The sequence below is a fragment of the Gopherus flavomarginatus genome, chromosome 3 (genome assembly GCF_025201925.1).
Source record: "Gopherus flavomarginatus isolate rGopFla2 chromosome 3, rGopFla2.mat.asm, whole genome shotgun sequence".
NCBI lineage: Eukaryota > Metazoa > Chordata > Testudines > Testudinidae > Gopherus > Gopherus flavomarginatus.
In genome coordinates this window covers 225910808-225982896 of record NC_066619.1, presented here as the reverse complement: position 1 = coordinate 225982896, position 72089 = coordinate 225910808, and positions in this window count along the sequence as shown.

Genomic DNA, 72089 nt, shown 5'->3' with positions numbered 1-72089 from the left:
ATACATATCACTAAACCCAGGTCTGTTCAAGTGAAGTTGTTTTGTTAACTTTTAATTTCAATTACTTGTAATTTTGTAAAGTTCTTTTGCTTCATGTCAATCAAACAATTGTTTAAATTGAGAGGAAAACAATATTTGAAATTCATAGTTTTAAAAAATAGATTGCTCATCCAATGGTAATAAATTAACTCTAGATCATTTCATTGCAATGGAGAAGGTACTTAAATTATATTTTTTTATTTAGGATTTTTAAAAATATGACAGGGTTTTTAACAATATGTTAATGTATGCAAGTGACAACTCATTCTTTCATCTGAGTGTCAATACATTCCAATTCAGATAAGATAGGCTCTTGTCATGTTTGCTTTGCAGCCATTTGGCATCACCTAAGCTTCTCTCATGGTGATGACATCCTAATATGAAAAGAGGCACCATGGTTGCATGAAAGCAGGACTGCCACAATACATTTATTCAGCTCTTTTTTTCCTGCAGTCTCAAGGCCTCCTTCACAAATTTGATACTATATGCAAATTGAACCATCACAACATTGAGTGGAAGCAAATTGCACCCTAAATGTAAATGTAGAGAATACGAGTGTACTTTTGACTATGCGCTCAGAATACCAAATCATCACTGGTGGGAATTACAGGGCAACAATCTGAAGGGATTCTCTTTCAGTCCTGCATCTCTGCTTCAGCTGTATTCATCACAGATGCCTGCCTCTGGAAGTGGGAGTTTATATCTGAGAACCTAGAGTTTAGCAGCAAAAATCCAAGTAAATGGGCTAGAGCTGTCAGCCCTCCTATGGGCTCTAATGGATTTTTCTCCTTTACTCAAAGGCCTCATTGTACAAGAGCTCAGACACAATAATACAATGTTGCACCTCAAGCTGGACACAGCAAAAGATCTGCCCTGTTATCCTACAGCTTTGATGTCAGTTCCTGAAGGCATTATTTCAACAGGGATATAATGATATCCATGGCCTTTCTCCATAATCTTTCCATCTGAGAAGTCTGCAGGGCTGCTACTGGGAAATGTATTCACATTTTAACACAGCACTTCTCTCTTGCCTGGGCATCTCTATCTTATGCTTTCTGTTACAAAACAATTCTGCAAGCCTTGTTTCATTAGAATTCTTCAGCTCATCTACCTGCAGGCTGTACTGCTCACAAGACTCCCACAAATAAGAATGTGCAGAGGCCACCTTAAAGTAGAAAGAAAGGTTATTTATCTGTAAGTGTAATTCTTTGGGTGTTGCCTCATCATATTCATACTACCCACCTCCTTGCTTTGAATTCTAATCTCTTAAGGAGTCTGGGCTTCAGCACTAGGGACTAAGGCAGAGGGGAAGGCATGGATGATTTTGTTAACCTTGCCTCCAACCATTCAGCACTCTGAGGGGTGACTTTTCATCTTGACCCACACTGTTGCTCTAGACAGTTCCCAAAAGCTCAACTGCATAGTCTACAAACATCAAATCAAAGCAAAATCACGAACTTCATAAAGACACTGGATTTATGGCTCATTACAACTACCTGTAACCCACTAACCATCCTTTGTCCTACAGCTGCACAGGGTGTTAACTGTCCCTTCATCTTGAATGGTTTCTTGCAACACATGATAACTCCTTATCTGCTCCATCTTATATTTAACTGTGACACTGACTTGAAGAACAGCTCTAAGCCTGTCTCTCTCACCAGCAGAGTTGGTCCAATAAAATATATTACTTCACTCACCTTGTTGCTCTACCATAATACATAGAGGCAATGATCTCAACTAACTAACCATAGTTACTGTAAAGAAACTTTTTCTTTTTGTTTGAAATTTCTTGGAAAAGTTGAGCAGAAAGTCCCACTCGTCCTGCCAACCTTTGTGTTTTTATTGTGGTGCACTGCTAGCAATGCAAGAATAAATTTTGTTTAAAATTCAATATTTTCTTGGAACATTAGATACTTAGTGGGTTATGTCAGAGCTCACAATTTGACTCAGTCTTGTACCATTTGTGGAAATATTAGACACTGTGATTACACAAGCCTGGATGTGCTCAAAGACAATCCATGGTACTATATTCCCTGCCAGGAAAAGGTATTTGAAATTTTGTTGAATGGCTTACACAAAGAGACATCAAGACCCCAATGTTGGTCCCTGGGGGTGGACCAAAGTCAATGGATTTTCTGCTTAGGAGCCAATGTGGGGATGGTACAAATACGATTAGTGGTGCTAGAGCTTCTTAGTCTGAGAACATAGCTGGCACTATTTAAAAGGGCTCTGTGCTTGGAGAGGGAGGGGGGAAGCTGACAATAATACCAGGAAAAAAGAACTTGCAAGAAGAGATAGCAGCATTGACTCTGCCCAGTCTGAAACACTGCCAAGCCTTGAACTCACAGTAGCTTCCTCTCAAAATGACTTGGACTAAATGCTCCCTAATCCTTGCAGGGAAACGGGATGGAGAGAGGCTCGGCGCTAAGATTTCAGACACTCTAGCCAGATGTGAAGAGCTGGGGAATGTTCCCACTGGCAATCAAGGGAAGGTGTGGTTAACTGAGACACCCCTGTGATGGGTTGGATCACAGAAACCCCCTTGGTAACTGCCACCTGATGTGAAAAGACTACCTCTAAGCCCATTTTCCCTGGCAGCTTGGGACTCCAGTGCCTTGCCTGGTTTGAGCCAGACACGCTTACCAGCTACAATCGCAAAGCCTAGTCTGAACCACTTCCCCAAAAAGCTGAAAGTTTAACTGAAAACAGCTTAAGAAATGTTCCTGTCTCCAACACTCAGGAACTCAACTCCCAATGGGGTCTACACCCAAATAAATCCGTTTTACCCTGTATAAAGCTTATACAGGGTAAACTCATAAATTGTTCACCCTCTATAATACTGATAGAGAGATATGCACAGCTGTTTACTTCCCCCCCTCCCCGGGTATTAATACATACTCTGGGTTAATTAATAAGTAAAAAATGATTTTATTAAATACAAAAAGTAGGATTTAAGTTGTTCTAAGTAATAACAGACAGAACAAAGTGAATTACCAAGCAAAATAACATAAAACATGCAAGTCTAAGCCTAATCCAGTAAGAAAGTGGTTACAGTTGAAATCTCACCCCGAGAGATGTTCCAGTAAGTGTCTTTTACAGACTAGTCTCTTTCTAGTCCGGGTCCAGCAATCACTCACACCCCTGTGGTTACTGTCCTTTGTTCCAGTTTCTTTCAGGTATCCTTTGGGGGTGGAGAGGCTATAACCTTTGCAAATATATGTTACATGGTATATCTAGCATAAAACATGTTCCAGTTATGTCATATTTACACTCATATGCATATTTCTATAAAGCATTATGCTGTACAATGTCACACACCCTAAAAACACACAGGCCCCCACATGACCCATGGAGGGAAGAAGGTAAGGGGAGGGATTTAGAAGACTGGAGTTGAAGTGGGAAGATAAGGGGATCTGCAGATGTAATGGGGACTCTGGGTGGGCTAGAGGAGAAATGTAGGGGTGCAGAAGGGCTGCAGGGCAAGGATATGGGGCTGAGGAGTCTGGGGGAGGAACAACCCCCACACATGACCTATAGTGGGGAGAGGGTAAAGGAGTGGAGGGATTTGGTGTCCTGGGAATAAATGTGGGGGATAGGGGAAAGTGTTCGGGGGGGTACAGAAGCGGGTGGGAATGCAGTGGGGGAAGAGATGAGAGGCTGTAGGGCCAATATGGGTGGCATGACAGAAGGGAGTCACCCAGCTCTGTGAGAGGGGTACATCAGGGTGCCTGTACTAGGAAGCTGGATGGGGGGTATAGAAGATGGGGTGTCACCCAGCTGCAAGATGAGGAATGGTTCATCAGGGATCAGAACTTACCTTGACACCAACCACTCTCTCCTGGCTCCTGTCCCATGGGGCTGGCTCAGCTCCCTGCTCCAGACATTGAGGTCACAATGCTGTTCAGGTTTAGCCCAACCCCAATTTGGGGTATCAATCCATGGATTGGGAAACTCTGGTCTAGGGCAGTGGCACCCCAAGTCCCACAAAAGGGTGTCAGATAAAAGGTCTCAGCCTGGGAGTATACCCTCAAGTCCCAGAGCTAGAAACAGTGACTAAACTCTAGCTAAACCTGGATGACTTGGAAGAACGTGGAACCTAGTGAATGGGTCCTCTCACAACAGACTATGTCTATCCAGTTGTAACACTTGGTCAAATTGATTCAGACTGATTTTCTTTGCTGTGCCTTCTGCAATCAATTAAGTCAAATATGGCTTTCTAATTAGTGGAATGTCTTTAATCAAGCTGAACAATAGTAATAATCAAGTTAACATTGTGAAAAGATCTGTGTTTCAAGCTGTGTCCAGCCCCAACTCATATCTGGGTTCAGTCTCCAACTCCAACCAAGGACAATTGCTGCAATCTGACAAGTCTTGTGCACTCTGCTGCTGAGAATGGGCCAAACCAGTGCAGAAACAACTCACAAGCATCACAGTTCTCGAAACTCCATGCAGTGCAATTTAATCTTATAAATTACCATAGCAAGTGAAATCATTGCATTTGTATTGTCCCTGATATTTCTTTAGTGTTTCAGCATTTGGGCACTGATTTAATTTTTGTTTCACTTGGCGGACAGGAACGCCACATAGATTTAACTTAGAAAACAAAAGGAAAAGGACGAAAATTATTATATTCTTGATCTGAAGGTTCTGCAGTGGCCAGGCACTTTTCATATTGCCATTTTCAATAAATTGCTCTGACAGAAAAGGTCACATAGCTTTATGTTGGAAAATAAAGGATAAAATAGGAAAGAAAAAAGTATAATTGTTTTGGTTGAAAAGTTCAGCAGGCTTTAGACATATTGGGCAGTTGGACACCATCATAAGCTTCAATGATAGCAAAGTTAACTGGACACTGCAACTGATTTAATTTCCTTTGCACTGGACTGACAGCAAAGTCACCTCATTTTAAAAGGACATTGTCAGTGTATTTTCAATAATCTTTAAAATCATTTGTTTATCAAACCACATGGAAGGTTCACATTAGAGCACCATTGGCTTATCCAAATATGTTCTCCTCCATAGCATGCATACTCACAGTGATTATTGTAGGCTTGCTATTGATTTTGCAAACAGTTACAATACAGGGCATTGTGAAAAAAAAGTTTAAGTTTTGAAGCAGAATGGATGGATGGTTTAATAAATAAAATAGGTGACAGATTTTTGTAGAGTTTGAAAGTTTTCTAGTGTCCAGCTATGACCCCTTGATGTAACTGACTGAGGGCACAGAAAGTGTATAGAGTTTTACAGGGATCCTCTGGGTTGGATATACGCATAATAGTTCACTCTAGGTTGGCACATGAGGTCTCTACTGAAAGCCAGGAGCACACTGATGGTCATGATCATTGCAAAAAGTATGTAGAGATAATGTTTAAGGAGTTATGTATCTATATAAAAATATATTCTTAAGGTATTGGAGATAAGACAGGTCACCAGGAGGTGACATACCACAGAAATGTTCCTTTCAGGCAGGAGGTAGAAAATACCAGTCTCTCTGACTGGCCATTTGCATAGAATGCCTCATAATACATGCCTATTTGCATACAGAGCAGGGGCAGAATGAAAGATTGCAAAATCTACCAGACATGAAATTTACAGGATGAAATAAACAGGTGTTCTGTTTATGAATAAAAAACAAAGACTGTTCTGGTCTATCTTGGGTTGCAAAGAAACACATAGAATCCTTTACCTAGCAGGCAAACTGAAAGTGTGCTTATCTTATAAAAGGAGGGTCACAGCCAAGCTTGGCTGTAAAATGGAGCAAACATTTTGGGTAAGCAATACTCTACAAGACATGAGAGTATCTTGGTTATTAAGTCTAGGCTCTAGAATGTGTGTTATGACTTTATGTGTAAACATTTGTTTCCAATACTTTTACTTGCTACTACTGTACTTGAATTTTTGTGCTTTGTTAAATAAATTTACATTTGATTTCACAATAATCATATATAAGTTCTGGGTGTAAAGCACAGCAATGATCTGAGGTAGAACTGGTAAGCTGTGGGGTACTGTTTCTTTGGAAGCAATGAATCTCTAAATACTGCAGACGTCCAGTGAATCAGAGGCTGGTCTGATGGCTCAAAGGTTAGAGTGTGTCAACCACTAACATGTAAAGTAATAGCAGGGCTTTAAAGATCTAGAGGGGAGTGCTTGTGTTGCCCATAGTTGGTAGAGTTGGGGCACTCACCGTGGCAGGCACAGAAATGGTTTCCTCATATAAGGAAAGGTGGTAATGAGGTGCCTCACAACCTGGTGTACCCCTTGGATGCATCACACCAGGCACATTCGAAGCTTTGTCAGATATGTTCATTTCACTTCATTGTCACAATCTTCTATGATACCAAAGAAATCACATGTTTTTAATACATAATAAAGAGGAAATATCACTGTCAGAAAGTTGCATATTAATTTCCACAACTATAGCACAAGGAGCTAAAACTTTAGTTCATCTCAATCTAACATTATAACCCCTTTTATTTTCTTTAAACTTTCCTTTTATTGCATTTTTCCCAACAGGCATTCCTATTACATAAACAAAAAAGTTAAATTAACATAAAATCAGTTACAAATTTTCTTAAGCAACCCCAGAACCAAATGCTCAAGATAGATTCTTTTCCCTCAGTGTACTTGTATTTTAAGTGCAAAATAGATAAAATTAGCGAAATGGTAATGGCTTCCAGTAGAGCATTAAACACACACAGCTAGATTCAGTCATCAGTTCTTTTCCGTCAGCTCCCATGGAAGTCAATGAGAGATGAAGGAACTAATTGGTGATGAAGAACAGGAAAAGATGAGGGAGTGGGAAGAGTGTTTGAAGCTTGTTGAAAATAACTCCTGGTTTGATCATGAAACAAAGTACCATGTAAGCTGAAGCTTCAATTATACTGAGTATATCTCCTTCTCCAGAAGCAACAACAGGTCTGCTGTCTCTAAGTAGGTTGCGTAAGTCATAAATTGGACCCTACAGCAATATACTTATTCACAACCCTAAAACCAACATTCTTTTATTATGAAATGACAGCCATCATCATATGAAAGAATTGAAACCTATTAAAAAGATGTTCCCCCTTCCTTTAATTGTATTTTGTTAGTGATGTTGCCAGTTTAATTATTCTAGGAAACGGGAAGAATTTTTTACTTCAAAAGAAAACTAAATACTAAACCTATGAATTAAAGTAAATGTTCATGGGCTGATTGAAATGCAGAAAAAAAATTAGGAAATTCAGAGTCAAACTTCCATAAATGATTCTATATCACTTTGATCTGTTTAGATACTACAACTGCCGAGGTTTCGTTGCTCTCTGTGATGTGATAGATTCTATATATTGCCATACTTTTAAAAGCCAAACTGTTTCACTGCTACTTCTGTGCTGCAAGTCATGCCCAGAAAAATATAAATTTTCCTTGCCATAGTTGGTTTATATTAAATCTTTAATGTTGATTTATGGGAGTTATCCCTATCTTTCCATTTGATCTTTCTATTTCAAGATAAGAATACTCTATGTGGAAATAGAAAGGTAAAATAGATAAAAATAACTCTGATAAATCACATTAAGGGACAGACTTACGTTGACAACAGCAAGGAAATTACATCCTTTTCCTATTTCTCTATATATTAATCTTGAGAACTAAGTATGTTACTGGATTAATGCACTACTTTTATTTTTATTTTGGCACCTCTGGAGACTAAGTTCTTGCTTAGGTTTATAATTAAAATGAGTTTGGTGCTTCATCTAAGTTCCTGATGAGCATTTGACTGTGTCTCAAAACCTCTATTCAGATTACAGAGACACTCAGACACTCCAGTGATGGAGGCCATATACATATCTAGCATGTATAGATGGATAATTGAACTGAAATTGCCAGTATCTACTCAAATTTCCAAGTCTGTAACACCAGTGGAGAGTTGCTGGGATTCAGACTTATTTTACAATAGCAAATCTACTTGACAGAAACCTGGATTGCATGTGTCCATACCACATATGAATCTAGCCTGTGCTATGTCTGTCTTTATTGCTACCAAGTCTCTTACTCTCATGACCTGAATGGCCTGAATTGTGCAGTGCTTATGAAAGCATTTTGCTGCAGTGGGATTTCTGCTTCCATGAGATCCCCTAGATGAGGATAATTTTATTTTTATATAACTTACTCATCTTAATCAACAAACTTTAAAAAAAAATTACTTGATCACAAAATAAACCATGTATAAGGGACATGAGAAGCAGGTGTATTAATCTTTTAACATAAATTAACGGGGGAAATATCATTTACCATCGCACTGCTTTGGTCTTCAAACTAGTGCACCTAGAGTGAAGGTGGTCCATTGACCCTACTCCTCAAAGCCCATTGGACCAATGGTAGACTTTATAATGACTTAATGGACATTGGCTCATACACAGCGTGTTTGATTCTATTTCTTTTTTCCAGTGCTAAACTGCAGTGGCAAAAATCTAAAAATACTTTACTTTTCCATGTAAACAATTATAGCTGCTATTACAAGAATGCTATGCAATCCCAAACAGAAGGGCAGATGATCTATGCAATCAGGAATGGGAGAGGTAGTGGCATGTGCAAACTGCACAGAGAGGTTTATAAAGCAATGTCTCTTAAAATGTGGTCCATATTATGAAAATGTTTGAGAACCCCTCAGTATAATGAAAGGTCATATTATAAGTGATATGGATGAGTAGGTTACAGTTAGAGCTGCAAAGAGCCATTTCTTGGCTCTTGTGCCAATTGTTATGAAGTGGGGTTGAATTCTAAGGGCTGTTAATTTTAGCAGGTTTCACTGTTCTTTTTATTTTATATATAATCTCTCAAATTATCTTATCTACACAAGGAAGTTATTGTGAAATAAGTGAATTCAAAGCACCATAGCTATTCCATACTATGTCCTCATGTGCACACTCATTTCATGCTGAGTGCCTTTGTGTGTTTTAGCTTAATGGATTAAATTAAGAACATAAATAATTATTTGAGGGGCTTGTCTCAGACTTTTTACAACATGGAGTTGGCAATAATGCACACTAAAACATTAAGGATAAACTTAATTGTATTGGTAACATTAGTCTAATGTGTTTTTCAATCTGTTGTAAGACCTTGATCTTTGTGACCATGTATGAGGAAAGGAGAATAGGGGGTCCACACAACTTTTCCATTCCCACCTGTCCTAGCAGGATCTTTGAAATTCTTTGTATGCAGCAGTGTGGGGCACCAGGTGGTCAGGAGCATGTTATGCAGCTGGCCACAAAATTCAGTGTGAATTACAGTGGAGGGGATAGGAACTGAGAATGTTAATATGTAAGCAGAAACTGCAGTGAGCAGATGGTCATAAGTACAGGTTTTACCCTATATGATATAGTAATTGTCATGTAATAAAGGTATAGCATCAGGATTGTGTTCGTCCAACACTGAGCAAGGATAACAGTTTTATCCCTAAAGCTGCAGGACTCTGTCACTCTGCTTCCGTTTGGAGCTTCTCTCAAAGCCTTTTCACCTGACTAGTTTCCTGTTACAGATTTAAAGAAAATCTGCACACATCCTCTCAGTAAGGAAGAGTTATTGTGCCAAATTCTGCTGCTCTGCTGACATCAATGGAGATGCAAAGTTGTGATTAAGAATAATTTGGCTCAAAATGATATTGTGAAAAACAATTCCATATGTATTCTAAATTAGAGAGCAACTGAAATAAAGGAGTTTGAGAAATAAATGGCTTCTATATTATATGTATTTTTATAAGTGTTTGGATGCTTTTAAGTCAAAAGCATCATTTAATTTGAGAAGATACTAATTTAGCTATTTGTGTCGCAGACCTTTAACTTCGTCTCAGAATGATGCAACCTCTGTGTAAGTTTGTCTTTTGGACAAACTAATTTAGCTGTCCAGGCTCTATTCCTTTTGGAGAACACACCCTTAAAAATATGAAAAAATCAAATGTGTTATTAAAATCAATTTAATCTAATCTGGGATCACAAACACTAATATGCAGTAAGCATAACCATGTGCCTGTTACTGCATGCCATCACTCCAAGGCAGAGTCAAGGTTGCCTTGGTGCCCTAACTGTGAATTTCCACACCTTAAAACATCTTTGGATTTCTTTAAAGTTTAACACCAGTTATGAGTTTCCTGGTTTATAATGCTGCTTTTTTGGGATAGTAGCTAAGTCCCGTTAATATATATATTTTACCCTAAATTATAAATGTATATACTCACCCCTAATGCAGTTTTATTATTTTTGTTTGGGGAAACATAGATGAGCTATAAATAGGCACATTCCTATGCTTCAGTAGCTTTTTGAAGCTGAAGAGTTCATTTTGCTACCCAGGAGCACATAGGACCTGATCTTGAGCCTAGTGAAGTCAGTAGAACTCTTGTCTCCAACTTCAATAGATGAAAGATCAAGCACATGGGCTATAACCTTTACTTAATGCATTTTCATGCATATTAATTCTCTCGCACTTACTCCATTACTTGATTCAAGTAAGCCCAGAAAATCTTTCCCCTCCACCATCACCCTGTTTCAAAGAATCTGGTGAGTTCAATAGAAAGCCTATTAATCTTATTCAGTAAAGAATTTCTATTAAAAGAAAATATCTATTACTCCAAAGGATAACTCATGAATATATGGTAATTGTTCATCCTTACTGAGCTGAATTTTATGACTTGGCAGGTGCCTGCATGGAATTCCTGCTGATATTCTGCTCTTGGAAGGATTCCCTTTTCTTTCTTCTTAAATTTATTTTATTTCTTTTGGAAAGAATGTAGATGTTAAAAAGATTCCTTGCTTCCAAAGAAGGTAAAGAGAGAAGAGAAGACTGAAAACGAGAGGCTAAGAGCAAACTATGGGGAAATAAATTAACTTTGAAAAAACTCCTTTAGTGATTGACTAGACAGCAAGGAATGAGAGAAATCCAAATTCATACAAGGCAGAGAAGGGGGTTTGATTCTCTGCTTAGCTATTGGCTACATAAATGGGGCTGTGGCCAGCTGATTGCCTGCTAAGTGCTCCACCTTGCTTATATGAGCTTAGCCCAGGCTTGTCAAAAGCCTTTGCCTGGTTAGCTGCCCTGCCCTGTCTTTCCTTAGCTGTAGATTAAGAACTGTGCCACTTGTGATTCTGTAGATATGACTGTTTTCCTATTTTAGGGGTCAGGAAGTAATTTTTTCCATTGGGCTAAATTGGCATGTACTGTGGTAGATTTTTACTTTCCTTGCAGCCTCCTGGTGGCGCAGCTGGGTTAGATCTTATAATAGGAAGAGGGCCTGAAATGTAAGCCCTTGTGTCAGAGCCTGTTATGAGGCCTGATGCCTGGGCTAAAGTAGTGGTCAAACCTTTGTTGATATAAAGCAAAGTTAGGCTGTGAGCTGGGCAGGACCTGCTCACAAAACAGAGCAAGAATAGGGCTGATATTGCAGAAACACACATTCCTAAGAGGTACTAGGCACAGAGCACTCACGCAAACATATTCTAGAAGGGTAGTACCAGAACACCCAGATACCAGCACATTCCCCAAAAATAACAGGAACACACTGACTCATCCCAAAGATAAGGCCAGGATAACAGAATGATGGACTGAGATGTTTTGATTGACCCAACAGATACAAGGTAATGGGGGGGCACCCAAATACGTCAGAGGGGCAATACAGAACTTGTTTATCAGTGTATAAAGATGTATCTCACAGGGAATGGAAAGTCCTGCCATTCACTGAGCTGGTCCATTGTGACGGGCATACATGTGTTAGTGGACCTATAGAGTGTGCCTCATTGACAATAAACCTGGCTGGGTCCCTTCGCTAAAAACCGAGTCAGTGGATTTATTGGGCAGTTTAATTGAGGTCTGTTATCTGCACAAAGCTGGGACGGCACACTGCGTTAACACACACACAGAGCCAATATCTGACCACAGATTTAATAGAATTCAAAGTTCATATAATGCTTTTATGATTATTGATTGGCTGCAATTTATGGCTAGCAACTAGTGCTGGTAAAGACTAAATAGAGTGGCTCCCAGAGGTAAATAAGACTTGAGATTGTGCAGTTGACCTTGTGCTTCCAGAAGGGGGAGGAACTTGAAGTCTTTGAGGAGAAAGGTTCTCTCAATCTAGACTTGTAGCCTCTGTCAATCCACTTCTCTTCTACTGGGAGGCGGGGGAAGGTTTCACAACTGAACTTAGTTTGTGGAGTAGAAAGGAGAGGGTCTACTCTGAGGAGTTGTTTGATTTGTGGTAAAAGCCCTGTAACCATGCTGGAACCAATTAAATGCCTGGTACGTGAGAGCTGGGCCAGGCAATATACTGCCCCTCCCAAGGGCATAATTAATAAAGATTGGGGCCTCCTGTTTAAACCTATCCCACCTGTCTGTCTATCATTCACCTTCTTGTCTTGGTCAACCTATAAAGGATTTTATTACCAGGAATGTACCTAAATTCCATCTTGTTAAAGCAAATAGACCAGATTTCCTTAATTTTATTGAACTGAAATAGGAGTAACTGGGGATTTTGGGAGAGAAAGAATGACCTTGTGGCTAAAGCACTGGTGGCTTAGTCTTGCAAGAGACTTAACAAAGTACTTATTTTAGCACTAAGTAATCCCATTCCATACTTATTGCAAAAAATACTTGGGTTTACTGAAGTAAAACTATAGTTAATTCATATCAGCTATAATGTCCCCATATTCTTATTCCCATTTAATGGGCCTATTTACAGTACAGTAGAATCATAATGCATAGCACTTTGTAGACTTGAACTCTTGATGGGGACTCATATGATCGGGGTTCAATTCTTGTCTATGCTATACACTTCCTATGTTACCTTGAGTGAGTCATTTAATCTCTGTGCCTCACTTCCCCATCTGCAAAATGGGAATACAAGTAATACCTTTCTCCCACCTTAGTGTGTTGTGTCTTTAGAATCATGAGCTCTTCAAGGCATGGATTCTCCTTTATTATATTTATTTATAGTGCTCAGCACCATGCAGCCCTGACCTTGGTTAGTGTCTCTGGGTGCTACTGTAACACAAATAAGTCACATTTAAACAGAAAAGTTTTTTTAAAATGTAAATTAGTAAATTCGATTTGCAATGAATTCAAATACTGTGATTTTGGGTAAATCTTAAATGTACTTACTGTACAATATGAAACTCATTTGATTCTTGGTTTTATTGATTCAAATGTAGCTTTATAGATATTAAGATGTACATGTGTGCGCGTTCTTCCCCATTTTACAGACTAAAATTAATTTTGTTTACACAGCACAGCACCCATCACCATCTGCTTTGGTGCTGTACAAAAGTTATCAAAAGTAATTGAAGTTGGGCATTAAATCCTGCAGGAAACACTCAGCCAAAAGAGGTCAAAGGAAAAAATAAAATATCCAACCAGAAAGAGGTGGTAAAAAAAATAGTTATCTATGGTCAATTTGTGCGACTGAAGCAAAAGGCTTTAAATCTAGGGCTGAACACTATGCTGCTTTCCAGGGACCAGTCCAAGAAAGCACTCAAGCATGAATAGTCCCATTTAACACAATACTGTTGATGATTTCACTGTGGAACTGTTTAAATGTGAGAACATCCTTACAGGCTTTGCTGCATCAAGGCCTTGATGCATTAGTAGTAAGAAGTGAAGCTGGGGTTAATGTCTGGCTGAAGCCAGGCTACAATATACTTGTCAAATATCAGGGGGTAGCCGTGTTAGTCTGTATCCACAAAAATAACAAGGAGTCTGGTGGCACTTTAAAGACTAACAGATTTATTTGGGCATAAGCTTTCGTGGGTAAAAAACAACTTCTTCAGATGCATGGAATGAAAATTACAGATGCAGACATTATGCAATGACACATGAAGAGAAGGGAGTTACCTCACAAGTGGAGAACCAGTGTTGACAGGCCAATTCGATCAGGGTGGATGTTGTCCACTCCCAAAAATAGATGAGGAGGTGTCAATTCCAGGAGAAGCAAAGCTGCTTTTGTAATGAGCCAGCCACTCCCAGTGCCTATTCAAGCCCAGATTAACGGTGTTAAATTTGCAAATGAATTTTAGTTCTGCTGTTTCTCTTTGAAGCATGTTTCTGAAGTGTTTTTGTTCAAGAATAGTTACTTTTAAATCTGTTATAGAATGTCCAGGGAGATTGAAGTGTTCACCTACTGGCTTTTGTACGTTACCATTCCTGATATCCAATTTGTGTCCATTTATTTTTTTACACGGGGACTGTCCAGTTTGGTCAATGTACATGGCAGAGGGACATTGCTGGCACATGATGGCATATATAACATTAATAGACATGCAAGTGAATGAGCCCTTGATGGTGTGACTAATGTGGTTGGGTCCTATGATGGTGTTCCTAGAGTAGATATGGGAACAGAGTAGGCAACGAGGTTTGCTATAGGGATTGGTTCCTGGGTTGGTATTTCTGTGGTGTGGTGTGTAGTTGCTAGTGAGTATTTGCTTCAGATTGGGGATTGTCTGTAAATGAGGACTGGCCTGCCTCCCAAGGTCTGTGAGAGTGAGGGATCATTTTCCAGGATAGGTTGTAGATAGCTGATAATAAGCTGGAGAGGTTTTAGCTGGGGGCCAGTGGTGTTCTGTTATTTTCCTTGTTGGGCCTGTCCTGTAGAGGTAATTTCTGGGTACCTGTCTTGCTCTGTCAATCTGTTTGCTTACTTCCCCAGGTGGGTATTTTAGTTTTAAGGATGCTTGATGAAGATCTTGTAGGTGTTTGTATCTGTCTCAGGAATTGGAGCAAATTTGGTTGTCTCTTCGGGCTTGGCAGTAGACAATGGATCATATGATGTTCCTGGATGGAAGCTGGAGTCATATAGGTAAGTATAGCAGTCAGTAGGTTTCTGGCATAGGGTGGTATTTATGTGACCATCACTTATTTGCACTGTAGTGTCCAGGAAGTGGATCTCTTGTGTGGACTGGTCCAGGCTGAGGTTGATGGTGGGGTGGAAATTGTTAAAATCCAGGTGGAATTCTTCAAGGGCCTCCTTTCCAGAGGTCTGTATAATGATGATGTCATCAATATAGCCCAAATAGAGGAGGGGCGCTAGGGAACAAGAGCTGAGGAAGTGTTGTTCTAAGTCAGCCATAAAAATGTTGGTGTACTGTGGGGCCATGCGGGTACCCATAGCAGTGACTTGAAGGTATAAGTTGTCCCCAAATCTGAAATGGTTATGGAGGAGGACAAAGTCACAAAGCTCAGCCACCAGGCGTGCTATGGCCTCATCAGGGATACTGTTCCTGACAGCTTGTAGTCCATCCTGATGTGGAATATTGGTGTAAAGCGCTTCTACATCCATGGTGGCCAGGATGGTATTTTCAGGAAGATCACTGATGCATTGTAGTTTCCTCAGGAAGTCAGTGGTGTCTCGAAGATAGTTGGGAGTACTGGTGGCATAGGGTCTGAGGAAAGAGTCCAAATAGCCAGATAATCCTGCTGTAAGAGTGCCAATGCCTGAGATGATGGGGCATCCAGGGTTTCCAGGTTTATGGATCTTGGGTAGCAGATAGAATACCCCTGGTCGGGGCTTCATGGGTGTGTCTGTGTAGATTTGTTCCCATGTTGTAGCAGGGAGTTTCTTGAGCAGGTAGTGTCATTTATTTTGATACTCCTCAGTGGGATCAGAGGATAGTGGCCTGTAGAATGTGGTGTTGGAGAGTTGCCTGGAAGCCTCCTGTTCATAATCCAATCTGTTCATTAAGACTACAGCACCTCCTTTGTCAGCCCCTTTGATTATAATGTCAGAGTTGTTTCTGAGGCTGTGGATGGTGTTGCATTCTGTATGGCTGAATTTATGGGGCATGTGATGCTGTTTGTTCACAATTTCAGCCTGTCACATCTGCGGAAGCACTCTATGTAGAGGTCCAGTCTGTAATTTCAACCGTCAGGAGGAGTCCACGCAGTCAGTGATGAATGAGTGTCCATATGTGGTCAAAAAGATACAGAACACTGGAGAGCCTCAGAGCAGGTTTGAGAGAGCTTGAAAAACTTCAAATGGTAAAATGAGGAGAAATGCTTCCCTGTTTACAATAAAACCTCAACCACGAAAGAACGTGATTTGTATATAGTTACACTGTCAAGAGAGTGGTAGTTTTAACAGCAGCAAAGAATCCTGTGGCACCTTATAGACTAACAGACGTTTTGGAGCATGAGCTTTCGTGGGTGAATACCCACTTCATCAGATGCATATATTCACCCATGAAAGCTCATGCTCCAAAATGTCTGTTAGTCTATAAGATGCCACAGGATTCTTTGCTGCTTTTACAGATCCAGACTAACACGGCTACCCCTCTGGTAGTTTTAACAGGCCTTTATACAAGCATAACACTATTGAAACAGAAGGGTTAGGTTTATTCCACCTATATGGTGCCCAGTACACTCTAATCAATATTAGCATGTCTAGTGAACTAAAGATAACTTTCTGATAGTGAGATATATTACACTGTTACTCTCATGAGGAAAGTAGTGAAACCCTCCTCACTTGAGACTTTAAAAATCCAGACAAATCACAAGTGTGTGCCATAAAGTAATATTCAGGAAATAGTGATGCCAGACCAATTACTGGGTGATGGGTCATCACATCCAGAGACCAATTAATCCATCACTGGTCCTTGGCCTAGGCAAACACACTTCTCCTGGCTCAGTGCAGAGGGAAGGCATGGGGGAAGGGAGAAGAGGAGTGTAGAGAGCAGACTCACCCCATAGCACTGGTTCTCTTCCATGAGGCTGGACCTAGCTCCCCACTCTGGATATTTCAAGGTGAGGAGGGGCAGAAAATGTAGTGCCACTTGCCTTAAGGTGGAAGACTGTCCAGGTTAAACCTGTAGGGTGCTACAATCCTTTGCTCCAGGTTGCAATGACTAGAGCAAGGAGCTAAGCCCAGCTCCAAGGGATGGAAGCATCTGATGTGAGTGTGGGAAGGCTCACTCTCCAACTCCACCCCACACCACCACCTTTCAGCCCCTCTCCACACAAGGCTGGGATTAGGGTTTCAATGCCAGAGCAGAGAGTGTGTATATATAATGGTGGGTCACATAAAAAAACACACATACAGTTAGAAAAAAGCTTGGGAACAACTATTATAAAGAAAAATCTGCACTGGAAGTAAAATGAATTGAGGGAATAGAATTTTTTCATTCTCTTACTGTAGTTCTATGCTTGTGTAAACTTGGATTTGTGGAATATGTTGGAAATTCTAATTGAATGGTCTAGTTAATGAGTAGAGCTGGGAAAAAAATGTCAGACACATGCAGTTGTGGTTGGCCAAAAATATTTGAGTTGACAAATTTGCTGAAGTCATAAGTGGACTTTGGTGCTGATCACAAAATAGCTGGAAGAGGTGGTGACCCCTTTGTGGTTAAAGCACTCACTCAAGATTTGGGAGACCCAGCGTCAAGTTTACCCTTTGCCTGATATGGAACAGGTATTTAATTTGAATCTCACCTCCAGGAGTGCCCTAGCCACTGTGCTATGGGGTATTCTAGAGCATGTCTCTCTCAAGGTCTCCTGTTGTTCCACTAAGTAAAAAACAGTCAAATGAAAAAAGTCTCATTCAATTACATCATGTAGTGGGAGACAGCTAAAAAGTGTCAAGTTTTTCAAGTGCTTATATACCAATGCTAGAAGTCTAAATAATCAGATGGATGAACTAGAGTGCCTCATATTAAATGAGGATATTGATATAATAGGCATCGCAGAAACTTGATGGAATGAGAATAACCAATAGGACACATGTAATACCAAGGTACAAAATATATCAGGAGGACAGAACAGGTCATGCTGGTGGGGGAGTGGCACTATATGTGAAAAGAAAGCATAGAATCAAATGAAGTAAAAATCTTAAATGAACCAAATCGTACCACAGAATCTCTATGATAGTAATTCCATGTTTGAATAACAAGAATATAGCAGTAGGACATATTACTGACCTCCTGACCAGGATGATGATAGTCACTATGAAACTCTCAGAGAGATTAGAGAGGCTATTAAAATAAAAAACTCAATAATAATGGGGGATTTCAACTATCACCATATTGACTGGGTACATATCACCTCAGGATGGGATACAGAGATAAAATTTCTTGATACCTTAAATGACTGCTTCTTGGAGCAGCTAGTCCTGGAACCCACAAGAGGGGAGGCAATTCTTGATTTAGTCCTAAGTGGAGCACAGGGTCAGGTCCAAGTGGTGAATATAGCTGGACTGCTTGGTAATAATGACCATAATTTAACATCCCAGTGGCAGGGAAAACACCACAGTGGCCCACCCCATAGCATTTAATTTCAGAAAGGGGAACTACATAAAAATGAGGAAGCTAGTTAAACACAAATTAAAAAGTACAGCACCAAAAGTGAAATCCCTGCAAGCTGCATGGAAACTTTTTAAAGATGCCATAATAGAGGCTCAACTTAAATGTAACCCCAAATTAAAAAACACAGTAAGAGAACCAAAAAAGGGTCACATTGGCTAAACCACAAAGTAAGAGAAGCAGTAAGAGGCAAAAAGGCATCCTTTTAAAAGTGGAAGTTAAATCCTAGTGAGGAAAATAGAAAGGAGAATAAACTCTAGCAAATGAAGTGTAAAGATGTAATTAGAAAAGACAAAAAAGAATTTGAAGAACAACTAGCCAAAGACACAAAAAGCAATAGCAAGAATTTTTTGAAGAACATCAGAAGCAGGAAGCCTGCTAAACAACCAGTGGGGCCACTGAACGATCGAGATGCTAAAGCAGCAAAGAATCCTGTGGCACCTTATAGACTAGCAGACGTTTTGGAGCATGAGCTTTCATGAGTGAATGCCCACTTCGTCAGATGCATGGAGCTCATGCTCCAAAACGTCTGTTAGTCTATAAGATGCCACAGGACTCTTTGCTGCTTTTACAGATCCAGACTAACATGGCTACCCCTCTAATACGAGATGCTAAAGGAGCACTCAAGGATGATAAGACTATTGCAGAGAAACTAAATGATTTCTTTGCATTGGTCTTCACAGCTAAGGATGTGAGGGAGCTTCCCAAACCTGAGCCATTCTTTGTAGGTGACAAATCTGAGGAACTGTCCCAGACAGAGGTGTCACTGTAGGAGGTTTTGGAACAAATTGATAAACTAAACAGTAATCCATCACCAGGACCAGATTGTATTCACCCAAGAGTTCTGAAGGAACTCAAATGTGAAATTACAGGACTACTAACTGTAGTCTGTAACCTATCATTTAAACCAGCTTCTGTACCAAATGACTGGAGGACAGCTAATGTGACACCAATTTTTAAAAAGGGCTCCAGAGATGATCCTGACAATTATAGGCTGGTAGGCTTGACTTCAGTACAGGGCAAACTCTCTCACTCACTCAAAGCAAACAGTAAATGTTTGCTTTTTCTCTGAACTGATTAGCATCCAGCTTCTCCAAAATGGAGCTTTGAAAAGGCATTTTCACATTCCTGCAGCAGAATTCACAACGACAAGAGTGGCCACTGGCTTAAGGGGATTATGGGACATTTCCGGAGGCTGATCACAGCGCAGTAACGCAACACCTTGTTCACACTTGTGCCGCGGCACTCCAGCGGAGGCTCAGCAAACATTATTCCACTCACCAAGGTGGAGTATCAGCAGCGCTGCAGCTGCAGAGTCAGAGCGCTCTATGTGCCTTGCTAGTGTGGACGGGAAGTGAGCTGGGTACCCGGGGCTGCGCTGTAACTCGCAAGTGTAGCCAAGGCCATAGATAAGCATATTTTGTTGGAAAAGAGTCAACATTTTTTTTGTAAAGGGAAATCATGACTCACCAATCTACTAGAATTCTTTGAGGGGTCAACAAGCATGTGGACAAGGAGGATCTAATGGATATAGTGTACTTAGATTTTCAGAAGTCTTTGACAAGATCCCTCACCAAAGGCTATTAAGCAAAGTAAGCAGTCATGGGATAAGAGGGAAGGTTCTCTCATGGATTGGTAATTGGTTAAAAGATGGGAAACAATGGGTAGAAATAAATAGTCATCTTTCAGAATGGAGAGAGGTAAATAGTGGTGTTCTCCAGGAGTCTGAACTGGATCCAGTCGTATTCAACATATTCATAAATGATCTGAAAAAAGGGGTAAACCGTGATGTGGCAAAATTTGCAGATGATGCAAAACTACTCAAGATAGTTATGTCCCAGGAAGACTGTAAAGAGCTGCAAAAGAGCTACAAATGATCTTTCAAAACTGGGTGACTGGGCAACAAAATGGGAAATGAAATTCAATGTTGATAAATGCAAAGTAATGTACATTATGTTTTCCAATCCCAATGATACATATAAAATGATGAGGTCTAAATTAGCTGTTACCACTCAAGAAAGAGATCTTGGAGTGATTGTGGATAATTCTCTGAAAACATCCAGTCAATGTGCAGCAGCTGTCAAAAAAAAAAAGAAGTGAACAGAATGTTGGGAATCATTAAGAAAGGGATAGATAATAAGATAGAAAATATCATATTGCCTCTGTATAAATGAATGGTATGCCCACTGAATGCAGATGTGATCATCCCATCTCAAAAAAAGATATATTGGAATTGAAAAAGATTCAGAAAAGGTCAACAATAATTATTAGGAGTGCTCTCCCACCAACATAGCATTGTGTAGATACCATTTCAGGTCGATGTAAGCTATGTCACTCAGGGGGGTGATTTTTTTCACATCCTTGAGCGATATAACTTACATCGACATAAGTAAGTGTAAGGTAAGTGTGTATAATTTAACAGTATGATGTGATGTGATTATAGGCTATCATAATGCATACCCAAAAGAGGATAGATATTCCAGACTTGAGTTATTAACCATGCAAAAGTATTGTAATTGTAGTTCTGTATGGGTTCTGTATCCATCTCTTGGACCAGCTTCAGGATCTTTCTGGAAGCTAGTTGGTTAAAAACAATTTCCCTCAATACCATTTGATTCAACTTATATCATAGATGGATTTTCATTCTGAAATTCTAAACTTTACAACTGATTTTACAGACAGATGGAGATGAATTTTAGAGATAATTTTGTGCATAAATATTTAAGTTTCAAAAAACCTAAAATAGATTTTTTTTAAAATACAGTTGCAGGGTCAAACATTCTGCTGCAGCATTGGAAATCCATAAACAATAATATTATACTACTGGTCTGAGAAACAGTGAAATGGACAAATCTGATGTCATTTACTAAAAACTGAATTAAATGCAAAAAGTATATATACCCAAAACAAATTGTGAACAGTAAATTATATCTAAATTCCTTTTCTTTTCTTTTTTTTTTCTTTTTTTTTTTTTGTGAGTGTTCTTTCTGCCCCAAAGACTAGTATACACAAACATATAGTAGTTCTTGTTAGGCACATGTTTTGACACTTTATTTCTGCTTTTCATAGAGTCTGGGCAAAGGACTAGAAATAGAGTCTGACCTTTAATATGTGCATGTGTTAGTTTATAACAGTGGTTCTCAACCTTTCCAGACTACTGTACCCTTTGCAAGAATCTGATCTGTCTTGTGTACCCCTAAGTTTCACCTCACTTAAAAGCTACTTGCTTACAAAATCAGACATAAAAATACAAAAGTGTCACAGCACACTCTTACTGAAAAACTGCAGACTGTCTCATTTTTACCATACAATTATAAAAAGAATCAACTGGAATATACATATTGTACTTAGATTTTAGTGTGTGGTATATAAAACACTAAAAACAAATCATTGTATGAAATTTTAATTTGTACTGACTTTGCTAGTGCTTTTTATGTAGCCTCTTGTAAAACTAGGCAAATATCTAGAGGAGTTGATGTACCCCCTGGAAGACCTCTAAGTACCCCCAGGGACACACATACCCCTGGTTGAGAGCAACTGGTTTATAGCATCTCAGCCAGTTAACCCAGTAACGTGATATGGAGGGAAAATGAGATGCTTTTATATATTTTGTAAGAAAGATACATCAACCACTATCTATAGTGGGGCAAAAATTGGCATGTTTGTTAAAATTCGCAAAGTAGTTACAATTCACAAAATATTTTAATATGTACTTCTTTAAAGGACATAGGCACTAGTATGTCTAGCCATAGACACCTAAATGCTTTTATTTATGATTTGTGACAGCTGTGCCAGCTAGATAAGAAAAGCATTGTGAAACAGGAGAAGTAATTTTCCTGCCACTTATTTATAGACACCACTGCTATTAAAAAAAACAACAACAACAACAGAGGAAACAAAACCAATCCCAGCATTTGGGAGAAAAACTCAGTACTTATTTTGTAAACATTATGAATTGGTACAGGGATAGTTATTCTACTTCATTTCCCACACTTGTTAGATATTAATCAGCATGGTGAAGAATTCTCAGTGGTTCCGAGATGCATTTCTTTGCTAGATGTCAAATATTGTAGGACTGCTGATAATAGCTATTCAACTTTAGCAGTTTCTTATGATGTATATAGACCAAACAGTATTCATGGCACATAACTTGAGTGTACCTTGGAGAGAGCTAATAGCTCCCTGCTCTGGCAAGGAGGGACCATCAGATCTCTCTAAAGAAGTGAAATAGACTTATTTGAAGGAATGCATTGAGATGCACAATCCCCCCATTTCTGAAGCTTCCCCTGGGCTCCATGCCATAAGATAAGTTCTGTTAAAGTACTACCACACTTCAGATAATAAAATATCAAACTATTGATCTGCTGACTGTTAGTTTCTCAAAATCCTTTCCATTCCTCAAGACCGTTAGAGTATAATTAGAAAAGAAGGATAAAAGGCACATTGGTGTCTTTTCTATGGTAGTGCAGCTCTGAAATCAGGAAGAAATAGTTCTCCTCTGACAGGATAATGGGCATATGCTCTTAGAAATGTCTTGTAAACCTATGTACGAGTGCCTCAGCTGTGAGCATAATATGTCTTAAAAAGGAATTCTGTAGGAATTATAATTTTTGTAAGTAAATTAGCTTTAATTCCAAAGTGTTATCCACAACATTTCATACAGTGATGTTTTGTATTAAACGTATACAAACACTGGTTCTGGGTTAAAAAGGAAGAAATAGACTAAAATAGACTGTTAAAAAGAGATTGTACTAGGACAAATTCATTGCTGAAGTAAGAGGATGCAACTCCAGTGAAGCTGAGCCTTTTTTATTTTACCCACTGCTAATATGGCCCTAAGTCCTCTTGTTGCCAGCTGTGAAACTAAAATTAAAGAAAAAGTTGGAGAGCTCCAGGCCTGGTTCAGAGAAGATTCTAAGCATGTGGCAAACTGCACTGTGCTCTCCTGAAGGAAGGCCTCCTTTTGCTCAGTCAGAGGCACTCTAAAAACCTATGGCACTATTACAGATCGTACTAACAGATGGAATGGGGAAAGGTATGGTGGCAGGGTGAGTTAGGGACTTCTGAAATGAAAGACATGAGTGTAAGGGGGAGAGGAGAGACATAGAAAAAAGTCACTGCTAGGGAGAGACCTCAATAAATAATAATTTATTACAGCTTCATATTTAACACATTTTAGGTTGTTTGCACTTTTACTGAATACTAAGATATAGCAACAAGAATGTTATAGTTGGGATGCTTGGAAATATAATGCATATGTTTAGCTAGTTATATTACAGAAGGATAAAGCTATGCAAAGAAGCTCCAGAAGGTGTCTGCTTCTATAGCCCAAGTAGAAGCAAACGTCAAGAAGATAGACCATGTGCAACATTCATGTTTTAAGTAGAGATGTAATTGTAAAAAGAATGCAGTGTGATATCAGAGTGATAAATCTAGCTAAAGTGGGCTATTCCAATGTCTACTATCTTGCAAGAAAACTTGTGCATTCTTAACTTGAGGGAAAACATATGTAACTGAATATGAAGCAGTTATGAAATAAGTTTAAAACAAACACCTTTGAAATGAGTACTTGCAAATGTTTGCTAAATGCAGAGTTCCTAATGTCACTTCTATGTGAATAGTAAAATGCTTTATGTACCAACATGAATTCTAATAACCTGCCTAAACTAATAAATTAATAAGAGGCCATTTAAGTATAGAATACCTATATTAATGGGGAATCGATTATGGCAGTGCACAAGCAAAGCCTCAACCAACTCTGGAGATAGAATTCTTGTCTTCTCAAGTGAACAGTTTTTAACTATTTAAAAATGAAAAATGTGTAAGTGTCTTCTTAAATTTAAAAAAAATGACATTTTGAGAGCTAAACTTTCTGTATAAAAAACAGGAGCATTGGAACTTTTTTGAAAGCAGAATTTCACTTCCCAACAAACTAATACAGCTGAAAAAAATCTCAAACTGGATTGTATTAAAGGCTGGATCTTTCCTACCGCAAGGACAAAGGCAATTAAAGAAGTGTTGCACAGTCATTCAATAGTCTGCCTATTCAGGAGATGAGCATCATCTAAGCCAACCGGCCAATGAAAGGGTGAAAGAAATCAACTTTGAATCTAACAAGCCTGAAAGAGATGTGTGCTCCTACAATTCCATGTATATAGTAAGGAGAAGGGTTTAAACTCTGACATGGGAACCCCCATGCACATTTAGCTATCCTGCTGAAACACAGTACTCTATAAGCACCTTGCCATAGACAGATAAGAAAAGCAGAAAAGACTCAAGAAGAATGTACCCAGGAAAAAATCTTCCCATGGGTTGTTGAAAGGAAGTTAACTTAAGATACTTCCAAATGATTAGATTTAAAACTCTTGTCATGATTTTCTTGGGATATTGAAATATAACTGGAAACACCAATAGTTTCTGCTGTTAGTCACCAGGAGGTTAGACCATGTTTTCCTTGGGAAGAGACCGGGCCTAAAGTTTAAACACTGGTAAACAGAATGTCATGGGAACTGGTTTTAAGATTCATAATTGGTCTGTCCTTAAACAGCTCCTTTGATTTCATAAGATTTGGTTTAAATTGCTTACTTTATAGTAAGTAACCTGCTTAGGTTATTAATAACTAGGCAGGCTTCAATTGCCCTTAAAGACATTTTGCCCATACATAAACAGTTAGTGTCTAATAAGATTCTAAAACTGAATTCACAGTTTTGGAAAATATACTTTGGGCTTGGCCTACCAGGGGAAGCACCCCTAGTGGTGATTCACTATCAAAGGTATAATCTCTGTTAAAAGCTCCCCATGGAGATACATACAAGGGATTGTTACAGAAGTAACCGGTTTGTTTTCTATTCGGTAATTTGTTTCTTTTAATATAGCCAGGATTAACTTCCTTGGTCTCAGTCAGTGTCTAACCTTAACCTTAAGTCCTGTACCTAAAGAATGGGAACACCTAAGTTGGCAGAAAGAGAAACAATTAGAAAGAGCTTGCCTACAACTTCTTGTTACTTTAAACACTCAAGTATCAGAGGGGTAGCCATGTTAGTCTGGATCTGTAAAAGCAGCAGAGAGTCCTGTGGCACCTTATAGACTAACAGACTTTTTGGAGCATGAGCTTTCGTGGGTGAATACCCACTTCGTCAGATGCATGTAGTGGAAATTTCCAGGGGCAGGTATATATATGCAGGCAAGCTAGAGATAATGAGGTAGTTCAATCAGGGAGGATGAGGCTCTGTTCTAGCAGTTGAGGTGTGAAAACCAAGGGAGGAGAAACTGGTTCTGTAATTGGCAAGCCATTCACAGAACCAGTTTCTCCTCCCTTGGTTTTCACACCTCAACTGCTAGAACAGGGCCTCATCCTCCCTGATTGAACTACCTCATTATCTCTAGCTTGCCTGCATATATATACCTGCCCCTGGAAATTTCCACTACATGCATCTGATGAAGTGGGTATTCACCCACGAAAGCTCATGCTCCAAAAAGTCTGTTAGTCTATAAGGTGCCACAGGACTCTCTGCTGTTTAAACACTCAGTAATTTTTAAGATAAAATTACCCGGCATCCAACAATTTAAGACTACTTCATTCTATCTCACATCCCTCTAATGCAAAGCCTGCAGGCAAGAGCATTCATATGGATTCCTCCAAATTTTTCTAATGGAATAATCAGAAGGTTTAGCCCCCAGCATGTGTACAAGGGACACAGGCACTTAAGTAAAGAGACCATGTGCTGCAAAGGATTCTGCTATTGGAAGTTGCCCCTGCAAATCTCTGGGAGTGTTTGCTTTATGTTAGAGTCAGTGCAGTCTCAGATTGTATTAACTTTGGGGTATATTGATCACTGGCATCAAAGGGGAGAATGAACATGACAGAGTGCACCTGGTCTTTGTGATTCCCTACAGGAGGCCCTTTGGACCTACTACATCCTGCCCCAGAAAGGAAGCAAGATGGGAGAAAGGGTGCAGTGAAGGTAAATCCTCCAGGCCTGCCTAGAGAAGTCTCTTTGGAGCAGCCATCTTGGAATATACAGAGACCTCATCCTCAAAGGGCTAGGGACACCCAATAAGAGCCCAGCAGGCTCAGATAAAAGGCTGCAAGGCCTAGGAGCTCTGGGAGTGCAAACAGGACTACAGCATGGTATGCAGCTGCAAGGACACAGTCCAGGTGAGTGGTCCCCTCTCCTATGGGATACATTACTCCCAACCTGACTTTGCCCTCTCTCACCTCTTTCCCATGCACCAGCCCCCTGAAGGGGATTCGGGACAATGGGAAGTATAGTGCTGCAGTCCTCTTCCTGCTCCTAGAGCTCCCTGTGCCAGAAGATCCACATAGAGGGTTTCATCTGGGGGAGATGAAACCACCCATCCACCCAGATACCAAAGTATCTCTATGTAAAGGTTTTGGAAAAGGAACAAGGCTTGCGTGTATAAGTTGCATTTAATGGCAATCATTGAAGGGTGGCACCAATCAACATGTGCATAAAGAACAAAACAAGATGTATCCAATTTTCAGTCTACCAAAGATCACAAGGCTTTTTTCAATGCACATGAGAAATACTATTGAGACCAGTGCCAGAAAGCGTATGTTTAAGGGTGTTTTTACTTAGAAAGTCTGACATGCCATAGAAATCTGTTTCAGTTCTATCATGCATGGTTTTCTGCCTCTAGCAAAATTGCTGTCCCAATATATCCCCATCTAGGCTCGATGGGGCACTGTCTTCATGGAGACAAACCCTGCTCACCTAGCTGGGCTTTATTTCTAATTAGTCCTGGCCTACCTGCTAGGGGGACCCGGGCTGGGCAATGGGCCTCATGCCCATATTACCCTTTTGCAGCCTGAGTGAGATATGCATCTCATCATGCTGCCATATAGTGGTGGTGGATAGCTACAGCCTCAGTAAATTACCAATTGTTGCCAAAATTTGGCACCTGAAAAAAGTTAATGAAAAGAGTTAAGATTCCTGTAATTATCCAGATTTTAGGAAGCATTTTTTCAATAACTTTATTAACCTTTTAAAATGTTTTTTCCTTACTCTGAAACTACACTTTACTCTGAAAATAAAGTATAAATCCATCCTTTGAAAAACACATCTGCAAGCAAGCAGCCTGCAGCAAGAGAATCAAATGAATAAATATAGTCTCAGATGTCTTCAATCTATAGAGCTCCAAGTAAAATAATCTTCAAGGGCATTGTTTAGATGAGTTTTAAAGTTCCACATTTCCAAGAACCTGAAGCTGTCTTGTAGGACAGTCCTGCATGGTGTGTATGATAAGCATAATAAAAATAGGCAGCAAATTGATAAGCCAATAGATTGATCCTGAAACTGCTTTATTGCTAAATCTGGTTGCTGTTAGTCAATTTCTCCAGAAGGCGATGTTTTTAGACATGAGATATGAGCCCCAACATATTAATGTTTCCATATGCTGCAGCATAATTTTAAGGGAGAAACTATACAGGACCGGAAAATAACTTGAAATGTATATATGCAATGGGAGGAAGAAATCTGGGAACTGGTAATAATGGAGATCTAGTGATGTTAATAGGTATCTCATCAGATATGAGCTTGTCAGGTAATACAGCAACAAAAATGAGTGACCCATGATGATATAGAATAGGGAGGTGGTAGTTATTTGGACCTCTTTAGGAGGCACCTGGAATGTTGTGTTCATTTCTGTGCACTTCAGTAGCAGAGATAATTTTTGAAGGGATTTCAAAAAAGAACTAAAATGAAATAAAAGAAGTTAAGTATTCTAGAGGCAATTGTGATTCTTTCCAGGGATGTGAGGCACCCCACTATCACCTGACATTGGTCTAAAGAAGCCTTATCTGTACCTACTAGGGATCAGATCTCTGGCCCTCCCAGTCACAGGCAACACAAGTGCTCCCTTCTCATCTCATGCAGGTTTTGCTGTCCCTCATGCAGGTTAGTGAGAGGCATGCTCCAACCCCCATGTCCTCTGAGCTTTTCCCTGTGGTGTGAAGACGACTAACCACTAGATACTCACAGAATTACCAGGTCTGCTGTTACCAAAGAAACTGTACACCACAGCTTACTAGTCACACCTTCAGAACCCAGCTCTGCTTAACACATAGATTTCTTTATAGAGAAAGCCAGTGTAAGTTTATTTAACAAAGAACAGATTCAGTGCTAGTGAACATAAATATTGGAAACAAAGGGTTTTGTATAAAATGATAACAAACATTCTGAAGACTAAATTTATCTAACAAGATGCCCTGATCTCTAATAAGGAACTACATACTTAAAGTCCTTCTCACAGCATTTCTCCACCAGGCTGAGTGAGACCCTCCTTTGATGAGAACAAGACTGCTGGCAGCTGTATCCTCAGATCAAGGATGCCAGGGTATCTTTCTGTACCCCTAGATATACTAACCAGTCTTTTGTTCTTAACCTATAAACAGGGTTCCTTCCGCAGCTATTCACCTCTTCCTGTTAATTTCTTCTCTCCAGGGCCCCACAATCTCTTCATTACCATTTGACTCCGTATGCAAATCGACTTCCACTAAACTCCACAATACCCAAGTCATTTAGGGAGATAAGTGTCTCACACCACCTGTGCGGTGGAACCTACCTTAAGGCAAGCTACCCCGGGAGACCTAGGAACATAACTTGCAATATATATACATATCTCTTGGCAAAATATGTGTGCAGATAATGCACAAAGTAATTATGACCAGTGTGACACAGGCTTTCAGTAGAAACCTTACATGATACTCTTTAGTGAACTAGAATGCAAATATCAGATCCTGGCAATCCCTGTAACTTTATGCACCCCTTCACCAGTTGGTATCAAGAGTCACAGCACTGGGGATGGGGAGAACACATCTACTAATATGCCATAAGCTCTGACACTTTCACTACATGTGGCTATTAAAAAGTTTCACAGTACTTGTCACAAGAATATGGATATTAACATATAAGATGTACAAATTCCTAATTCTATCTTCCTACCCCTCTCCTTGTTAGATCCGATATGAACTTGTTATTCTAAATTGTTATGTAATACTGCTTATCAGGGTAATGCTACATTTCAAGTCAGATGTGGCTTCATTTCAGTGGAGGACAAAGTAATTCCTGCATAAATCTTTTAGAGTAGTTTGAGATATTTCACAATGAAAGGTATGCTAATTATAATAGTATAATTGCACTTTTCCTAGAGGTCATTCTTTCAGGAAGTACATCTGGAAACACCTCATCAGCCCTATGGAAGAGTAAAGGCATGGATGAATCCTCCACTCTCTTAATTTAGTGATGTCAGAGTTTGAGACAACTGCACTTGTATTTCCCCCATCAGTGGTCCCTCAGAGAAAACACTCTAGGCTCTGAGCTCCTCAGCCATCAGCTCCCTTGGGCCTGTCATCACCTATGTCACACTCCCTCCTGACCAGGGTTTTTCCCAGGCTGTGCAGTTCCCTGCTAACCTCCCCAGCAAGCCAGAATTCCTAAACAGGCTAGTGTCTTGCATTTTTCTTTCTCCCTGAAGGCTCTAAATAGTGTAGTTGCCAACAGTCAATAGTTATCACACAACTCTTTCTAAGCAAGCGAACTTATTCTTAAGGTGAAAGCATTACAGATAAAACATATTAAAAATGACAGAACCTACACACATGCTAAAAAGCTTATCAGAAGTCACCCCAACTCCACCTGTGGGCTATGGTAGGTGTCAGTCATTCAAAACCCACAACTGAGTATTCCAAATTCACATCAGTCTCAGATTCATAACAAGAGCAACCAGTGGGGCAGTTCATCTGTTTCTTTATAAGGCTCTGGCCTTTGATGTCAAATGCCGGAGATCAGGCATCAGCAAATAAAGACCCTCACCTCAGGGCATAGCTTCACAAGGCAGGATTTTTGGATAACCGGAGATGGGGAATTTGCATAACCTCCCTCAGGATTTCCCACAAAATCCACTTCACACATACTGTCTCTAACACAGGCTGTGACTTATATTTTTCCCACTGATTGGCAGGCAGCCCTGGGGCCAAAACCAGTGTGACTGATGGGTGATGAGCACCTCCTAGGTTTTTTTCCATGAGTGCTTAAGGCTTGGAGCACAGGGTATGTGTCTATGGTCTCTAAAGTCTATTCTTGTCTGGCACATTGTTCAGTATAGTCCTTTGATCATCTAAGCTGTCCTGAGAGGTTGTATCCAATCCCAGACCATAATACTATATAAATTTTTATATTTAGTACAATGGACCCAAAAGATACTTAAACTTAATTCGATAAGGTTTAACGATATTGTGGGAAATTACTATCTGTCTCAACAAAAATCGAGGTATGTTAAATACATCTGATCGCCACAATCTGTTCAGAGCAACACTCTTTATATTGCATGTTTAACGATAGTGTGCCTAGTCCTAAGGCAATCCATAGAGTTTAGGGCATCAGTTCAGTATAAATGTTTCCTTTATGCTTTTTAAAATATCACAAATCTTGAACTGCTGTCAGGTACTTATCTGGCTCTTTATTCTAGCTTTTTCTATGGATTAAAAGGATTACACAAAAGACTTCAAGTAAGAGTTGGACAGTTGCAAATACCAAGTAACAATTATCTTGTTTGAGCATCAATCAAGAAGGTATTAAGCAATCAGATAATGTCCCCAAGCTCTTCATAAATTAAATCCCTTTATGCTAGTGCACTCTTGCTACTAACAAAATGCCAGCCACGGAAAACTGCATGAGATTGTAGCAGGATGTTTAAATATTATGAACCAGGATTTTTAGTCTGACCCCTTGAATGAGCACTATATTTTCCAAATAGTTTTAATGATATTATGATTTTTAGATTACTGTAATTTTGGATATTATGATTACCTTGTTAATTCTGTCGATTTGAATCAACTCACCAGAAATTATAAGATTTATCCTATGAAGCATAGAAGTTGCTGTCAGAACTGATTGACTGGTAGGCATTTAACTACTTGCTAGATGACTACTAACTCTATTATATGTGGCTATAGTTTACTGAACACATTGTGATGTAAATCCCAGAAGTTCTAGCTGTAGGATGATGCCACAGTGGAGGCTAATTGCCATTTACAACACACTGCTGTCATATTGGAAGGCCATTTTTTTTCCTAGCAGGGCAGTGATAGGTCCCGAAATAACATGAAAAACAAGACATTGTCCCTGTCTGCTAGGGCCATAGGTAAGCTGTTGTTGTTGTTACTATAATTTATACTATGGTAACATTTAGGGATACCAGGCACTGATCAGGATCCCATTGTGCCATGGCTGTCTAAACACATGGAGAAAATAGTCACTGTCCCAAATAGTTTACAATCTAGATATATGACGGGACAGAAGACAGATGAAATAGACATGCATGGGAAGGGGAGATTGGTAAAAGGAGAGAACAATAAAATCCACAAAGCTGAATATAATCAACTCATGTTTTTGCTATAGCAAGTTTATATCTCAGTTCAGTTCCGCTTGCTTAGCCGTTGTCAGATGGTAGCGGTTTTATTCGCCAGTTATTATTTGAGTTAAGGTATTACTTAGAGACTAACTAAGATCATGACCCTATTGTGCTACTCACTGTATAGTGAGAGACAGTCCTTACCCTGAAAAGCTTACCGTTTAAATAGACAAGGGGTGAGGGAAAACAAAAGCATTGTGAACAATGTGACGATCAACAAATGATGTGTTAGTTCCATTATTTTTTTTTCCTTTGGGTGAGGCTTTTTCTTTTTATTTATGGGGAATTTGTTAAAGTGTGATTAGATAATGAGAAAAGAAGAAAGGAGATGCTGAGGGTGAGTGGGAGGTGAGAAAGGAGAGATCAGGCATGAAGGGTGTGTGAAATGAGGCTGAAATGAGGTGACTGTGCAGGAGTAAACAGCCAATCAGCACAGAGGAAAAAATGTCCAGAGTGAAAACTGCAAAAAAGATCTGATGATATCATCAGTCACTGAAGATCCATACTGTAGCTGCTTCTGGGTTTGCTGCCTGTTGAGTCCCTGTCTCGTTCCTTTAAGGGCTTTCTATCTCTCCCAAGTCCACATGACTGGTAAGACACATCCATCCTGGTGTCCTGCTCCAGGAGGTCTTCCATGGAAATAGTGGCTGGAGGTAAAACAAAATTGTACTTGATCACAGTATAGGCACATCTTAAGGGATTTGAAGGGGGATAAGGTAGCAAAATACTCTGCTTTCCTCTAGCCTGTTTCCAGTTTTGCTGTTGAAATTCCAAAATCAAAATTAAATTAGTGATTTCACACACAAATCAGTCCCATGTGCAAATGTCTCAATCTCAGGAATGTTTACAGATCAAAGCTGTGGTTGCACCCAGACATTTTTCCAGAACATTTAGAGTTGTTTTTTATTTCTCATTGACATTTTAAAATAGAGCCTTCTCATAAAGGGAATAGGTGAATTGCTTGGGGGATTGGCACTTAAAGCTTTTCAGCTCTAGTTCACCAGTTCAAAATTTGCCACAGATTGTTAATCAAAGTTTACTGAGGCAGACCATTGATCAGACATCGTTAATGCCAGATATTGCATCTTTTAGGCCCCAAAGTAGCCCCATTTTAAGTCAAAGAAGCTACCTGAATGAGTGACAGCTGTAAGATCAGGTCCTTATTCTATAGGCAAAATTAAGCTTTCTTTTAGGAAAAGAAAATCACAGGGCAACAAAACTCTTTCTGAAACACAAATATTCACTGTCAAATTTTAGCCAGTTTCATTGCACTTTGGCAAATTTGTTCTCATTTCATAAAATGTTGCTTTCCTTTGGTGTTTATGTATGTTTGAGGGGTTTTGCACTGAAATTTCACTTAATTTTGTAAAAATGAAATTAAAAAAACTCAACTTTGATACATTGACAGCTGATGAAAATATAACTGTATTTGGGAAGCAACGATATAGGACACCCAACAACTCCCACCCCTCCAACCTCATAAATAAGTGATAAGTTAATTTTGATTCATAGTCATATTTAATGCTTCAAGTTTTTATTAAACTCTCAATCAGGTAGAGCAGGGACTTGAAACTGGGTCTCCCACTTGACTGCCTTAACCACTCAACTGTATTGGCTGGTCTCTTGTGGGTGCACACACTGTTCTTTTTTCTATGCAAAAAAATTTCAAAAGAACTTGATTTCTTTATATATCCAATTGGAAACAAATGTTGAAACCTCAGCATTTGTCATGAAATTGAGTTCTTGTTTCCTGGCCAGCCCTAATTAGAACCAATGTAAGCTGTGTTGTTTAGTTGTGATTGGTCAGATAAGTCTTATGATGCTCTTGGCATTTATTCTTAAATACGCCTAGTATATTTTTTCCTTAATTGAGGAAACTATATTTTGCTTTGAATTTAACAATCATTGTAATCTTCCCTCATGCTTCTAATTCAAATGGTGCAGGAGCTATTTATAGGTAAGCATGGATGTGAGCTTTTTGGCCATTAGACTCCAAACTACATAAAATTATGTTTTAATGCTTATAGGTTGATAATGGGTCAAATTCTGCCCTCAGTTACATTCGTGCAATTTCTTATAGTTAATGCATTTTTTAATCTGTATATCTGAAGGCAAAAAGAATGCAGCCCAATATGTCTTTATTCCTCACAGATAAAAAGAATTGCAGGCTCTTAAAGATAATCTATTATTATTTTCCTTCCACGCCTGCAGAAGAAACAACTGAAATACAGTAGTGGATTTTCTCCTAGGTTTTTTATCCGTCCCTGCACAACACAGAAATCTTTCCATGTGGCAAATCTAAAAGCTGCTGGCCACCTTTGTAAAATTAAGTCATGGTAAGTAAATATAGTATTTGACCTTGAGCTCACACCTTTCACTGTGTTGTATAAGTTTAATTTTTATTAGGAGGGAAAAATAGCTTTGCTGCAAAAATTACTCTTAGTTTCTTACTGGCAAAAACTTGCAAAGCTCTAGTGTCAATGCATGAACTTGGAGAAAATCTTTTCAAATCTACAAGTTTTGCTTTATATTCAAAGCTATTTCTTTGCAGTTGCATTGTTTCATATTGTTGTATTGGTTTTATGTTGCTCATTATCACACCACATTAAAAACCTGTCCAACAGTGAACTTTCTGATGAGTTTACTTTTGATGACGCTTTACTGGATAACCCAACACAGTATCCCTGCAAAAATAAGAAAATAAAATGTAAGGAAGTTATTATTATAAATGGATTATACATCCCAACCTCTACCACTATGAACTGGGTAGGATCCAAAAGTCTTCCCATTGACTTCTATGGGCCTCATCCAGCTCCCATTGTACCTTTGGCCTGAATCTTAATTGTCTATCAAATTTTGTCTTGATTTTTCATTTGTATTCTTAATCACAGTTTCCTGTCTTAGCCAAGATTCTTCCATCTCCCTGTCTACCACCCAAGGTAGTTTTTTGTTCTGTTTTGAATCACATTAAAAACTAGATCATTTGAAAACAGATTGAGATTAGCTAGTGCTGTAGGTATTGAACAAATGCTTGTTCAATGCCATCAAGTACAGTTTGTTTCAAGCTGTCAGCTAAGGAAATAGTAATTACCATGACTGCTAGAAGTAGTTTTGAGGAGATTAATGTTTTTTTTTAAGTATACACAAGACACTGCTTTTGGGTAAGAGAAAGTGAGGAGGCAAAGTCAAATTAACTTAGTGGCACTTAGGCACTAACAATTAGAGTCGGTTTGAAAAATATTCATTGATTTACGTAACATAGTTTGTGATATTTTTCTAGTAAATTTTTGACAAATATTCCTTGTGTATGATGTGCTGAGCTCTCCTAGTATTCAAGGTTCCTCAAAGTTAAAAAGATCCCTTGGTGAATATAAATATTTGATGCTATTGACACATATACATAAAGTTGTGCTATAGGGTAACACTGAGGCTGATTTCAGGAACCTGAAAAGCAACATAAGAGATTAAAGTCTAGGGCCTGGTCTACACTACTCATTTAAACCGATTTTAGCAGCATTAAACCGATTTAACGCTGTACCCGTCCACACAATGAGGCCCTTTATATCAATATAAAGGGCTCTTTAAACCGATTTCTGTACTCCTCCCCAACGAGAGGAGTCGCTCTAAAATTGGTATTACCATATCGGATTAGGATTAGTTTGGCCGCAAATCAATGGTATGGGCCTCCGGGCGGTATCCCACAGTGCACCTTTGTGACCACTCTGGACAGCAATCCAAACTCAGGTGCACTGGCCAGGTAAACAGGAAAAGCTCTGCGAACTTTTGAATTGCATTTCCTGTTTGCCCAGCGTGGAGCTCTGATCAGCACGGGTGGCGATGCAGTCCCAAATCCAAAGAGAGCTCCAGCATGGACCGTACTGGAGATACTGGATCTGATCGCTGTATGGGGAGACAAATCTGTTCTATCAGAGCTCTGTTACAGAAGACGAAATGACAAAGCATTTGAAAAAAATCTCCAGGCCATGATACAGAGTCCACAGCACAGTGCTCTGTGACAAGCATAACAGAAAGCCAAAGAATCAAATGGACGCTCATGGAGGGAGGGAGGGGGTACTGAGGACTCCAGCTATCCCACAGTCCCCAGCAGTATCCGAAAAATATTTGCATTCTTGGCTGAGCTCCCAATGCCTGTACGGTCAAACACATTGTCCGGGGTGGTTCAGGGTATAGCTTGTCAATGTACTCCCTCCCCCACCCATGAAAGAAAAGGAAAAAAAATTGTTTCTTGACTTTTTTCAATGTCACCCTATGTCTACTGCATGCTGCTGGCAGACGCGATGCTGCAGCAGTGAAAAGCGGTATCCGCTCCCCTCCCTTCCCCGGTGGCAGACAGTACAATATGACTGCTATCCGTCGTCATCATCAGCCCGTGAGTGCTCCTGGTTGGCCTCAAGTGAGGTCGGCCGGGGACGCCTGGGTAAAAATAGGAATGATTCTCGGTCATTCCCAGTAGATGGTACAGAATGGCTGGCAACCGTCCTCATCATAGCAACTGGGGGCTGAGCTCCATCAGCCCCCTCCCTTTCATGTGTAAAGAAAAGATTCTGTACTGCCTGGACTATCATAGCAGTGGGATACTGGGCTCCTCTCCCCCACACCACTTAATGTCCTTCCTGGACTATCATAGCAGCTGGAGGCTGCCTCCCTCTCATTTTATCTCACTAACACATCAGTTTCTTATTCCTGCATTCTTTATTACTTCATCACACAAATGGGGGAGACACTGCCAGTAGCCCAGGAAGGTTTGGGGAGGAGGGAAGCAATGGGTGGGGTTGTTGCAGGGACACCCGCTAAAATGGCATGCAGCTCATCATTTCTGCAGGATCTGACATGGACCGGCTGTGCTTTCTGGTTCTCTGATACACTGGTTCTCTAGTACACTTGCCCCATATTCTAGGCAGAACTGACTCTATTTTTAGATACCATAAAGGAGGGATTGACTCGGGGAGTCATTCCCATTTTTGTCTTTGCGCCCCTGGCCGGCCTCAGCCAGGGGCGCCCATGAGGGCAGCAGACAGCCCAGAACGACAGGTAACAGTCATCTCAAATGGCACAACAGACGGTACCAAATGACTGATAACCATCTCTGCTGTCATGCAAAGGCAAATTAATGCTGCTGTGTAGCGCTGCAGTATCGCCTCTGTCAGCAGCATCCAGTACACATACGGTGACAGTAAAAAACAAAACAAAACGCTGAACGGGCTCCATGGTTGCCATGCTATGGCGTCTGCCAGGGCAATCCAAGGAAAAAGGGCGCGAAATGATTGTCTGCCACTCCTTTCCCGGAGGAAGGAATGACTGATGACATTTACCCAGAACAACCCGCGACAATGATTTTTGCCCCATCAGCCACTGGGATCTCAACCCAGAATTCCAAGGGGCGGGGGAGACTGTGGGAACTATGGGATAGCTACGGGATAGCTACCCACAGTGCAATGTTCCAGAAATCGACGCTAGCCTCAGACCATGGACGCACACCACCAAATTAATGTGCTTAGTGTGGCCGAGTGCACTCGACTTTATACAATCTGTTTTACAAAACCGGTTTATGTAAAATCGGAATAATCCCGTAGTGTAGACATACCTAGGTTACGTAAGACTCAACACAGGGAGAGCTGTCAACAGGCAATGAGGTGAGAACAACAGAGAGAGTTACACAATCTAAGATCATGAGGTCACTTATTTTCATACTGCGTGCATCACATTAGTACCTTTATGTACTGTGGGTCACATTCTCAGCTTGTGTGAAATGGCAATAACTCCCACTGATTTCTGTGAGACTGAGAACATGTGCCAGCTGACAGTCTGGCTCCTAAAGTTTATTTTGATTATGTTAGCATGGGAATGGAGGTCAGCCTTAAATAATTGGGGCAGGGAGTTGGTTTTGAGATGGTATTTAAAGGAGATTGTGTGGAAAATTGGATCAAGAGACCTTTTCAGATAAGGGGAATGAAGACAGAAAACATGGAGGCATTTTTCTGAAAGATTGATACAAAGGGAGCATGAAGGGAAGTAGAAATGGCAGAGTGGAGGACACAATGCATGTAAGTAGGGTCAAAGATGGACCAAAGGGAACAAACAAAACTGAACTGTAGGGAACAATTTCATTGGCAGAGCAATGAATCAGGTAATTTTCTATGAGCCTGACTAATATAATAACATTTTGGTAAAATAAAAAAATTCCCTAAATTCCTTGTATTTTATTTTAAACTGAAGATTCTAAATAAACAATAGCATGAGTTTGTTTCCCTCCAGATAACATTTTTAAAAAAAGCCTTGCTAATGATGATATGAATGACTCATTTCTAAATTGGAAAGACTGAGACTGTAAAATAGCATTCCAGAAATGTAGGTCTCTGTTGTAGTTGAGGATTTGATCTCTCATGGAAAGATGGTGGTGAGTATATATTCTTAATCCAGTACTCTACTGTCTTGGGGGCAATATTATGTCTCTTGGTGCACTGTAATCTTCTCAAAGAATCCCCTCCAGGAGTTAAGGATTTAGAAAAAAGGCATTTCAGTGCCAGAACTCCATTTGCTAACACACAAAGGTAATTACTGAAAGCATTGCATAACATACCATTGTACTTCAGGAATTAGCATAGGGTCAGTGCAGCAGGCTAAAAGGAGGTATTTTTGGAGAAGCACAATGGATAGTTTATGCTCACATCACTAGCTGGAAGTAAAAACCTCCCAAGACAATAAGATATTAAAGAACCAAACCCTTGACTGAGTAGTTTTACTAACTGCATCTCAATTCTGGTCACAAAGTTTCTTTCAATTGTGCATCTTTATCTTAATCTTTATTTGCTGAAATAATTTTGTTCTCAAATTATTAATTTTCTTTGAGTCTGCTTATATTCCATAGTTACTGGATGACCTTTGGCATATTAGCATTGTTGAAATACAGACTTGGATTTCTGTTGAAGCATGGAGATACATTAACATAATAACAACTAAAAGGACCCCCTTAGTCAAAAGGCCCTCAAGAGCTGTTAATTTAAATATGATTTACCATTTTCCTTGTGGGTGTGTTTTCAGTATCTTATCTTTCATGATAAATTGCACTGCGGTTTTTCAGAATCCTTCCATGCAGCTATTAGTCACGGTGTTTGGAACAGTCTGACTAAGGAAGCACTGTAAAAATAAAAATGCTTGAAGGAAAATTAGATGAAATCTGTAACAAAGCCTTATTATTATCAATAACCTCCCATATCTCCAGTGCACACATGTTAAAACCACCCAGAACAAATTACTGTCAGGGCAGAAAATTAAGTTGGAAAAACAGTAAGACTGTGGGTGAACTGACAAAAACCAGGATGTTAAAAGTTAAGGCTGGCACTCTGTCCTCCATTCATGCACAAAGTATATAAGTAAGACATTAAATAGCACAGCTGCTCTTAAGGAGAAGATTGGCAGTTGTATCTTTCTATTTCCTGGCTTTTGTCAGTTTGTGGAACAAACTTTGGACCAGATTCTGGTTATTTCAGTGTCAGTGCCTGGGGAGTGGAGGGGCAGGAAAAAGGGTTCAGAAAGCTCTCCCACACACATTTGCCTATGCAAGCGTCAGCCGGAATCTTCTGGTTTGCACAATCTGTGTACAAGGATACAAGTGTCATCAGCTACTCTAGAGTTGCCGAAAGGGAATGGGGCAGTGTGGGATTGAGGGAGGTGGAGGCATAGCTGCCAGGTGGGGGGTAAAAGCTAGTAAGGAGTCTGGTATTTACTGATGAAATCAAAATGGCTGTTTTGTGGGCATTTCTTTCTCTTGGAAATGGAAAGAAGGAGAATTGAAAAGAATACTCAACATCCAACTAATTCAAAACAGTAAATGAAATAGACCTAATAGACACTTTGGGACTTCTTATATAAATATGCATTCAAGCTGTTTAAAAATGAACCTATGAACTAGGGACCTGGTCATGCATTACTCATTCAAGCAAAACTCTCATCAGAATAAGGAGCTCAGAAGTGGTCACAAATACTTGTTTTTAAACAGGTCATTTACACCAGCAGAGGATTTGTTCTAGTGATTCACTGCAGACAGAAAGGAATTAGAAAATTTTGGAAATATTATGGAAGGAAAAGTGACAAGGCTTGATGAAAGATAGAATGCTAATACTTTGGACCAGGTTCTTAATCTGTCTGCTTGAATGCCCAAATAAGTTTTTAACCAGCATATTAATGATTTGTTGGAGAAGATGGGAGAAAAGAAAAAAGTAGACGTGAAGTCCAGTTGTGAAATGGTTTGGCTTAACACCTAGATCTGTATTCCGGGGACTTCAGAGTTTGAGGTAGTAGACCTGAACCAGAACTCAAGATCTGATCTGTAGGAATAAGGTACGTCAAGTTGAGAAGTCAGGACTGGGTCTAGAGAAAAAAGAAAATAGTCATAGAAATAACTTAAATATAATGTAGAAAAAATGAGCATGGGGTAGAGAATGTGATAGTAGGGAGGACGCATATCTGAATGTACTGTAAAGACTAGCAATGATCAAACAAAATACAGAATTAATCAAGAATACCTTATCTGACAGTGATGTAAAAACTAACTGAATAAATATTTTATGAATATTGTTCAACCATATTATAAAGCTGGTTGAATAATGTCAAAAACATTAATTAAACAATTTAACTAACCAAAACTCAATGATTCAAAATGTTAAATGAATTTTATTCATTCAGCTCTTTCAAAGACCATTTACAATTTGAGGGTGGGGATCTAAAGATAAAACAATCCCACACCACCTACTGCACAGTGAATCTCAAGGGAACATGTCTGTCTGACATCATTGTGTGGTTCCACTTACTGTAGAGATCAACAAGGTTTGTCATCAGCAGGAGAATGACAAGATCTCGAATTTGTGATTTTTTTTTTTTGAGACTAGTTGGTCAAAGTATAATGTAAACCTGAGAATTGAAATGACATCCCTACTGTAGCCAGCCTCTGCAAAACTTCAGACACTGTCAGGCCCAAATATTTTATTACCACTTAGAGATACTACAGGAATTTTTGAATATCTTCAGGGGCCAAATACTAAACATCGGAGGAGGCTAACACACCCAGGATTACCATAGAACATATCTAGCCACACTGATGTTTCACTGTTATAAATCAAACTGAAGAAAATGGACTTGTGTTGGATTAGCAGTGGTGTAATTGACATCAGAATATGGCCCACAAAGTTTAAGTAAAGTGTCATGCCATTCTAAGGGACTGATCCTGCAGATGCAAAGTACAGCACAGTGTTTAGCACCCTGAGAACTCCCAGTAATTTGCGTGCTTGAAATTAAGTACTTGCAAGATTGGCCCTTAAGTGCATATACTCTTGATTCTGTGAGATCTTACATTTTCCGTGCTGATGCCTAACAGAATCATGGTGCCTGTATTTTTAATTAATTATGGGCAACTCTAATCTGTCCTTAGCTATTTAAGTTAAAAAGCCATTAAAAGTCATAACAGATTTTTATTTCTGTTTCGGTTAAAGATATAATTGGATGGTTTCTATAAATAATATAATAGGCACAACAAACTAGAATGGTTACCCTTACAAAACTAAATAATTAAGAATCATAATCTGTATATGGAAATCCTTAGGGGTGTGTAGTTTTGGTGGGGAGGTTGTCTTTGTTTTTTTTTTTGTACGGGTGATGAATATTCAACTTTATTAAATTTAAAAATTAAAATTAAATTTAAAGTCTTTAAAACATCAAATAGGACTAATCCTATTTATGGATTTACTGTTCCACAAAACATTCCTTTTTCAATCAAAGCCCATAAGAGTTATATGGATTTAAAAAGGGGGGAGGGACATAATTCATTTTTCACTTGCATAGAACTGAAAAATGGCTATACTCTTTCTTAAAAATGGCATTAGACAGAGTTCTTGAAAATAATAGTTAACAGCTTGGATTTTATGTACTTCTTCATTTAAAGAGCAAGCTGTAAATTAAGTCCGTATGGTTTGACAACAATGTTATCTGTGCATTTGAAATTATTTAGATTGCTGTGGACATACTTTAAGCAGCTTAAATCAGTGAAATATACAAAGAGTAAAACAGGCTTATTTATCTAACTTATTGTGGTGAATCTGTTTTGTTCTTGGACTCTGTGAAGTTGCAATTAGCAGTCATCACAGGTCTTTTTTTTTTTTTTTTTTTTTTGTACTTCAGTGCCACAATAATCCTCAGCAATCTGGGATCATAGTAATACTTGGGCACTGTAATAGTTACAATTGAGATCATGTAGTTCACCATATAAGAAGAGAAGGAAATTATCTTTGGAACACATTTGGCCTCCTTTGCCTAGTACTTCTGAGCACTAACAAAAGCTACATTAAAACTTAATTTGAACAGAACTTAGAGAAAGACAACATGAAAAGATACTAATGTGGAAAGCACTTTGATTTACGTTTGTGGGTTCTTTCAAATCTATCCCAGCCTCATGGGTTTCCAAATTTAAGAAAAGTATATTGCAAATGTATTCTAAATGCAAAGACGCTAAGATCTCAAGAGGAACTCCATGTGGCTAGCAGTCACATGTATGCACAGTATTTCTGCTTTTAATTTTGTTTTGTGTTTCTGACTACACTTGTATGATGGTCCTCATTGTATAAATGTGTACATGGAATCCCCTTTTGCTACAGTGGTTGGCGCAGAGCACTATGAATCAAAAGTCCTGTTACTTTTCTAGCTTAGTGTGACTGATTCCTTAGCTACACTGATTCCTTCTATTACTCAGTTCCTCCTTCTGCAATGTGTGAGTAAGTGCCTTTATGTACCTCGTAAGGTTGTTGTGAAGCTTTAATGTTAGTGCTGAGAAAAATTAGTGACACTTTTTTCCCCCACAAAATTTTGTGGGGCATTGTTTACCCATTGGGTTGGAGTGGATTTTGCCTTCAAAGCTTGCTATGTGTGAAATTTAAAGGGGTCAAATTTTCAAATGATCTGGTTGCAAAATCTATTTACAGTTGTATTTGCTCTTGGTCCACCATTAGAAGTGACACTATAATCTGTAGAGAGACAAGATGGGTGAGGTAATATATTTTATTCTGACCTGAAGAGTTTGAAATCTTGTCTCTCTCACACCAACGGAAGTTGGTCCAATAAAAGGTATTACCTCACCCACCTTGTCTCTCTAATATCCTGGAACCAACACAGCTACAACACTGTATACCATAATTTGTACTCAAAACTGTTTCCACATTGTCCACAGTGCTCTGGTTTAGTCATGCCAGAGGGCTAAAGAGGACACAGACTAAGCATAGCAATACCTAATATTTAGTCACCCTACCACCTCGTCGAATCCACAGCCCCAAGTTAGGCCTCCAGACTCCCGATATGAGGCATGGGGAAAGTTAGGCATCCAAGAATTGGATTAACAGAATTCAGCAAGATGAGCGGGAAGCTGCCTATACAAGCCAGTAGGAAATACTAAGGAAAGGACTATGGACTGATCCCTAACTCTGGGCCGTAGGGAGGCACCTCCCTCCACTGTGGATTCACTGCTGTAAATTGTCTCCTGGAGTTAGGCATCTAAGTCTGGTCAGCCCTTTCTTCCAAACCCCCTCCTTCCATCTTATATCCTATAGTCCAGTTATTAGCACACTTACTGATACGTGGGGACTCTGGGTTCAAATCCCCACTTTACTTGATTTAGAGCAGATGCTTGAACCCAGGTGGTCTCATCTCCCAGGTGAGTGCCTTAGCCAGTGGGCAGTAGGGTAGTCTGAGATAAGTCTATCTCAATCTCTACTGTTGAAACTGTTCTACTTCGTATAAAATACTTAAATATTGTTTGGAGGAGAGTTTTGAACCTAATTCTCTGAGGTGAGTTCCCTAACCACTGGGCTGCAGAGTCATTCTTTTTCTGGCCCAATGAATATAAGTAGCTATACAAATAGGGCCCCACAGGTGAGATAGGTGTTCCCTGCCTACTTGGAGAGCCTTGTAGGAGCTTAGAAGCTAAGAAACTTGGTGGTGTTAGAACTTAGATGGCTTTGCACATGCTGGTTGGCAGAAATGTAGGCTTCTACACCAGAAATGTAGGCTTCACCAACAGAAACTTAGGGTATGGCTACACTACAATTAAATACCTGCACCTGGCCCATGTCAGCCAACTCGGGCTCACAGGGCTCAGGCTAAGGGACTGTTGAACAACACTTCAATTAAACAATCCCTTAAGCCAAGCCCTGTCAGCTGACATAGGACTGCCATGGGTATTTAATTGCAGTGTTTTCAAAGGATATATTTTTAAAACACACAACTGTAAGAAAACTAATAGACTTGCATGAATGCCTACATTCTTATGGATGTCATTTTAGGAAAATGGAATTTATTTGGAAATTTAATATGAATCTAGGGAACATCTTGGCCTTCCTAAGCACTAATCAGGTGGCATATATGTGTTACCTTAATGTAGTAAACAGTAGAAGCGCCATTTTCTAACACTTCCTAGTAAGCACCATTAAAATAACAGGACAAAAGCAATTATTGTTTTGCTCAATTCCACCTTCCCCTTGCCTCTGCTATGGCATTCAAAATGTCAACAGGCCAACTTATTCCCCTTTCTTCTTTAACAAATGGGCAGTAAGAAAAGAGGAAACTTACAACAGCAATCGTTTTATCAACCTCAGAATTTGGGATTTAATTTACACTTACATATTAATGATTAAACTATAACATTGAGTATTCTTCATGTACACTCTCTCCAACAACCATAGCCCAGAAAATGGGTCTAGTTTTGTGTGGTGTCTGTGATAATGAATTAGTTTAAGCTAGTTCAGCTTCTGACACTGCTTTTGCTTTCTCCAGATATCTAACCTTTCTATGTTTTTTTCCCCAAGAACTCCTAGATGCTCCATGGTCCTTCAAATCCTGTCTATTTTAAATGCCTTTTCATTGACAGAAACAATATTTTTGTTTTTGGACTGTGTCTATTTTTTATTTAAGTCAGGGGCATGTGGTTTTTCTATCATAACATTTCCATATCTGTCGTGTAACTTCTTGTTGAGGTAGTGAAATTCTTTCCCAAACAGTTAAGATATGATTAGCATATTTTTGCTGGAAATGTATTTATATCTCATTGGCCTCTTGCAATTCTGCCAAAATTACCCAATGCCACTTTGATTCCCATTATAAACTATCACTTCTGAAAAAATATTAAAAATAAACCTGCTGCTATTTTACTCAGGCCTGAACATTCCAAGCACCCTTAATTTTACTATTTTAAAATTAGTTAACCTTGTGTATCTCATTCCAGCTGAGCATTTGATTGTCTGTGAGGGTCTGCTTTTTATTCGCTTCCTAGCAAAACTAAGTGGAAAAACAAAACTCACATGTTTTAACCAAAGTTAGAAAATGAGTCAGTGACTCAGACGGGATTAAAACCCAGAATCTTTCAGGCTTCTAGTTAGCTCATGGGCTGCGGCTACTTCCCATAGGAGAGCAGAAAGATGGAGAAGTTATTTGCATTCTGGGCTTGCTGTAGAGAAGATGCCAATGGCCTGGAATGATCAAGCATGTCTATACCTAATGGAGAAAGTATGTTGTCATACAATTAACTGTATTCATACACTCCCAATATAGAAAGGAGGGGAGAATGGGTAGTCTTAAAAATACTTTATATGTTGTTTCATAGATTGGCCAATATACATTCAGAAGCTGGGAATGAGCAACAGGGAGTGGCTCACTTGATTATCTGTTCTGTTCATTCCCTCTGAGGACCTTTGGTCTGACCCAGTATGGCCGTTCTTATGTTCTTACATTCTGTTGTATTAATTTAGGTGGAATAAATGGGCCAGAGGTGTTACCACAATCCAGTCAGTGTCCAATATTAAACAAGATCCAAGTGTGGTATACAGAGTCCTCAGCATTCTTAGTTCTTAGCAAGCATCTTTTTAACCCTTTATTAAAGAAGGAAAAACAGTTAAAGAATTTGAAATGTAAAGTATTAAATAAAGCTTTTATTTCAACAACATTTCTTGTTCCCTTTCCCTTTAGCTGGAGAGGGTTTTAGAAGGAAAACCCACCTGGTTTGACTATGTCTTCTATAGAGTCAAAGATGGTGGCAATTGTTGTTTTGGGTAAGAAAGAAGAAGTTAGTTGAGATGAACAGGAGCAGCTGCTGCTGTTACAGTCCAATCCTGTTTCATCTTAGGCCTGGTCTACACTACGATTTTAGGTCGAATTTAGCAGCATTACCTCGATTTAAGCCTGGACCCATCCACACGACGAAACCCTTTTTTTTTACTTAAAGGGCTCTTTAAATTGATTTCTTTACTCCATCTCTGAGGGGATTAGTGCTGAAATCTGCCTTGCCGGGTCGAATTTAGGGTAGTGCAGCCACAATTAGACGGTATTGGCCTCTGGGAGCTATCCCAGAGTGCTCCATTGTGACTGCTCTGGACAGCGCTCTCAATTCAGATGAACTGGCCAAGTAGACAGGAAAAGGCCCGCAAACTTTTGAATCTCGTTTACTGTTTGGTCAGTGTGGAAAGGTGCAGGTGAGTGCAGATCTCATCAGTTCTCATCAGCAGAGGTGACCATGATTGAGTCCCAGGATCGCAAAAGAGCTCCAGCATGGACCGAATGGGAGGTATGGGATCTGCTTGCCATATGGGGAGATGAATCCATGCTAGCTGAACTCTGTTCCAGTAAACAAAATGCCAAAATGTTAGAAAGTCTCAAAGGGCATGAAGGACAGAGGCCATAACAGGATGCACAGCAGTGCCTCATGAAAATTAAGGACCTAAGGCAAAGCTACGTAAAAACCAGATGGGCAAACAGCCGCTCTGGACCAGAGCCCTGAACATGCATGCCATTCTAGGGGGTGCAGCCACCATTACCCCAACCCTGTGCTTTGACTCTGTCAATGGAGAATCATGCAACAGGGAAGCAGGGTTTGGGGATGAGAACGATGATGATGAAGAGATTGAAGAGAGCTCACAGCAAGGAAGCGGAGAAACCAGTTTCCCCAACAGCCAAGATATGTTTTTCAACCTGGACCTGGAGCCAGTAAACCTTGAACCCACCCAAGGTGTGCTCCCAGACCCTGAAGGCGGAGACGGGACCTCTGGTGAGTGTTCCTTTGTAAATATTACACATGGTTTAAAAGCAAGCATGTTTAATCATTAATTTGCCCAGACATTCTTGGCCAGTACAGCTACTGGAAAAGTCTGTTAACATGTATGGGGATGGAGCAGAAATCCTCCAGGGACATCTCCATAGAGCTCTCCTGGATGTACTCCCAAAGCCTTTGCAAAAGGTTTCTGGGGAGGTTGGCCTTATTCTGTCCGCCATGGTAGGACACTTTACCACACCATGCCAGTAGCACATAGTCGGGAATCATTACATAACAAAGCATGGCAGCATATGGTTCTGATGTTTGCTGGCATTCAAACAACATCCATTCTTTATCTCCCTGTGTTATCCTCAGGAGACTGATATCATTCATGGTCACCTGGTTGAAATAGGGTGCTTTTACTAAGGGAACATTCAGAGGTGCCTGTTCCCGCTCTGCTGTTTGGCTGTGGCTGAATAGAAATGTTCCTCGCTGTTAGCCACACGGCGGGGGGAGGGGTGAAGCCTTCAAAATGCGACCTTGTAACGAAAGCACATGTGCTGCGTAATGTGAACAGCAAGGTGTAACATGAAAGTGTATCCGTTTTTCTCAAATGTGTCTTTTCAACCACACTCACTTTTCCTCTACCAGCTACAAATGTTTCTCCTTCGCAGAGGCTAGTGAAGATTAGAAGGCGAAAAAAAAGCACTCAGGATGAAATGTTCTCTGAGCTCCTGCTGTTCTCGCACACTGACATAACACAGCAGAATGCATGGAGGCAGACAATGTCAGATTGCAGGAAAGCACAATATGAACGAGAGGAGAGGTGGCGTCCGCTTGCTGACAGAAGGCAAGAGTCGATGCTCAGGCTGCTGGAAGATCAAACTCATATGTTCCAGTGTATGGCTGAGCTGCAGGAAAGGCAGCAGGAGCACAGACTGCTGCTACAGCCCCTGTGTAACCAACAGCCCTGCTCCCCAAGTTCCATTGCCTCCTCACCCAGATGCCCAAGAACATGGTGGGGGGGCCTCCAGCCACCCAACCACTCCACCCCAGAGGATTGCCCAAGCAACAGAAGGCTGGCCATCAATAAGTTTAAAAAATTAAGTTTTAAAGTGCAGCGTGGCCTTGTCTTTCCCTCCTCCCCAACCTCACCTGGTGCTTCCCTCCTCCTCCACCTCTCCCAGGCTACCTTGGCAGTTACCCCTATTTGTGTGATGAATTAATAAAGAATGCATGAATGTGAAGCAACAGTGACTTTATTGCCTCTGCAAGAGGTGATAAAAGGGGGGAGGGGAGAGTGGCTAGCTTACAGGGAAGTAGAGTGAACCATTGTGGGGGTTCATCAAGGAGAAACAAACAGAACTTTCACATCATAGCCTGGCCAGTCATGAAACTGGTTTTCAAAGCTTCTCTGATGTGCACCACACCCTCCTGTACTCTTCTAACAGCTCTGGTGTCTGGCTGCGCATAATCAGCGGCCAGGCAATTTGCCTCAACCTCCCACACGGCCATAACTGTCTCCCCCTTACTCTCATAGATATTGTGGAGCACACAGCAAGCAGTAATAACAATGGGAATATTGGTTTTGCTGAGGTCTATCCGAATCAGTAAACTGCACCAGTGAGCTTTTAAATGTCCAAATGCACATTCTACTACCATTCTACACTTGCTCAGCCTATAGTTGAACAGCTCCTGACTACTGTCCAGGCTGCCTGTGTATGGCTTCATGAGCCATGGCATTAAGAGGTAGGCTGGGTTCCCAAGGATAACTATAGGCATTTCAACATCCACAACGGTTATTTTCTGGTCTGGGAAGAAAGTCCCTTCCTGCAGCTTTTGAAACAGACCAGAGTTCCTGAAGACGTGAGTGTCATGTACTTTTCCCGGCCATCCCACGTTGATGTTGGTCAAATGTCCCTTGTGATCCACCAGTGCTTTCAGCAGCATTGAAAAGAACCCCTTTCGGTTTATATACTCACTGGCTTGGTGCTCTGGTGTCAAGACAGGGATATGGGTTCTGTCTATCTCCTCTCCACAGTTAGGGAATCCCATTGCAGCAAAGCTATTCACTATGACCTGCACATTTCCCAGAGTCACTACCCTTGATAGCAGCAGCTCTTTGATTGTGTTGCCTACTTGGATCACAGCAGCCCCCACGGTAGACTTGCCCACTCCAAATTGATGCCCAACTGACCGGTAGCTGTCTGGCATTGCAAGCTTCCACAGGGCTATCACCACTCGCTTCTTAACTGTGAGGGCTGCTCTCATCTTGGTATTCTGGTGCTTCAGAGAAGAGGAAAGCAAGTCACAAAGTTCCATGAAAGTGCCCTTACGCATGCAAAAGTTTCGCAGCCACTGGGAATCGTCCCACACCCACAACACTATATGGTCCCACCAGTCTGTGCTTGTTTCCTGGGCCCAGAATAGGTGTTCCACAGCATGAACCTGCCCCATTAACACCATAATGTGCACATTTCTGGGGCCCGTACTTTGTGAGATGTCTGTGTCCATGTCTATGTCCTCATCGCTCTCGTCACCGCACTGTTGTCGCCTCCTCGCCTGGTTTTGCTTTTGCAGGTTCTGGTTCTGCATATACTGCAGGATAATGTGCGTGGTGTTTACAGTGCTCATAATTGCCGTGGTGATCTGAGTGGGCTCCATAATCCCAGTGCTATGACGTCTGAGCTGAAAAAAGGCACAAAACGATTGTCTGCTCTGACGGAGGGAGGGGCGACTGACGACATGGCTTACAGGGAATTAAAGTCCACAAAGGGGGTGGCTTTGCATCAAGGAGAAACACAAACTGTCACACAGAATGGTTCCCTCAAGGATCGAACTAAAACCTTGGGTTTAACAGGCCTTTGATTTCATGGAAGGAGGAAGGAAGCAAATGAATACAAAATAAATGGGGTCTATTTATTTTTTGATCCACTCCATCTATCTTTTACATCTTTAGAGTGGCAGCTGACGGTGCAGTTCGACTGCTAACCATCATCATCTCCTGGGCACTCGTCAGAAGATGCTGCATTATGACTGCTAGCCATCCTCATCTCCTGAGTGCTTGGCAGAAGATAGGAATGACTTGGCTGAGTCACTCCCATATCTGCTCAGGCACCCCTGACTGACCTCACTGAGGTCAGTTAAAAGAGCACACAGGAATATGACGACAATGGCCACTAGTCGTAACTCACCATCTGCTGCCAAAAGGCAATGAGCTGCTGCTGTGTATCAATGCAGTTCCACGTCTGCCAGCAACCAGGAGATGTACGGTGACTGTGAGCTGAGCGGGCTCCTTGCTTGCCGTGGTATGGCATCTGCACAGGTAACCCAGGAGAAAAGGTGCAAAATGACTGTCTGCCGTTGTTTTCACAGGGGGGGCCTGATGACATGTACCCAGAATCACCACGACACTGTTTTTGCCCCATCAGGCATTGGGATCTTAACCCAGAATTCCAATGGGCGGCGGAGACTGTGGGAACTGGGGGATAGCTACTCACAGCTACCACAGTGCAACACTCCGGAAGTCGACACTAGCCTCGGTACTGTGGACGCAGTCTGCCAACTTAATGCACTTACAGCATTTTTTGTGGGGACACACACAATCTACTGTATAAAAACCATTTCTGAAAAACCAACTTCTATAAATTTGACCTAATTTCGTAGTGTAGACATACCCTTAGATGGTGTTTGGGATTCAGCTGGAGCTGGTGGTGTGGCAGTGTCCTCTGAATCCCTCTCTCTGGCCCAATTTGGTCAAGACATCTCTCAGACTCAGGATGAAAAAGACCAGGAAACAGTGTGGGTGGAAGTCATGATGATGAAGCTCATTCTAGTAGCCTTCATCTGTTCTTCATTTCTTTCCCTTAAGGACCCACAAAGGAAATGATGGGTGGAATAGTCTATACCCTGTGGGTTTTTTGTCCACACCAATTTTGGTTCACTGATTTCTGCACCCACATTTTCTTGTTTATCAAGCATGATCCTATGAGTCCTTGAGGTATATCAGTAAGCCTTTTTGCTTAGACTAATGCAGTCTTTCTGTCTCCTTTTCATACTTTTTCCCCATTAACATTTGTTGTTGTAGGTTACTGTGACATCTTATGAACTTTTACATACTTTTTACAGCTGAGTTCACAAGTAGAGTAAATTTGTAGGCCCAATTATCACTATGTAAATGATCTATAAAGGTACCACATCACTTTCCTTTCTTGCACCTGATGATACTATGTACTTTATTATATTACAGGGATTGTATAATTGCTTTGACTCAAACAAGGTATAAGAAGTGTTTGTTTAGTTAACTTTTTACCAAACTTATATTTATACTGGTCCATGGATTGGCCAAAATAAAGTGTTGAAGAACAATGGAATTATCCTTTTTCTCTCAAGGAATCGAAAGGAGCACTAGCATGAGAAGTCTGAAAGTCAAGCATACTGATTTATATGACCAAGCCATCTGACTAGTAATATGTTATATTACATTTTCTTATCCCCAACGTTTTCTCAGTGTTTTTGCCCAATTTAGCTGGTCTTTCACATCTGCTTAACCCCACTCCAAATAGCATTGCAGTGTTTGCAGTTAAAATAGGAGTGAGTTGTTATAGTGAGCATGTCAAATGTATGTCCAAAATAAAATCCTACTCAGAGTCAGTATGTCTGCTCCAAATATTATTTTAATGTTATAACAACAATGGCTTCCATATGATACTGGGGAAATAATTGGCTGGAGCAGACCTTACTCCTTTCTTGTTGACAGAAATCACTTTAACAGATTTCTACTCATAAAGGAACTCTTCCAGCAACAAAGGAATACTGGAAGTGAAGCACACAACTCTAAGTGCTCTGAAATCTACTGATGAAAAGTGCTATATCTGAGCGAGGCATAATTATTAATATTAAGGGGGAATACTTTTAAATCACCATTGAAAATAAATACTCTTAACATAATAAGTCATTATCTCAGCTAGTCATTGCCCAAAGTGAAATTTATCTGACAATAAAAGGTTGGTTATTATGATTGTCTTGGACTATGTTTCTTATGTGGGGAAAAAACCTCAGTGACTTGCCTTATTGAAATGGAAAGCATAGTTTTTCTATGGAGCATAGGAATTTGTTTGCATATTCTTGGCCTGATGCCATAACAGTTACAACTAAGCCATAATAAGATTGTAGCCAGTGGAGAACGGAAAAAGAGGTTTTCTTCCTCTAATGGTACAATAGGCTTGATGATTGTGATGGGGTCCCCAGGGTACAACCTGAAACTGGGACCGCTGTTCCCCCTTAACTCTCCAGTCTGGGCTGTCTCTCACAATTCTTTGCTAGTAACACATAGCAAACTTCTTCTGGTGCAGTGGTCACTCAGTCAATAACATGCAGGGACACACCCAGCTAAGTAGCATGAATACTTTCTAAGCCATTTATGAACTATACATAGGGAAACACCAGCAAATCCCGCCCCCCAGCATTGCACCCCAGAAATGTTACACTGCTCAAGATCTTCTCCTGAACAATGCAAGCTCATTAATTAGTTCACTACTTCATCAAAGGATAGTGGACATGCACCAGCCTTTTTAATCTGAGCAGATTCCCCAAGCACATTAGACAAACTCACTGGTAAGGATAGATTGTTAAAATAAGTTTATCAATCACAGAAAGGTTTTAAGTGATTATAAATGGTAGGCATAAATGTCAGAGATAGTTACCTAAGAAAATAAAAAGTAAACACACATTCTAAATCCTAAACTTTCAAACTAAGCAAGATTTGAATCAAACAGCTTTTCTCACCCCACTGGATGTTGCAGACATGTAACAGTTCTTAATACAAAGGCTGAATTCCCTTCTCAGCCTGGGACCAATCTCCCCAGTTCAAAGTCTTTGGCCATGTCTACATCTAAAATTTTGCAGCACTGGTTGTTACAGCTGTATTAGTACAGCTGTATAGGGCCAGCGCTGCAGAGTGGCCACACTTACAGCAACCAGCGCTGCAAGTGGTGTTAGATGTGGCCACACTGCAGCGCTGTTGGGCGGCTTCAAGGGGTTTCGGGGAACGCGAGAGCAAACCGGGAAAGGAGACCAGCTTCGCCGCGGTTTGCTCTCGCGTTCCGCGAACCACCCTGCAAACCGCAGGGAAGGAGACCTGCTTGCTCGGGTTCGGGGAACACGAGAGCAAACCGGGAAAGGAGACCAGCTTCGCCGCGGTTTGCTCTCGCGTTCCGCGAACCACCGTGCAAACCGCAGGGAAGGAGACCTGCTTGTTCGGGGAACGCGAGAGCAAACCGCGGCGAAGCTGGTCTCCTTCCCCGGTTTGCTCTCGCGTTCCCGGAACCACCCTGCAAACCGCAGGGACGGAGACCTGCTTGCTCGGGGTTCGGGGAACGCGAGAGCAAGCCGGGGAAGGAGACCAGCTTGATTACCAGAGGCTTCCTCAGGTATGCTGGGATACCTGCTTATTCCACGGAGGTCAAGAAAAGCGCTGGTAAGTGTCTATACTTGATTACCAGCGCTGGATCACCAGCGCTGGATCCTCTACACCCGAGACAAAACGGGAGTACGGCCAGCGCTGCAAACAGGGAGTTGCAGCGCTGGTGGTGCCCTGCAGATGTGTACACCTCCTAAGTTGCAGCGCTGTAACTCCCTCACCAGCGCTGCAACTTTCTGATGTAGACAAGCCCTTTGTCTTCCCAGAATTCTTGTTGCCTTCAGAGTAGGTGGGGGGAGGAGAGAGGTGGTCTCATGATTCCACTGTCCCTTATTTTATACTCTCAGTTAATGTTCCGGGAAAGATACTGGCCCAGGCATGTCCTGGTGGGCCTTACTGAGTCATAGAGTTGAACAACCCTTATTGTATGGTGTTTGCACAACTGTCTCTTACCGAATTGTAAATCTTTTGTTTACAATTCTGCTGCTGGTCAATAGCTAAGCTCATGAAGATCACTTAATGCCTGTTTGGGTGTGGGTCACTTCCTTTGTTGCGACTGGAGAGCTAGCTGTGGGCATGTCCCGGACACATAATATATCATAATTCTATATGCAATTATGATACACGTATTTTGATAGAACAGTGAGTTTGTTTGAAAGGCATGCTTTATATGAAATATCATAACCATATACAAATGATGGAAATGAGGATTACAGGGTGCTATGTTGAGGTACAATGCATCAAAATGCTAATGTACTTGACTCCAAGGTATCTAAAAAGAAAGGGGGTGTATTTCCACTTATTAAATGTATTTGTCCAAGAAACAATGGCTTGTGTACAAATGAACAATGATTTGTAGGGATGTTGATGGTTTAGCTTTACTGAAGTGACTTAACTAACTGAGGCCTCAAAGATGTAAAAGCATTTTGTAAATAGTTGAAGTTGTCTTCTCTAATAAAGTTACTTCCTGCTATATCAGAGGAGAGACACCATTTTAATTATTGCCAGGCTGCATCGTACATGGGGAATTGAGAGAGAGAGTGAGACAGTGGTCAGGGTTTCCAGCTGGAAGATTGACTTTAATGGTCAAACATTTTGATTATAAAGGGACTGGGAAGGATGGATGAGTTGTAGTTGTGACCATCAAATGAGGGTGATTGTCCAAATGTACAGCCCTATTGAACATGTGTGGTGAAGCTGAAAGAAGTCTATGTCAGCACAGTGAGAGGATTACTTGTGTTTACCCAAGATGCACTGAAGGGAAGCTGAAACTCCAGTGCTTACTGGGAAGCACATTGTGTCTTGCATTTACTCATCCCAGAGGGGAATGAAAAACTAATAAGCAGCAGAACTATCAGTCTAATTGTTCTAGGTTCTTATACTACACCTATCCTCATGTTATCGGATCACCATTTTACTGTTCCATACTGCACAAATGGCAATAGGTATGAGACCCTGTGCACTGGGTCTGCACCTCTGCCTTCTTGGTAGCTGTGCCTTAGGGAGGTTGTGGAATCTCCATCTCTGGAGATATTTAAGAGTATGTTAGATAAATGTTTATCATGGATGGTCTAGACAGTATTTGGTACTGCCATGAGGGCAGGGGACTGGACTCAATGACCTCTCGAGATCCCTTCCAGTCCTTGAATCTATGAAGTCCATTTCACAGTCACAGCAGTAAGGATTTTCGAATGCAGGAATGTGCATCCAAGACTATGTGATTCTATCAGGCAACCCACCTTCTTTCTCCATGCATTAGTAAAGTTGCTTAATGCAGCCTTAAAACTGCTGTCCTGTAGTGATCCTGGATTGGACGGGTGTGTGGGGGGGATTCCTCTTCCATTGGACCTCAAATAAGTAGTGCTCTGTTCACTCATAAAGACCTCTAATACCCCTGTATGTGAATACAGGCTGATAGAAACAACTTTAGCAGAAAGAAAAGTGAAGCCTCACCAGAAAATAGTATAATAAGAATGTCTACATTAATGTTCTGTGTTTGTTGATTGTTTCGAAAGTCAGTGGTCCAGATCCTCAGCTGTCATATACCAATTTCCAAGTCAATGAAGCTACAATGATTTACACCAGGTGAAAAACTGTCTTACATGCTTATAGCAAGTTTGATTTGGATTCTTTCCTCAACCTAGTGCTGTCTATACTGAGGAATAGCTTAACTGTGTCACTCAGGACTTTTCATGCCCTTGAGCAATTTAGGTGGGTCAATTTAATTTTTTAGTATAGACTTGGCCTAAGTCTAGTGCAGACATTACTAGGAGTGTACTCTAAGGTCTCAATGTACAAAAGAACTATATCTTTTTGTTTCTCTTCCCCAACTCTCCTTCACATAGTTGTTTCCATGATGCTTGAAGAAATAGACCCAATCAGAAAGTAACAGAAGTGTTGATATTATGGTAAATGGGGTAATAGCAATATCTGTATAGATACTGCTAATTATTTTTTTTTAATTTTAGTTGAGTTTTTTAGTCCATAGTTTAGGGACTCTGACAGCTTTAGTGTATGTTTTTTTCCCAGTAGCATTCCACAAGTAATGCAACTCTCTCCTAAAATAGACCCCTTTCCTAGAGGAAATATATAGTTATATTTCCTTACATGATCGACACTGATCCTTTCTGAAGCAGAGCATGCTAACACCAAAGTATGGTGTTTGTGATGTCGGTTTGTGAGAAATGAGACAAGACCACCACATTCACTTTGTAGCCTACAGAGATGATGCTTGATTGTGTTTATATAGAAATGTGTTGAACTATATGTAGGCTCAAAAATCTATTTCTCAAAATAATGAAGCAAGACCTGTTAAAATATGAATAAAATGAAGTGACACAATTCGGAGATAAGTTAGGACATAACTCTAGGTTATGTAGTAAACATGTCTTGGTCCAAAAGTTTTTACAAGTGTTGTAGTTAAGGTTTTCCAAAACATTAACATTTTATCTATATTTATAGTTATTAGTGTGGTTATTATTATAGTATTAGTAGTTATTACATGGGTGTTAACTAAAAATAAGCTTAATTTTCAATGGCTAATGAGAAAGTACAAAATATTTAATTATGGTAAAAAAGGTAAATTTATTTCTAGTTAATTAAGGGATATTATTATAATTGATTATAAAAAGGGTAATATGTTGATTTTAGATATGTGCGCCCATCCATCATCAAGGTACCATTAAAGAAAGGATTATACCCAGTCTTCTCATTCAGAGATTGATCATCCCTGAATGTATTATTTCATCTTAGAATATGAGTTTAAATATACAGTATGGTTAAATGGTAATAACTGTGGCATTCATACTCCCTCACTAAATTTATATTATCTGCAACCACCCTGGAGGCTCTAACCTTAAGAATTCAGTTTGGTTTTATTCCTTATTTTTACTAATTGGAAATACACAAACCAAAGGTTACAACTTCATGTAAGATCTCAGAATTGATGTGGACCCTAGTCCTGGAGGTGAAATAATCTAATCCCTTATGCTACTTCTTTATAATCAAATTCCTAAAAGTGATTATCAGCGGTAGGACTCGGCACATGATATTATATTTAGAGAAGGTAAAATTGCTTATATTTAAGGTTGTGCTACACTTTCCATTAAGACCCTATTTTCAGTTGCTCATAACTTCATCCAATTTTAACCATTTGGGCTGAAATTTCCCATCTCAGGTGTCTGTCTCAGGCTGAAATTTTTTAAAAGTTTCAGCTAACATGAGTCAGCTGTTTCCAAGAATGAGAGCAGTGGAGATACATTGTTTTGCTCATGATTAAAAAAATAGTCTTACAACTGTTTCACTGAGAAGCTGTGTGGTCTTAATGCTTTGGAACAAGAACTTGAAATTTGGCAGAAGGGTCTCTGCTGTGTCAGGGATGAGTCTTTTGTTATTCCCATGAAGAATCACCCAACTTTAGTCAAGTATATGTCCTATGAAAAAGTCTCAGTTTACACATGCTAAATAGTGACTTCTTAGAATTTGGTAGCTAAATTCTCTGAAGATTTTAGCTGCACTGAGCATGCTCCATGCCCACTCAGCAACTACATGTGACCAAACTACACACGCATCATCCCACAGAGCAACTGAGCGTACTCCAGCCTGAGGTTGCAGGGACTAAGCAAGACTTTCCCTGCAACTGTTCCTTCCTATTCCTGTGGAACAGTGAGACACTTCGGCACCAGACAAAGGAACTAAGAGTGGGGAGACTGCTTCTTATGTACTCAGTGGTTTTTCTGCTGGTGCTCAGGCAAGTGCATAGGCAATCTTAATTCTGAAAATGGCTAGCTTTTGAATGCTTGACTTTTCAACCTTAATGCAACCTTCTTTTAATGTACTGTTTTATGTGTAGTATAGTTAAAAATCATTGGCAAAATATCTAGAATATAGTGTGGGGGGAGCATGGGATCTGGTTCTCTGTGTGTGTGTATAAAATCATTGATTTTAAAACCAGAAGGAACCACCAGCTCATCAAGTCTGACCGCCTGAGTCTCACAGCCTACCCACATTCACAGTAAGCCCAACAACTAAAATTAGACCAAGGTATTACAGCCCTCAGGAGATTAAACTAACATGTGCCACATGGAGAGAATAAGAGAGATTGAGGTGCACCAATATCCAAGGCCCTTGCCAAGGCAGGAAATTGATTAAGTGAGTTATACCCAGATGATCCTGGTAAGTGACTTGCACCCCACACGGCAGAGGAAAGTGGAGAAAAAACACAAGGTCAGTGCCAATCTGATCTGGGGAGGGGAGGAATTATTTCCTGACCTCCCTTAGTCTTTATGCCATCAAGTTGAAAGAGGGACAGAAGACATCTCATGCATGTGTGTCAGCTACTTAATTTGAATTCCACAGAGGATCAGTGAGCTGAAAAGAAAAGAACATCCTATTAAAATTGGGAAGAAAGCAGAAACTGTTAACTGAAGAAGTCTTAACTATGTTGAGTTGGATTATAAAGGGTCAGAGCTTCACACTCCTCTCAGTTCTACTTCGATATAGCTCTACACACTCATGTATATGTTAATATTTAGCATTACAAATCTCATATATAAAAATATATAATCAATGAAAAAAGAAAAAGTAAATAAGTTTTGTTTCTATTTAGTATTTGTGACAAAGTTCAGTGCTGATGAAAGTGAAGAAGTAATTGCACTAATCTAAGCCAGCAGTACAAGCCAATGCTGTGCAAGATCTCCTATAGAACTCTGCCAATTCATCTCAATACTAACCTAACTCACCCTTATTATTGCGCTCCTGGGCTACATTAAAGAACATTCTGCAGCTGATTTTTTTTTTAAGTGGTGGTTTTATGAGGTACACAAATGGGCATTAGAATGAGAACACCAAACTCGTTCATAATAATCTAGACTATTATGGAATGTACATCCTTGGAAGCAAAAGGCTAGTGCATTATTGATTATTGTTATGTTATTATTTATTATCTTTACAGCTTCTACAATATACTGATGTTCTTCACAGTTAGGAAGACTGTCAGATTAGTTTGAGTTTACAGTCTCACTACACTTTGTATAGATGCTGGAAGGTGAATAGAATATAATTAAAGTGCATTAGCAGAGTAACCAACTGATCACCTTCAGAGTACAATATAATACAACTGAAACAAAAGTAATGTGCCAAGAGAAAATGTAATTATCTTAAAATATATGACAAGAAAGAAAAACTTACTTTAAAATAAGGCAAAAAGATAAATGCACTGATTATTCAATAGAGAGGAGATGTTTAAATTTTCTTAAGTGCTTTCTTGATTAAGAAAAACATTTAAATGTACTAAATTACTACACTTAGAATCATAGAATAGAATTGGAAGAGCTCTCAGGAGGTCATCTAGTCCAATCCCCTGCTCAAAGCAGGACCAACACCAACTAAATCCTCCCAGCCAAAGCTTTGTCAATCCGGGCCTTAAAAACCTCTAAGGATGGAGATTCCACCACCTCCCTAGATGACCCATTCCAGTGCTTCACCACCTCCTAGTGAAATGGTGTTTCCTAATATCCAACTTTGACCTCCCCCACTGCAACTTAAGACCATTGCTTCTTGTTCTGTCATCTGAAGCCATTGAGAATAGCTGATTTCCATCCTCTTTGGAATCCCCCCTCAGGTAATTGAAGGCTGCTATCAAATCGCACCTCACTCTTCTCTTCTGCAGACTAAATAACCCCAGTTTCCTCATCCTCCCCCGGTAAGAGGTGTGCCCCAGCTCCTTAATAATTTTCATTGTCCTCTGCTGGACTTTCTCCAATTTGTCCACATCCCTTCTGTAGTGGGGGAACCAAAACTGGACGCAATACTCCAGGTGTGGCCTCATCAGTGCCAAATAGAGGAGAATAATCATAGAATCATAGAATTATAGAATATCAGGGTGGGAACGGACTTCAGGAGGTCATCTAGTTCAACCCCCTGCTCAAAGCAGGACCAATTCCCAGGGCTTTGTCAAGCCTGACCTTAAAAACCTCTAAGGAAAGAGATTCCACCATCTCCCTGGGTCACCCATTTCAGTGCTTCACCACCCTCTCAGTGAAAAAGTTTTTTCCTAATATCCAACCTAAACCTCCCGCACTGCAACATGAGACCACTGCTCCTTGTTCTGTCATCTGGTACCAGTGAGAATAGTCTAGATCCATGCTCTTTGGAACCCCCTTTCAAGTAGTTGAAACTAAAGCAGCTATCAAATCCCCCCTCATTCTTCTCTTCTGCAGACTAAACAAGCCCAGTTCCCTCAGCCTCTCCTCATAAGTCATGTGCTCCAGCCCCCTAATCATTTTTGTTGCCCTCTACTGGACTCTTTCCAATTTTTCCACATACTCCTTGTAGTGTGGGGCCAAAAACTGGACACAGTACTCCAGATGAGGTCTCACCAATGTTGAATAGAGGGGAATGATCATGTCCCTCGATCTGCTGGCAATGCCCCTACTTATACATCCCAAAAGGCCATTAGCATTCTTGGCAACAAGGGCACACTGTTGACTCATATCCAGCTTCTCGTCCACTTTAACCCCTAGCCTTTTCTGCAGAACTGCTGCCTAGCCATTTGGTCCTCAATCAGTAGCAGTGCTTGGGATTCTTCCATCCTAAATGCAGGACTATACACTTATCCTTGTTGAACCTCATCGGGCTTCTTTTGGCTCAATCTTCTAATTTGTCTAGGTCCCTCTGTATCCTATCCCTACCTTCCAGCGTATCTACCTCCCACACACACACCAGTTTAGTATCATCCGCGAACTTGCTGAGGAAGCAATTAATCCCATCATCCAGATTATTAATAAAGATGTTGAACAAAACCAGCCCCAGGACCAACCCCTGGGGCATTCCATTTGATACCGACTGCCAACTAGACATCGAGGTGCTGATCACTACTAGTTGAGCCTGAAAATCTAGCCAGCTTTCTATCCATCTTATAGTCCATTCATCCAACTCATACTTTTTTAACTTACTGGCAAGAATACCATGAGAGACCATTTCAAAAGCTTTACTAAAGTCAAGATATATCACATCCACTGCTTTCCCCATATCCACAGAGCCAGTTATCTCATCAAAGAAGACAATCATGTTGGTCAGGTATGACTTGCCCTTGGTGAATCTATGTTGACTGTTCCTGATCACTTCCTCTCTTCCGAGTGCTTCAATGGATTCCTTGAGGACCTGCTCCATGATTTTGCCGGGGACTGAAGTGAGGCTGACTGGTCTGTAGTTCCCCGGGTTCTCTTTTTTTTCACTTTTTAAAAATATGGGCATTACATTAGCCTTTTTCCAATCGTCTGGGACCTCCCCCGGTCACCATGAATTTTCAAAAATAATGGCCAATTGCTCGGCAATCACATCAGCCAACTCCCTCAGCACCCTTGGATGCATTAGATCTGGACCCATGGATTTGTGCATGTCCAGCTTTTCTAAAAAGTCCTTAAGCTGTTCTTTCACCACTGAAGGCTGCTCACCTACTCCCCATGCTGTGTTGCCCAGTGCAGCAGTCTGGGAGCTTCCTTGTCTGTGAAGACCAAGGCAAAAAAGGCATTGAGAACTTCAGTTTTTTCCACATCATCTGTCACTATGTTGCCTCCCCCATTCAGTAAGTGTCCCACACTTTCCCTGACCTTCTTCTTGTTGCTAACATACCTGTAGAAACCCTTCTTGTTACCCTTTACATCCCTTACTAGCTGCAACTCCAATTGTGCCTTGGCCTTCCTGTTTACACCCCTGAATGCTCTAGCAATATTTTTAACTCCTCCCTAGTCATCTGTCCAAATTTCCACTTCTTGTAAGCTTCCTTTTTGAGTTTAAGCTCACCGAAGATTTCACTGTTAAGCCAAGCTGGTCACCTGCCATGTTTGCTATTCTTTCTTCACTTCAGGATGGTTTGTTCCTGTGCCCTCAATAAGGCTTCTTTAAAATACAGCCAGCTCTCATGGACTCACTTAAATCACTAAACACCTAGAAAATAGAAATACCAAAGAGGTATGCAAAAGTACTCAATTGCTATAGTTGAATCACTAGAACATTTAGGTGGCATCATAGAAACCAAACTCAAATTTTATGTGAGTCAGTGCTAATGGCTCACACAATACCTTTAAAGTCAGTGGAATTGTCTCATTGTACCTGAGAGGAGAATGTGGCTCTGACACTTCACTGTCGAACCCCATGCAAATCCTGTGCTTTAACTAAAAGTGAATTGAAATCATTGATAAGTTGATTTTGCAAATGTGGGGCATGTTCACCAACTGCCCTTGGTTAATTTGTTATTTTCTGTGAAGAAAACAAAACCCTTATAAGCAATTTACCTAGTGTCCTCTGCAGAGGAATCATGAACAGTTTGTTGTCGTTTTCCCATTTTTTAAATTCAAAATTCTTAATTTTCACAAATTTGATCAATTTAAACCAGGTCTACCACAAAGGGACCTACCTTCCAGCTGCAGGGACATGATTGGAACTATGTTGTTTTTTATCATCTACTTTCAAATTGGTTAGCAGGACTGGTGCAAAGCTAGGCCAGTCTCTTTTGTTCCCAACATCATCTTCCTCACATGTTGTTTTGATTATATCCCTCCCTCTTTGAATCTCTCCTGTGACTTACCTTTTTCCTCACACCAAGTTTTAGCTTCTTACCCCTCCCTGCTTGTCCTCTGGATGGTGGCTTGAGGTCTTTGGAGGCACAGCAGTACATAGCTAAGTCAGAAAAAGACTGCCTGATGTTTTCCAAACCACTAGTTTTGGGTAGCGAATTGCTATTGTTAATGGTTGACAGGAATAGGTGCAGTTGAGCTGGTGCTGAATATGATTTAACTGTAAGATTTTACCAACAGTTTCTGAAATGGTGATAAACACAGTTTGGCCTCAGTTAAACGTGCAGTTAAACCATATTCCACACTGGTTCAACTGCACTAGTTGCTGATGTTCTTTGTCAGCAATGGGTAATTTCACGAGTTGACGAGTCATATCAACGTCCTGGCTAGCATTTTCTCTCATCTCAGTAAATTGGCTCAAGTAAGATAAGATTTTGTGTAACCTGTTTCTGAACACATAATGACTGTCTCTTTTGCCTGCTGAAGGCTCATTATTGTGAACAACCTGAGATAGCCTCTGTATGAAAAGCTCCATATGAAACAAACTCTATTCTGTCCTATAAAAGAAAATTAAAGGTCTCTTAAATTGGGTATTATATTCTTACCAAAACAATTTGTGATTTTTTTCTTAATGTAATAAATTATTCTTATAGACTAAAGAGATTTTATTTAGGACTTTGGCGCTTGATCATGTGTATTAAATTTAGTATAGTTTGTCTGATTACTATTTTTGTAGTATAATGGGGGAGTGTAGCACATTTTTTGTGAACTGACTAGGGTTTAGAAAAAAGAAAAGGAAAAACGTCAGAACTAATTACTCTTCAAAAAGTTTTAAAAGGACAGTATGACTAGGAAAGTGGATTTCTTTCCAGAAGGAGAGTAACCAGGATTGATACATAGACCAAAAAATTAGTAAATTCCTGTCAATGCAAATTCAGTATCAATAAATTTTAACTTTATTGATACTGAATTTGCATTGACAGGAATTTACTAATTGTTGTGGTCTCCTGTAATTACTGAAGCTAACAACTTATGCAAATATAAGGGGACAGTTGACCCCTTACTGAAATTCTGTGAGTTTGGTTCGTTGGCCCCCTCCCCATGCCAGGAGGAGGGGCAGAGAAGGAGTCATGATCATGGGACTGGCAAGGCCTCTGGCCAATCAGAGAACTCCAGACCAGAGCCAGTGAGAAGTAGCCAGAACCAGCAAATCAGTCTGATTCACCACTGGGGGAAGGGACCTGAGCCGATAGCAGGGGCAGAGCAGCTTGAGGTGCTGGAGGGATCTGCCAGAAGATGCAGCAACACATTTGAGGAGCTAGGGCAGGAACCATCATTGTGTTTACATATTTGGACAGTGCCTAGTGCAACGGGGCCTCAGTCTCACATTGGGATCCTGATGCACAACCACAGTAGATAATAATCACTACTGCCAGCTATTGCCAGCAGAAGGTCCTGTCAATTCACTTGGAGTGTGGTAGGTACACTGATACATTTTTAGACTTTCAGTAGTAGGTAACTTTTTCCTCTACATATCTGGAAAAGTCCAGTAATGAAGAACAGAAGTTAGTTTATGAGCCATACAGTACACAGAATGCTAATATTAGTTGCCTTCACTCTCATGTTGATTTTATATGCTGCTATAGCAGACATTCAATAAAACACTTCACCAGGCCATCTTCCATCATGAAGATAAAACTCAGAATAAAGAGTATGTTTTGTATCATGATCATAATAGTCAATAAAATGAGAATAGATATGGTACAACATAAAAATTAATCTGTCATTGCCAAAATCGTATATACTTGAATTAGAATAGAGCAAAAGCTCTGTACAGCTGAATAATCTTCTTTATTCTTGGAATTTATGATCCACAGGGACAGTACTCCAAACTGTCACAGATTGCACAGCCATGTATAAATATTCTCTAACTTTATCAAGCTATGTAACACCACACAGAGAAGGGTCAAAGAGTGCTGGAAGGAGGCCAGATGGATGGAAAGAAAGTTAATAAATGCCTATTGAAGTGGAGAGTTAAGGTGTCACCTTATGTTGGAAGCCTATTGGGAATCAGAGGAAGAGTGTTTGGGATGTGTGTATCATCTGATGAGCCTTTTTTTAAAAAAAAAATCCATCCTCATTGCTGTTGACAACCTTACATTTTGCCTGTCACTCAGGAAGCTCACAACCATGCATGAGTGGAAGAGGATAAAGAAGGAACTTGTTTCTGTAAGGTGCCTAGAACATTTGTAGGCATAATTAAAATAAATGTTGAGAGGCCTGGAAGTTTAGGAAAAGAAGAAAGGTTTGATTACATTCTGATACTTACCCAAGCACCTCATGCCAAACTTTGAACTGGTTGGATATTACAAAAAAGCAATTGAATTATTTTTGCAAATATAATAGTGGATTTTAATGTGATGTTATTTTGGGGGTTATATCATTTTTTTATTAGTATTTATGTGGATGGCAGGTATTTATGGGAATATTTGTGAATCTTGGAAAGTTTTTTGTGAATTTTAGCACTAATGATTATTAATCCAATAATTCATATTAAAAGTTCATTGTTTCATATTTGCAATTCAGTACATATCCTTTTGTTTTAAAAGTTCAAGTCATTCAGTCAGGGAGCTGAAACTGTGACTTTGGTGACACTTCACATACTATGAAGTGTGAATGATGAAGAGAAGAATTTGAGCACGTTAGGCTGAAATATATTTGTATAAACTATTGGGAAAATACTTACAACTATCAAATACATTTGTTGAAATCAGGATTAGCTCATGAATGATTCACCAATAGAAACAAGAGATAACCTTACAATGAACATCCACAGAGAATAATTTCACAGAATTATAGAACCATAGGATTAGAAGGGACCACAAAGGTCATCTAGTTTAGCCCCCAATTTGACCAGTTTGACTTAAACACAACATTTCCAAGATATTCTTTTGATGATCCCTGTTTTTTTCTAAAACAACCAAGAGTCGGATGAAAAATCATGGTTTTGAGGTCTATTAGCAGGAACAGGTTTCTTGGGGAACCTCAAGCAGTCAGTGGCATTGCAGAATTTAATTCTTGCTAGCTATGAAGCTGAGCTCTATGAAGGATCACTCTTTGGGAATGATGTACAGACAGAAGATTTCTTCCTTGAAAAACATACAGACATAGAAAGTTATGATTTTCTAATGATTTTTAAATTTCCAATATTGAAAATTGCTGATCACCCAAAAAGATTTGTTTCTTACTCTTGCTTAGTCTAAAGGATTTCTGAATAAAAACAATCAATATACATTTATTTTGTAGCGGGAAATTATTCTGACAGTATATCCTTTATTATTGCTAAGGCACATCACTACTCTGTCCAGTCCCCATGCCTTGTACATTGATTCATGAATATCAAACATTATAAGTCTCATAAAGGCAGAGTTTCCACAAAAGATAAGACAGTGATTAACTGATATCTCCTGGCCAAGAAAACCTCAAACCTCCTGCAAAGAAGTGTTCTCAACTTGTTCAGTAACCCTTTATCTGAAAGATCTATCATAATATAATTCTTTTCCCCAGTGACTTTAGAGATGTGGTAGTTTCATGTCACAAGAAAAGTGGCACAAAGCAATCAGTCTGGTTCTTTTTCGCATCTTCTCAATGATAATGCCAAGCACGTGCTTCAGCTATGTTTTTTTTTTCAGAATCTGAACTTAACATCTTGTTCCTCCATAAAAATATCTATCCATCAGCTGACCTGATAGAGTATCTGAAAGCATCTTGTCACCACCACTAGTGCATCTAACAGTCAGAAGCTTCTATATGTGTAAGACTTTTTTACAGTTGTTACTAGAGAAGTTTATAATCACATTCTGAACTACCTTAGAGATTCAATATTGGCAAGCAAAAAGACAATATCAGTAACATAACCTTGACCCAATTATTCTTCTGTCTTTTCATTGGATATTGACACAAAATATATCATGATTACAATTTTGTGCAGAATAACATAAAAACAAACAAAACCAATGTCATGCTGGCAACAGTGAATACATGCCACAGATGCAAACCATTCATAAATGATTACATATTCAACTCAAGGGATGCTTACTGAGCTGCAAGCACTGCTGTCAGCAAAGCAAATGCTGTAACTCCAAAGAGATAAATACAAAGAGGATTACTTGTGGGGCGGAGAAGCAATGATTGCAAAAACATTAGTATAAAGGTACTTTATAAACTGGCCAGTGTTTTAAAGGTGAATTGAAAAGTATTTTTAAAATATTCAGTTAACAAACTGTTCAAGATCTCTAAGCAGTAACATTATTATGTGTAAACATTCAAAATAAATACAAAACAAAAGGGTTTATCTACTCATTGAGACAGGGATAACTTTCAGCAGAAGCACCCTCAGTGATACTTTGGGTATGGCTACACTGCAATTAGAAACCTGCGGCTGGCCCATGCCAGCTGATTCAAGCTCATGGGGCACGGGCCATGGGGCTGTTTAATTGTGGTGCAGAAGTTCAGACTCAGGCTGCAGCCGAAGCTCTGGGACCCTCCCACATCACAGAGTCCTAGAGCCCAGGCTTCAGTCCAAGCTGAAACATCCACTCCACAATTAAACAACCCTATGAGCCCAAGTCAGCTGCCATGGGCCAACCATAGGTTTTTAGTTGCAGTGTAGATGTACCCTTTAAGAAGCTATGCATATAAAGGCCCTGTGATCCTGTTGTGATTTGGAAATTCATAGGCCACTTTGATCTCCCTGTCTAGGTTTGGGATGGAAGGGGGAGAAAACTTGTCGCCAGCTTACCCCCTAGGCAGGACCAGACAGGCAAGAAACACTGAGCCTGACCTCCCAGTTTATGGCCTAGCTATCACAGCCCACTATTCATAAAACAACTGTGTACCCCCAGACAGGACTGATACAAAACTGCATTATAACTGACACCTTTTCTCTGCAGCTTTTGAATGTAATTAATTTAAATTGAAATACTATATAGTTCAAAGCCTACAGCCCCTGACATGACCATGGAAGAGCCAAAACACAATGGAAAGACTGCAATTTTGTGATTGGATCTGGGAAATGGAGAAGCCACATAGAGTGACTTGTGCTGCACAACCAAGCCCCATAGCCAAACATGGTTGTGAGTTAGCTGATTAAATATCCGGGCAGTGGCAAAAGACCTGTGCTGATCCTTTGGACTAAACCCTGCTAAGGGTTATCAGCAGGCAAGAACCATTGCTACATCCCAGGCTGCATGACTCCCCCAACTCCTCTGTAGTTCTTCTATGCAATGACTTTTTACTAGGCCTTTACACAGGAAATTGGAATTGCACCTATTTTTAGTAAATGGTTCATTGAATGACTGTGCTCAAAAGAAACAATTAACAGTGTTAAAAATAAAATTGCATTTGCATTTCTGATGTCTAGTGGTAGGTAATATTTTAGATAACGGATTTGATCTTTCTCCTATGGAGTTAATTGAAGTTTTGCAATAGTTTCAAAGTGAACATGATCAGTGCCAGAGACATGTAGCAAATGCATTCAAAAGTGTCATCAAGACAGCAAAAGAAAGGACAGAAACATGCTGATGTTGTAGGACAGCCTGGATTATTTGCTTCTGTGGTTTTGGAGACGTAAATAGAAGCAGTTACAGCAGAGATCTTCTATAATTAGGTTTCATGCTGATTCTGGAAGTTGCTTGTTATAGATCTTTTAATAGTAGATAAAACCACAGTTGAAATTGTTGGCTTGGATTTTCTGGTGCTTTAATGTAAAAATTACTATTTTCAAATTCTGTGGTTTCTGTAATGTCATCATTTCTGTTCCAGACAAGTAGAACTTCTCTAAGTGCAGGGTTTGTAGTATTTTATTGATATTTTTGTACATTTTTCAACCAGAATATTCTCTTGGCATCATATTTTGGAGTTCATAATGGTTTACATTAGAAATTGAATGAATTTCAAATCCAAACTCTGGCCTTAATTAAGACCAATCCACCAGAGATGCTTTGGCTGGGGAGAAGTCACAAAAAGCCCTTCCTCTGTCCCCCTTTAGCAAGGGTGGCCAAACTTACTGACCCTTTGAGCCTCATATGACTTAACTCCAGAAGTTCAAGAACCAGGGCTTGGGGTGTCAGGGCTTGGGGTGTCAGGCCTGTGAGGTGCACCTGCCACAGCTCGGGGCTTTAGCCAAATGTGAGGCATTGGGGGTCACATGGGGACACGTGCCCTCCAGATTTTTGCCAGGGTTTGCCAGTCCTGCTTGGTCACACATTGCCACCAGGCCCCTCCTTGCATGGCAGTTGCTGGAGCCGGCAAGCTGGGAGCTGCGGCTGCGGGGAGAGGCAGCAGCAGAGAGCTGGGGGCAGCAGGGAGAGACACTATTTTTGCTACTGCCTCTCATCACGGAGCTAAAGCAATGGCCCCTCCCTGCAGCTCCCAGCTCTTTGCCACTGCCTCTCCATGCAAAGCTAACACCTAGGAGCTGCAGGAAGGGGACACTGAGGGTAAACCGGGGGCATGTCTTGAGGATGTAACTCAAGCTTTGGGGGGAGACTTTTAAATTGTGCCCCCCTCCACTTTCAGCAGGCACCGGTCATCTCCTCCCCTCTCCTCCAGTCTGGTAGGCAAATAACTGGGGTTGGGGGTGGTCTTGCAAGCCAGAGTTTGGCCACCCCTGCCCTATAGTATACCTTCACAGATGGCAGTAGTCCTGGGGATGTTCATGATGGTAGGTGTTATTCTGAAAGGTGCTGATGGCTACCATAAGGAAGCCTTGGATTCCAAGACAATCATGGACATTATTAAAGCCAACAGTTGTGCCAAGCACTCTTTTTCAGCCTCAATGAAAAGAGCAATTAAGCCCCTTTATGTAGTAAATCATTTGCAAAAAATGGAGGCTATTGCCTAAGGCACTAAACTACATGGCCAGGCCTGAGCGGAGCTAACCCAACCCATGTCTACACTGCAAAATTATGTCTTCCTAAGTTACATCTGAATACAGTCATCACAGTTACTGCATCACTTGTGCGGGTCCACACTATGCTTCTTGTGTCGACAATGCGCTTCCTCACCCAGGAGCACTTATATCAATGTACGGTGCAGTGCACTGTGGGTAGTTATCCCATTGTACAGCTCACCACCATCCAGCGGAGGGTGTTTTGGGATGTTTTAGCAATGCCTCAGGGGGCTGAAATGAGTCATGCAGGGTGACTGGGAGCATGGGTTCAGCTTTCCATAATGCAGTGCTCTCCATCCCATAATATTTTGCATCTCTTTTCAAAATCCCCACAAACCAGCATGTCCCTCCTTGCTGTCTACCATCTGTGACAGAAGCATGGATCCTGCACAGCTTTGCATTATTGTGATGAGTGTGATGAGCACAGGACACCTGAACTTGCAGTGTTTGCAGAGCTACAAGAGGAAGCGTGGGGAACATGATGATTCCATGGAAGATAGATTGTTGTGGGATATAGAAAGAAACAATTCAAGGTCTTGAAGCAGCTTCAGATGGTGCAGATGTTTGTATTTTACAGATGGATCAGAGCTGGGCCTGCACAGTTGCTTCTCCCCATAGATCCAGGAGATGCAACACCTCCCATGTATTGTAGACAGGAGCCTCTCTGCGGTGTGTAACTGGCATGGTCAGCTGGGCAGTAGCACACAGGAATGGAGAGTTGCTAGGTGGTGCTCACCAAGCCAGGCAACCAGGAAAAGGAATTTCAAAAATTCACCAGGCTTTAAAGAGGACGGGCAGTTTCCCATCCATCTGGTCCCTGGGCAATAGAGTTCACAACAGTGACCAGAGCAGTTAGGGTGGGGCATTCTGGAACCCCTCCTGGAGGCCAGGAACAGTCTATATAAATAACACAGTGTCGACACCGGCTAAGCACTGACTCTAACTGCATTCATCTTGATGCTATGACTCTTGGGGTAGTGGTGGTGTTAATTCAGTGTTGTGGGGCAATTATGTCAGCAGGAGCGAAATTGAAGTGTAGACTCATCCACAACTAAGTAGAGATAAACTACCTTGCTTCAGCTTAACCATATAGTATAGACAAGGCCCCAGATAGATTAACAGGGGTTCCAGTTCGCAAACACAAGTGTGAGGATATGTATATGTATGGACAGAGAACGCCAGAGAAAGGCTTGTGAGCATGACCTTGAGAAGAAACAGAAAGACAGAACTTCTTGCACATAGAGGTTGCTGGAGCTCCAGACTTTGGGATTTCTCAGCAAAGGAACTGCCTGCTGTTTCTATTGTGTTCATGGAAGCGGGATTTTGTGCACATTTCTTGTGATTAAACAAGATTATACATGGGTGGTGGGTCTAATAGGCCAGGGGAGGCTAAGCCTCCCCTAAGCCAAGCCCTGGCCCCACTCATGCTGCACCCTCTTCTCCAAGCCAGTGGAACCTCTGCTATCGCTGAGGTCAGCAGGTATATGGGGCTGGCAGACGGCCCAGTGTTGGGGCTGGTACTGAGGCTGGCCAGCGGCATGTGGCTGTTCAGCTGGGGCTCCTCTGGCTGCAGGAAGGGGAGGACTCAGGGCTCCACTGGGCGGTTGCAGGGGCTCGGGCAGAAGGGGTTGGGTCACATGACTAGCCTCCCAAAGGGGGGCTCATGAGCCACCCAGGAGATTACACCAAATATTTACCTGACTCATTTCACCAATTTTAACAGAAACAACCTTGCAAGGTCCCAAACATTGGCCAACTGCTGAGGTCAAAAGGGTAACAGTAGGCTAGTTAGCATGGGAATAGCTATCTATTTATCCTTATATTTATTCAGACACCCATGCAGATAGCACCTTGACAGCACCAGTCCAAGGAGGCCATAAAAATGGAAGCCAGAAGGAGTAAATGCAAAAGCTGCTTCAGAAGGTACTGCAGTACTAAGGTTTGTGAAGAGAAAAGAAGAGGCCCAGGTTTGTGAAGGGAAAAGAAGAAGCCCACCTGCGTGGGGGAATTGATATCTCCAGACCCAATAAGTTCAAGGGATGTCCTCACTAGGTATACTAGGATCCATGTGCTAGTCATCTTCCTCAAACCTTCCCTTAGCTATGTGGGCTTTCTAGAATTTCTAGAGCACTGCCATCCCTGGGGGCCAGACACATTCCAGCCAGCGGGAGTAGACAAGACAGCAGCCTCAGTAGGACTGTCAGACACTGATGATACCATCAGCTAGTTTTCTACACTTTTCTATCTGAACATGTTTTCTCCTCTGCTGATTGACTGCTGGCACCAGCTCCCTCCTGCCCTTTCCCTTAAAGCTGTTCAAATAATGGAATGAATCTGATGAAGAAAGTGTTCCTGTTTTTTCATAAAAATTTTCAACCAGCTCTAGTCTCTGTGCTTCAGTCTCATTCTACCTGCCTTCCATGTTCCTCTCCTCCCTTCCCCCAGCATCTCTCCCCATTCTTTCTTCCTCTTCCCTATTTTGCATTTATTATAAACAAAAATAAAGTAGAGGAAATAAAAAAACCCACCCAACATTTATTTAAATAATTTTTAAAAGGAAAAAAAATTACAGAACTAACATGACATTGGCAAACCATTGCCCTTTTCACCCAGCTCTGTCTAGTCCCTTTCCCCCACCCATTGTCTGTCTTCTTTATTTAGACTATAAGCCCTTTGGAGCAGGGGCTGCCCTCTGCCCTGTATAGTGCCTAGTACAATGGACCCTTTGGGCCCATAGGGGTTACTGTAATACAGATAAATAGTAATAGCACTTTTATATATT